Source organism: Anomaloglossus baeobatrachus, chromosome 5, assembly GCF_048569485.1.
Source record: "Anomaloglossus baeobatrachus isolate aAnoBae1 chromosome 5, aAnoBae1.hap1, whole genome shotgun sequence".
In the NCBI taxonomy this organism is placed as follows: domain Eukaryota; kingdom Metazoa; phylum Chordata; class Amphibia; order Anura; family Aromobatidae; genus Anomaloglossus; species Anomaloglossus baeobatrachus.
In genome coordinates this window covers 258,512,135-258,584,223 of record NC_134357.1, presented here as the reverse complement: position 1 = coordinate 258,584,223, position 72,089 = coordinate 258,512,135, and the positions used below count along the sequence as shown (strand labels likewise).

Genomic DNA, 72,089 nt, shown 5'->3' with positions numbered 1-72,089 from the left:
ATTGCTATTGCACCAGAGCAATGGGAAGAGCCCAGTCCAGCACCACAATTGGCGCATCTAATGGATGTGCCACTTCTTGGGCGTCTGAGAGCTGCTATTGTTAGGCTGGAAAGGGCCAAATAACCATGGCCCTTTCCACCCTAATAATATCATCCCCCAGTTGTCTGCTGTACCATGGCTGTTTTTTAGTAAAATGGAAGGGACCCCACGTCATTTTTTTAAATCCAAAAAGTTTTTAAAAAATAAGCGTGAGATCCCCTCTATTTTTCATAACCAGCCAAGGTACAGCAGAGAGCTGAGGGTTGCAGCCTGTTCCTGTGTTGGACATGAAAGTTGGGGGTACCCCATGTCATTTTTATTTTTATTTTTTTTCTATTAAAAAATAAAAATGTTGTAAAACAGCTGGTTAAGCTATCTCTATATCACTATCCTATCTGTTCTATTTATCTTTCTATATCTATAATTTTTCAGACTTTACACATTAAAAAAAACAAAACAAAAACAACCCAAAACATTCATCTCAGTATCTTACTTTTTTACCGGTACCACAAGGATGACCATACCGGTACGTGTGGCTTGCACCTGTTTAAACACAGACATCTGAAAGGGGCCTTATGGATACCCATCTACTGTATGTACAATCATTTTGAGGTGCTGCAAATTATGATATTCGCCTCAGTGGCTAAAAATACTTCTCAATGTTTAAGGAGTATTGTTACCCCTCTGTAAAATATGTACTGTGACCACTGCCAGAACCTGTCCTATGGAACAGCGGTGGCAACAGCTTCAGACCCTCAGCAAAAAGTAACTTACGTCCCTTTAAATTAAGAAAAAAAAATGCTTCGCCCCATATGACCTGAATCAGGCGGTGTGAGCCTCATGGAGTTATGTTGCCACAAAAGGAGGGAAATACACCGACAAACACGACTTGGGCCTAATAAATGTGGGGCTTATGAGTGCATCAGGGGGGCTAAAGACAGAAAATAAACTGTCAGCGAGATCTGAACAGTTTACTGTGGGTCTACATGTGAGGACTGTGACATGTTGTGGAAACTACCAACAGCTATGTGTGAACACAGCCCAATACAGAGCCAACCGGCAATGACTGTTCACTAATGTCACACTGAGCTTTATCATTATAGAAATGAACAGTCAGCCCATACTTCTAAAACTTAAGAAAGTATATCAAGTCTAAAAAAAGAAAGATCTTTTTATACAGTTTTATTATTATTTCTAGACAACCATTGATTCCATGCTGACATGGGAACGGGTTACACACAAAATACAGATATAAATTACTGTGCTGTTTCTATTTGTCTTAGTTAAAACTGTTATTTGATGTTTTTCATGCTTGTCTCTGCTGCCATCTACTGGTCAGACCTTTCGGCTCCTCTGTTTCTTTTGCCCAGCCCATGGGAGTGTCTGATGACCCTCTTGCATCACTTCCTGGGATATTCTTTTCCAAAGCAGAGTCTGTGAGAACAACATCCCTTATTGGAGCTACTAGGAGCAAAGTCTTCTGACCACGTAGTAGCTACAGAGGCAAGCATCACTGGAAGATTTCAATGCCAGGTACTTGGATTACTGCACTCTGCATGTCCTAACCTTTGGAGAAAATAAACCACCATTGTTTCATCTCAGCTTGTGCATGTTTTCACTCTGGAGTGCTCAAGGTCCTGTCTGCCTCACCTATAGGAAAAACGAAGGTAAGACTCTCACAACCTCTCACAACTACGCACCTTCCATCGCCTTTAAGTGGGGACAGAACAGTCAGAAGACTGCTTAAGAGCTCAATACCCCGGCTACAGATCCCTAAGAACCCTGTAACTTCCCATGTAATCTGCCTAGCAACAAGCCTTGTGCACTAGTCTGCCTGCACAGTGCATGCCTGGACAAGCCTAAGGGGAAGCTCTCCCATCTGCCACGTCCTGTGTCACCTCTGCTTGCATTGTAAAGGGACAGTTTATGCACCTGCTGTTTCTCTCTTGCTATACTCCTTCTATAGACTTGCAGTACATTATACCCCATTACTGCACATCGCTGCACTGCGAACCCCAAGTTTTACTAAAGACACCTTGGGAATCTCATCAGGGAGTCCTTGCAGAGCTGCACAACGATTTTTGGACCCCTATTCAAAAGTCAAGTTTCTTAAAGAGACAGTACACCTTATATAAAAATGGCCGAAAAAGACCTCGGACAGTTCCCCACTGCTGAAACAGAGCAAATACAACCTGATACTGTCCATTATGAAGCCCAGGAGGCAGAGCCCATGCTTTCAGCAGACCAAGTTGTCCGACCAAAGCGCTCTTCCAAACCCACGATAAAGGCCACTGAAAACTATCACACTATGAAAGATGAGCTATGTGAACACCTGGAAGAACAGTGGGAACGAGTCACCCATTACATGTCAAGACTTGAATCCTCATCAGGTGATGCCACATGCTTACAAGCCGCTCTAGAACGGCTGAACACAGCTCATGAAAGATACAAGAGACTGTCAACAAGGTACATTACCTTTCTAAAAGACTCTAAAATTGATGAAGCGCTTTCAGACCTGAGCAAGGCAGAAGAGGTAAACAAGGAAAGAGATGCCAAGGTGCAAGATGCCATAGACAAGGCCGAACACCGTATCTCTCACCAGCAAGAAACCAGATCACACCGATCAACCTCATCTAGACGTTCCTCTCGGTCATCCGGGTCATCATCCTCAAGAAGCTCAGCCCTGAGCGACAGGATACTAGAGGCCCGCATAAGAGCAGAGGAATCCAAGGTGAGACGTTCCTTCACAGAAAGAGAAGTAGAGGAAGAAGCCAAAAGGACAGAAGCAGAAGCCCTTGCAAAAGCAGAAGCTGCTAAAGTGGAAGCCAAAAGGGCAGAAGCGGAGGCTCGGATAAAGATTCTTCAGTCACAGATGGAAGAGGAAGTTGCGCTAGCTAAAGTGAGACTACTTGAGCAAGCATTGATCCAAGGTCCTGATCCAGCTGACTCGCCACCACTGGAAGCAGACAATCCAGTTGATCGCACAAGAGACTATGTACTGAATCAGTTACCTGTAGCAACCCTGGTTTGCAGTACCGTCCAAGCCGACAACACCGAAACCTCCAACTTACCTCTACCAGTGCCAGTGCCACCTAAAGCACCCAAGCAAATTAATAACAGTCACCAAAAGGTGCCCTCTCAAACACAGCCACCACAGCAAGATGGCAACCAAGTGTTTCCTGACCCACTTCCACAGCTCAAGCAGCGGTCATCAGAATCTACAGAGGCTAAACCACAGCTCAACCCTGCAGCAACGTCATTTTACCCGGGAACATCTCATCCATTCATGCCAGGCAGCCCATACGCCCCAGGGGCATCACGAGTCGTCGTGGCAACAAGTGGTGAGAAATCAGATATGTCTGAGTTTGCCAGGTTCATGGTGAGCAGAGAGCTAATCAACACTAGTCTCACGAAATTCGATGATCGTGCAGAGAGCTACAGGGCCTGGAAAGCAACTTTCAAGGCAGCCATCGCAAATCTCAACTTCACTGCGGAACAGGAGCTCGACCTCCTGATCAAGTGGTTGGGCCCAGGCTCTACAAACCGTATCAAGAGCCTCAGAACCGTCTATGTGGGACAAGCAGAAGCAGGTCTCGCTGCTGCATGGCAGAGACTGGAACGCACCTTTGGCAGCGCAGAAGCAATAGAGAAAGCCCTATTCAAGAGACTGCAGGACATCCCAAAGATCAACCTTAAAGAAGTCCACAAGCTTCAAGACCTAAGTGATCTGCTCATGGTGCTGGAGCTCGCCAAAAGAGACCCTCGTCTGTCTGGGCTGTGCTACCTGGATACAGCCCATGGAGTGAACCCAATCGTGGTGAAGCTGCCATACAGTCTGCAGGAGAAATGGGCAACGTCAGTCTCAAGGTACAAAAGAATGAATGACGTCACCTTTCCCCCATTTATTCAGTTCTGCAAGTTCATTGACGAGCAGGCCCAGATGAGGAACGACCCCAGCCTCGACTTCCTAGAGTTCAACACTTCGGCAGCTGCAACATCATCATCATCAAGGTATGAAGGTGCCATACACAAACGCAGAGACATTAAGAACACTGTGAGTGTCAGGAAGACTGAGCTACCATCACCTGCAGCACGCACAGATAAACAGAATACCATTTCATCACGAGATAAGTCTTTCAATCAAGAATGTCCCATCCATAAAAAACCGCATTCACTGAACAAGTGCAGAGGGTTTAGATCTAAAACCCTACAGGAGCGCAAGAAAGTCCTCACAGAGCTTGGGATCTGTTTCAAATGCTGCGCATCACTTGAACACATGGCCAAGGACTGTAAATCCATTGTCAAGTGTGAGGAGTGTCATAGTGAAAAACACGTTTCAGCCATGCACCCAACCCAGCTAGCTAGAGACACACCGGCTGCAGTCACCACCACTCCCACTCCAAGTCATGGCGGGGAGCCCAAGAATCAGACTGGCACCACCACAGCCGTCTCCTGCTCATGCTCAGAGGTATGTGGAGAGGGCCAAACACAGAAATGTTGTGCCCGAATATGCCTCATCAAGGTTTATCCTGAGGGACATCCAGAAAAGGCAATGAAGGTGTATGCCATCATAGACGACCAAAGCAACCGGTCCCTAGCAGGAACCAAATTCTTTGAAGCCTTCGGAATTAATGGATCATCAGAACCCTACACCTTGAACACCTGCTCAGGTCGCATTGAGACTAGCGGCAGAAGAGCCCAGGGATTCATTGCTTCTCCTATCAATGGGAAGACTGAAATACCTCTACCAACGCTCGTTGAATGTGACCAAATACCCAGCCACAGGAATGAAATTCCTACCCCAGAAGCTGCATTTCATCAACCACACCTAAGACACCTCGCTAGTGTTATTCCACCTCTGGACAATAACGCAGAGATTCTACTCCTGCTCGGCAGAGACAATCTAAGGGTACACAAGGTGCGACAGCAGTGTAATGGGCCTGACTATGCACCATACGCCCAGAGACTGGACTTGGGATGGGTAGTCATAGGAAACGTGTGCGTTGATCGATCAGAAATTGATTCCTTCAAGACTTATGTGCATGGAGATGGGCGCACAACCTGCTTAAAGCCATGTCCTCATCACTATGAAGTGAAAGAGAAGTCTCCAGACACAATACAGCTACCTGACATCGCTTCTTCTCTGCATATCGACAACTTGGGAAGATCAGTCTTTCTCACAACCAAGGACGACGATAAAGTAGCCTTGTCAGTAGAGGACAGAGAATTCATCGGAATAATGGACTGTGAGTTTTCTAAAGACAAAACCAACCACTCTCCATTACCCTCCCGATCTACCAGGGTAAAACTCCCAAACAACCGAGGTCAAGCTCAGACTAGGTGTAACTCTCTTCAGCGTTCCATGAACAGCAAGCCTGAAATGAGAGAACACAGCGTCGCCTTTATGGACAAGGAAGTCTGCAACAACCTAGCAGAACCTGTACCAGCCGAACTGAATCCAGCAGATCACGCAACTAGACCTACGTCTATAAGTTCTTTTGCTAACTCTTCTTGGCTTACAGGTCCAGAGTTCCTGCTGAGACAGTCAGACGAAGGTGTCCAGGAAGCCTTCAGTATCCTAGATCCAGACGACGATCCAGATGTCCGAGCTGAAGTCAATACCCTGGCCACCAGTGCAGAAAAAACTTCCAACATCGGTTGCCAACGTTTTGAACGTTTCTCCAACTGGATGAGGCTCGTCAGGACTGTCGCTAGGTTAGTGCATATCGCCAGATGCTGTCGTACTGATCTTAAAACCAAAGACTGTCATCGCTGGCATGTCTGCCAGAAACCCCTTTCTGCTGAGGACATCTCCCATAGCGAGTCCCTCATAATACGCCACCTCCAACAGAGTGAATTCGCCATAGAATGGAAGTGTTTATACAACAAACAGCAGATTCCATTAAGAAGTCCTCTCGCCAATTTAAACCCAGTCATCGACAGTTTCGGCTTACTGAGAGTTGGTGGTCGTTTAAATCAGGCTCATCTTGGAGTTGCAGAACAAAATCCTCTCATCATTCCCAACAAACACCATGTTACAGTCTTGCTGATCCGACACCACCATGAAAAGACTGAACACCAAGGCAGGCAAATTACAGAAGGTGCTTTACGGTCTGCAGGCCTCTGGATTATTGGAATGAAGAGACGTGTAGCACAAATACTACACGATTGTGTGCACTGTCGTAAAGCGAGAGGAAAACAACTGTACCAACAAATGGCTGACTTGGCTACAGACAGACTTTCCACAGAGCCACCTTTCACCTACGTGGGCCTAGACGTTTTCGGACCATGGATGGTGTCCACACGCAGAACTCGTGGAGGCCAAGCAAACAGCAAGCGGTGGGCTGTGTTATTCACCTGCATGAGTGTTCGAGCCGTTCACATTGAGGTGTTAGAGTCCATGGATACCTCCAGCCTAATCAACGCCTTGAGAAGGTTCCTTGCCATCAGAGGACCAGTGAAACAGCTGAGGTCTGACCGTGGAAGCAACTTCGTCGGTGCATGTAGAGAACTGAACATCGACACCAAACCTATCCAAGATCAGCTGGCAGAGAAAGGTTGCACCTGGATCTTCAATCCCCCTCACAGTTCTCACATGGGAGGCTCCTGGGAGAGGATGATCGGGATTTCACGCAACATCTTGAACTCCATGCTAATGGACGTCAATTCCTCAAGACTCACACATGAGACTCTAGTCACTCTTTTAGCTGAAGTCTCAGCCATTATCAATTCAAGACCCCTTGTGCCGGTGACCATGGATCCAGAAACACCAACCATATTAACTCCTACTATTCTCATTACCCAAAAAACTGACAACGTGGTAATGCCCAGCGGAGAGTTCACCCACGCGAACACTTATCAAAAACACTGGAAACAGGTTCAATACTTGGCTGAATACTTCTGGAACCGATTGAGGAAGGAATACCTCACCATTCTTCAGGGAAGAAAGAAGTGGCGACATCCCAAGCCGAACCTCAAGGAAGGAGACCTAGTCCTCATGAAAGATCAGACCACAGAAAGGACTGACTGGCCTATGGGACTAATTACTAGGATACTGCCTAGTCAGGACGGCAATGTTCGGAAGGTGGAGCTAAAGGTCATCAGGAAAGGTGAGACGAAGACCTTTGCAAGGCCAATCCACGAACTTGTTCTGCTTTTGCCCATAGAGAGCGACCCTACAGGATGAACGCTACCGGACCTGAACTTTGAGCCATCCTTCTTGTTTTGGACTCAATTGAGCTTGTTTTGCATTTAACATGCCTTTCCTTTCAGGTTGTATTATGGACTCAATAGTGAAATCCCCAAAGTGAATTTCAGACGGGGAGTGTGCTGTTTCTATTTGTCTTAGTTAAAACTGTTATTTGATGTTTTTCATGCTTGTCTCTGCTGCCATCTACTGGTCAGACCTTTCGGCTCCTCTGTTTCTTTTGCCCAGCCCATGGGAGTGTCTGATGACCCTCTTGCATCACATCCTGGGATATTCTTTTCCAAAGCAGAGTCTGTGAGAACAACATCCCTTATTGGAGCTACTAGGAGCAAAGTCTTCTGACCACGTAGTAGCTACAGAGGCAAGCATCACTGGAAGATTTCAATGCCTGGTACTTGTATTACTGCACTCTGCATGTCCTAACCTTTGGAGAAAATAAACCACCATTGTTTCATCTCAGCTTGTGCATGTTTTCACTCTGGAGTGCTCAAGGTCCTGTCTGCCTCACCTATAGGAAAAACGAAGGTAAGACTCTCACAACCTCTCACAACTACGCACCTTCCATCGCCTTTAAGTGGGGACAGAACAATTACAGTGAATAAACCAATCCTAACAGACAGGTATAGAGAGGAGCGGACCCTGGCCTTGGGAGCTTACAGTCTACAGGGTAATGGGGAGGAGACAGGAGGTCGGGGATACAAATATATAACTGTAATATCTTGGCCTATCAGGTCGTCACAGGGTATTGTGCAACCTGCCCTTCTGCACAGTATCCACCCTCCTTGGTTATGGGTCCTGGTCCTTTGGTGTTGCTAACAGCTTGGCCAATCAAAAATCCTAAAAACACATCCCACTCTAATCTACCAGACTCAGCATTAGGGGGCCTGAACGGAATAGGGCCGCCCACATGGGGGGTTGGTGAGGGAGAAGTGAGGAAAGTGACAATCAAGTGTTGAGTCCTGAAGAGTGAAAGGAGAGGACGTGGAGTGGTGACTCTCGGGAGGAGAGGCCACGGAGGAGAGCTCCTGTGTACTAGGTGGCAGACGTCGGTCTGGGCCTGGTAGTAGCTGGAATCCCGGTCGCAGGGCATAGTGTCTGGGAGCACGGACAGCCGGGGAGGGCAGCCGGCGGCCTTGAGCTATCACCGGGCAGGGGCCAGGGCACGACGGGGTACGTGGACTCTAGGCCGGAAAGTAGCTTCATGCGTTCCGGTAATTTACCCGACGGGGGTGAAGACTTCAAGTGTCATCCCCAACCCGCTCCAAAATTGGGGTACTAGCGCACCGATGGGATAGGACTTTCCCAATACAGTCCAAAGAAATCCTACGCGTGAACCCTGAGAGCAGGCTCACTCCGTTAGCCATACGGGTGAGCGGGACCCGAAGAGTTTTATACCCACGGGTCCAACAGAGACAGATGTGGCAAGGACAGGGCCACAGACCAACAGCAACACCAAGGGCATGGACCCAAGCGTGCTCCCTACAAGCTGCAGTGGTGCTCAGAACTCTGGTTTACAAGCTGTCATTGTTGTTAATACCTGGACTGAGTGAGTACACTGAAAACCACTGTTCCTACTCCCTATAGCACCCAAGCACCACACCGTCACCGGGCCCCGGGACACGAATCCCCTACCCACGGAGGGGCTAAACATAAGGCTGCTGCACCATCGTCACCGGGCTCCCCAACTGCAGCGGTGGTTCCTCACATTACCACACATCATGGGTGGTGTCACGAACATTCTATCCCCCTGTACATATCCCCCTGTCAGAGTTCCGGGATTTCCAGTTTTCTTTTGAAAGAGCTTGCCCTTTGTTAACATGGAGTTTGCTGTTCTGTTGCCCTACTTCCTGTCCATCTGTATAAAAGGCCGCCCCTAAGCTTAGTCCAGTGCCTGAGTATACTGCTTCCTGTGTGCTCCTGCCCTGCTGCTCTTGGTTCCTGATTGTGATTTGGATCCTCTGGAAACAACCGAATCTGACTCTGGACTTCACCTGGTCTCATCTAGCTGTGCCCGGACTCCGTCTGCCGTCCTTGGTCGGCACTTCTGCCCGGTTCCTTCCGTTTCACAACCACTCTGGACTCTCATCACGTACGGACATTTTTGGACTATACCTATTGCCCTTTTGTGTCCCAGCTGCTGCGCATTTAGGCCTTCTGGGGTGATTGCCAGACAGTCCCTGTATAGGGGTTCGCTCTTGGTGGTCTCCCTGGGGGAGTCCGGTGCGTGGTCCCGGGAATTCCCTTTCGCTCCGACCCTGGAAGGTATTTCTTGTGTTTATGTTCTACCGTGTTTTTGTTCCGTTTATGTACATATCGTTGGTTACATATTATAAACATCTTTGCACCAAGAACTCGTCTCTGGTTGTCATTGCCCTAACGCAATCGAAATCCTCAGTACATACAATAGTATTACATTATACTCAGGGCTATAAAAGGATTTCGCTGGGGCAATGACTGAGACACGAGTAGATCAGCTCTTCTCCATGATTAACTCATTACAGCAGGAGATGGAGGCGGTGGAAACTAAGCTTAGAGATGTGGAGGTACAGCTGGGCCATGATCACCAGGTACTGGGTCCGGCTATTCAGGATTTGCAAACCAGAGTGGAGGCTCAGGAAGCCGCCCCCACTACGTCCGTATCAGCTGCCGGTATGCCTAGGTTACCCCCATTTCGTTTCAGTGGTGATCGTAGTCAGTTTCGTGGATTTGTTAACCAGTGTATACTGTTTTTTGATGTACATGCTGATTATTACCGTTCTGACCGGTCAAAAGTGTTATGTATAATCATGATGTTAACCTCCCGAGCACTGGCTTGGGCTAATCCTATGATAGAAAATCGTGATATCCGTTTACATCACCTGGATGACTTTTTAACAGCAATGGCGCAAATGTTTGATGATCCGAATCGCCGTGCTACCGCTGAATCGGCTCTCCTTTCCTTACGTCAGGGAAAGCGGTCTGTCGTCGAATACGCCACTGAGTTCAAAAGGTTAGTGGTAGACACCGACTGGGGAAACAATGCGTTATTGTCAGTTTTCAGAAAAGGTTTGTCCGGTACCATCAAGGACGAGTTAGCTCGTTCCAAATCTCCAGGGGATTTTGAACTGTTTCTCCAACACTGTGTGCGTATCGATACCCGCTTGACGGAACGTAGACAGGAAAAATGGGCAGCTGTAAACCGGGTAACCAACTTTGCGTTTCCTTCCAGAGAACCCGCTCTCAAGACGCCACGGGAGGCCGAGGATGTTCCTATGCAAGTGGACTCTCTACAAAAGCGAGAGACCAACGAACGTCGTGAACACCGGCTCCGTGAGCGTTTGTGTTTCTATTGCGGTCAATCAGACCATTTTCTGATTGACTGCCCAAAACGTCCAAACCGCCCAAATAAGGTATTGGCAGCCATGGCAGAGTGTGACAACACGGACGCAGAGTCCGATATCTCTGAGGCAAGTGGACACCTGGATGCAGTATTTCCCTTGACTGTAATGTCAACTTCACCTAAGGACTCAGAAGGGAAATACACCCATTGCTCGCTTCCCATTCAGATACGGTGGGAGGGACAGTTAATTCCTACATCTGCTATGATAAACTCTGGGGCAGGAGGAAATTTCATGGACTCTTCTTTTGCCAGGAAACACGGTATCCAGACTCAACAAAGATCCTCACCGGTTACCATGGAGACGGTAGACGGTTCTCCATTAGTTTCTGGACCAGTTGATCGGGAAACAGTACCCCTAGAATGTGTGATGAAGCCAGGTCAGCAGGAGACCCTTGTTTTCATGTTAATTTCTTCTCCCCATTTTCCGATAATTTTAGGAATTCCTTGGCTGCGGTCTACAAATCCAGTCATCGATTGGGAGACTAAAGAAATATCCTTCCCACCGCAGAGTGGTCCGACCATTAGTCCAACTGTACCGGTTCCAGTAACACCGAATGCGGAGGGCACTGTACAGGTACCTGTTCTACCCCCGGTTTATCATGACTTCGCTGATATATGTGACAAAAGAAAAGCAGATCGGCTTCCCCCGCATAGACCGTATGATTGTCCCATAGACTTACTCCCAGGGGCAGAGATCCCGTTTGGTCATGTCTACCCGTTGGCGGCACCTGAGTTAGAAGCACTAAAGGAATACATCGATGAAAGTCTAGCCAAGGGATTTATTCGCCCTTCTACCTCACCAGCAGGGGCACCCATCTTTTTTGTGAAAAAGAAAGAGGGGACTCTGAGACCTTGTATCGACTACCGGGAACTAAATAAGATAACCATCCGGAACCGGTATCCGTTACCGATGATTCCTGAGCTATTGGAGAGAGTTCAACAGGCAAAGATATTCACTAAATTGGATCTCCGTGGGGCATATAATCTACTCCGCATACGCCCCGGGGACGAGTGGAAAACAGCGTTCAGATGTCGGTATGGACATTATGAGTATCTAGTGATGCCTTTTGGACTTTGTAACGCTCCTGCGGCTTTCCAACACCTAGTCAACGATATTTTTAGGGATATAATGGACCAATTCATGGTGATTTACCTGGATGATATCTTGATCTTTTCTGATTCCCTACAGGAACACCAGGAGCACGTCAAGACCGTACTTACCCGTCTGAGGGATAACCACCTGTATATTAAACTGGAGAAGTGCGAATTCCATTGCTCAAAAATACAATTTTTAGGATATGTCATCTCTCCTCAGGGACTGAACATGGAGTCTGGCAAGATACAAGCAATTCTAGACTGGCCGGAACCGGGAAACATCAAGGAGGTACAACGCTTTGTCGGTTTTGCCAACTTTTACAGACGCTTTATCCGTAACTTTTCAGAGATCGTCCGTCCTATCACCCTGTTAACCAAGAAAGGACAGAAGTTTGTGTTGTCTTCCCAGGCCCAGGAAGCTTTCAATCGTCTCAAGGTTTGTTTTACCTCAGCACCAATACTAATACACCCGAATCCTGCACTCCCCTTTATTGTGGAAGTCGACGCTTCCGATTATGCATTGGGGGCTATCCTTTCCCAAAGAACTGGGGACAAGAGTCTCTTGCATCCGTGTGCTTTCTTTTCTCGCCGGTTGTCCCCTGCAGAAAGGAACTATGACATTGCGGACAAGGAATTGTTGGCGATTATTGCAGCTTTTAAGGAATGGAGACACCACTTACAGGGAGCAGCGCAGCAAGTGATAGTTCTCACAGACCATCGTAACCTGGAATTCCTTAAATCTGCCAGGTGCCTGTCTCCACGGCAAGCCCGTTGGAGCTTGTTCCTTAACCAGTTCAATTTTATCGTTACATACCATCCAGGTTCACGTAATGGGAAAGCCGATGGCTTGTCCCGAATCGACGCCATGGACTCCGTGCCTGGAACCCCGTCTCAGACCGTGTTATCTGATGCCAATTTCGTTGGAGTAATCCAGGACCAGGACTTGTGGAAGGACATCAAGCTGGCCTATGATGGTGACGTATTTCTTGCTGCCCCCCCGAATGATGTGACTCTGGTCCTTCGGAATGGTGTGTGGTTGAGAGAGCGACGTATTTATGTCCCGGAGGCTGTAAGACTTCGGGTCCTCAAATTGGTCCATGACTCCGTGTTGGCAGGTCATAGGGGGGGTACAGAAGACGAAGGAATTTCTGAGTCGTTTTTTCTGGTGGCCAACCTGTTTAAAGGATGTGAAAGACTATGTCCACTCATGTGTGGTTTGTGCCCGGTGCAAGGTCCCTCGTGTGGCTCCTACGGGACTCCTTCAACCGTTACCCGTTCCATCTCGCCCTTGGGGATCCATCTCAATGGATTTTATTGTGGAGTTGCCAGTCTCAGGCGGTAACAATACCATTTTAGTGGTGGTGGATCGGTTGACCAAAGCTGCTCACTTTATTCCATGTACCGGTCTTCCCTCAGCCGCAGAGACAGTGGATTTGGTTATCCAGAATGTATTTCGATTGCATGGGGTACCGGATGAGATCATCTCTGACCGGGGCGTGCAGTTCACGTCTAAATTCTGGAAGGGGTTTTGTTCGGCACTCCGTATTGATGTATGTTTGTCTTCTGCATACCATCCTCAGACAAATGGGCAAACCGAACGGACTAATCAAACCCTGGAGCAGTACCTACGATGTTATGTCAGCCATCTGCAGGATGATTGGTTGAAGCTGCTTCCTTTGGCGGAGTTCTCGTATAACAACACTCAGAGCAGCTCCACTAAGGTAACGCCCTTTTTCGCTAACTTGGGTTACCATCCGAATGTTTTGCCTAGGTCACCGGTGGCGGTTTCGGTGCCAGCGGTGGAGGACAGAGTGACGGAGCTACGACAGAATCTGGAGGTTTTAAAGGACTCTTTGGCTTCGGCTCAGGAGCGTTACAAGAAGTCGGCAGACACTCACCGGAAACAGGCACCCATGTATAAGGTAGGGGACTCGGTGTGGTTATCCACCAAAAATCTGAAATTGGGTGTTCCTTCGCAGAAGCTTGGGCAGAAATTCATCGGTCCGTTTAAGATCACCGGGATCGTGAGCCCTGTGGCCTGTCGGCTGAGGTTGCCGCACCATTTGAAGGTACACCCGGTCTTTCATGTTTCTCTACTCAAACCTGTCTCCCCTAATACGTTTCATGGTCGTATCGTGCCTCCTCCTCCGCCTGTGATGGTTGACGGCCAGGAGCAGTTCGTGGTTGAGGACATTATTGACTCCCGACTCCATCGGCATCGGCTTCAGTATCTGGTACGTCGGCAGGGGTACTCCCCCGAGGACGATTCCTGGGAACCTGTGGGTAACATTCGAGCGCCCCGGAAGGTTGCTCAGTTTCATCGACGGTACCCGAACAAGCCAGGCCCTGATCCGTCCTGAGGCCGATTCTGGGGGGGGAGTACTGTCAGAGTTCCGGGATTTCCAGTTTTCTTTTGAAAGAGCTTGCCCTTTGTTAACATGGAGTTTGCTGTTCTGTTGCCCTACTTCCTGTCCATCTGTATAAAAGGCCGCCCCTAAGCTTAGTCCAGTGCCTGAGTATACTGCTTCCTGTGTGCTCCTGCCCTGCTGCTCTTGGTTCCTGATTGTGATTTGGATCCTCTGGAATCAACCGAATCTGACTCTGGACTTCACCTGGTCTCATCTAGCTGTGACTGTCTTGGTCGGCACTTCTGCCCGGTTCCTTCCGTTTCACAACCACTCTGGACTCTCATCACGTACGGACATTTTTGGACTATACCTATTGCCCTTTTGTGTCCCGGCTGCTGCGCATTTAGGCCTTCTGGGGTGATTGCCAGACAGTCCCTGTATAGGGGTTCGCTCTTGGTGGTCTCCCTGGGGGAGTCCGGTGCGTGGTCCCGGGAATTCCCTTTCGCTCCGACCCTGGAAGGTATTTCTTGTGTTTATGTTCTACCGTGTTTTTGTTCCGTTTATGTACATATCGTTGGTTACATATTATAAACATTTTGCACCAAGAACTCGTCTCTGGTTGTCATTGCCCTAACGCAATCGAAATCCTCAGTACATACAATAGTATTACACCCCCCTTGAATCAAGTGGCCGCGTGACCCCCGGGTCCGGAGACCCCTCGAGCTGCAGCGGATCCGGATCCGAGCAGCAGCCTGGCTGCTGGCGGGGGGGCTGCACACTTCGATCTTTCCTGGCGTCACGAGCAGGATCCGAGCAGGACCCACTTACCTAGGTGACGTGCGCCTTGAAAGCCTAAAGACCGCGAGTCAGGATTCTGTTTCCTGCCAATTCCGCCATTTTCCGCCATTTTTTTTCGTGCCAAAACCCCGTCTTCTCCGAGAAAGCGCGCAAAGATTAAGAAGTTCCCAGAGGGCCACAGTCAGCTTGAGAGTGCTGCAAAAAGACCAAGGGGGCGCGCGGAAATGTCGGCTCCGGATGATGGAAACGTGGCGGCGCTTCCCTTGCCTGACCAAGGTAACAATGTAGCGGTGGGTGCCGCTCCGGCCGCATGAGCGGCGGCGCCGGGAGCGGAGGCGGTTGTCCCCATCGTGCCCATAACCTTGCCATATGTGCCGGGTGCAGTCTGGCTCTCACAGTATGACGGCAAAGCCAAAGCCCTACAGGGATTTAAAAGAAAAATCTGTTCTGGACATGTATGCTTTAAATGGACGGCAGCGGGCATCGGTGGTACTGGGGCAGTTGACCAGGCGCTGCCGAGTTGGAAGTGGAGACGTGGACTGAGGCTGACCAGACATCAGTAACCGCCATTTTCAGGAGACTGGGAGCTGCGTTTGAAACCCGCACGAAAGCGGAGCTCAAAATGAGATTCTACAGCTGTAAGCAACGACCCCAGGATAGCATCCGAGATTACGCCTTGTGATTACAAGCAGCTCTGCGGACCCTGAGATTGACCAACGACATTGGAGAACCAGAGGGGAACAAGATGCTGGTGGAGCAGTTCCTACAGGGCCTCAGGTCAATGGAAGACCGCAAGCAGCTCCGGCTATGGGCTCTGGAGCATCCTGCTTTGGACTTTGCTGTCCTGAAAGAACGGGCAAATAAGGCCCTGCAGCCCCCACAGGCTCCTGACTCCCCACTCCCGGCTTGTCATGCTGATGCACAAGTAAACCCCTCTGCCTTGACCCTACCTGCAACGACTCCTTTAACCGCAACTGGGAGCGTATTACCTGACTTGTCTGTCCAAGTACAACAACTAAGGACGTCGCCCGAATCCTAGAAGCCATGCAGCTGAAACCAAAGACCCCTCCGTTGAGAGAGATCCAATTAGTGGATTGCCCAGAGGATGTCCCTTGGATGAGGAAGAGGACCTCCGCTTATAGAGGACGAGGTGGCGACCGGTATGATCCAACTGTTTGTTATAAATGGAACAAGACCGTCCACTATGCACGAAGCTGTCCTTTAAACGGGCAACCCCTGGGGCCAAGGGCCAATCCCCAGGAATAAATTGTCAAGGCTCAGCAGACTGGAGGGAGCGGTATGTTGGGAGACGACCCATTGTCTCCATTACATTAGATGGGATCCCTACCTCTGCACTGCTTGATACCGGCTCCCAGGTAACAACTATCCCTTATGTACTCTATAAGAAATTCTGGCTTGATGATGACTTGATGCCCCCAGACGACGGTTTGACCATCTATGCTGTCAATGGATTACCTGTGACTCAAATTGGGTTCAAGGAGGTGACCATAAAGGTGGGCCGAGTAGAATTGGTCACACAAGGTCTAATAGTAGTACAAAATGACCCTAGTGATCGGAACCCGAAGATCATTTTGGGAACTAATGTCATAGAGAATTGCCTGGGTGAAGTGTTGTTTTTGCTTCAGCAGCTATCTGAGACTGCAGGAGCAGGGCAACAGAGGGTCCTGCAATGTGAAATCCGAGCTCTCTTGCAGCGGCAACAAGTAAACCTCTCTGGAGGTGAGATAGGTGGTGTACGGGTAATGGATGCAGCTCCTCTTGTAGTAGCCCCACGGAGTGAAATGTTGATATGGTGCAGGGCAGCTATAGGTTCCCGGGAACAGGGTTACCAGGCAGTGGAAGAGCCACTACACTCAGAACATTGGCCCACTGTGTTCACAGCTAGAGGGGTCGTTGATGTCCAGAAAGGGAGGGTGCGCGTGCTAAACTGTGGGGAGGAGGAGGTTACATTGCCCGATATGCCACCATAGCCAAGTTGTTTACAGTAAGTGTAGACGACATCCATGCAACAGGGTCTTCCGATGAGCAGGGTCGCCATCCTAGTGCTGATCCCCAGGGTCCAGTAGAGAAGTGGTGTCAGGAACTACATTTGGGCACCGACTCTACACCCGCACATCATAAACAAGGGATCTACAGGGTGGTCAGAGAGTACGAACAGGTCTTTAGCAAGCACCCCTTGGATTTTGGCTGCATTAAGGGAGTACAACATCACATACCCACTGGCACACACCCACCTATCAAGGAAAGGTATAGGCCCATTCCACCTGCCCATTACCAATGTGCCAAAGATATGATCAGAAGCATGAAGGAAGCAGGAGTGATCCGTGATAGCTGCAGTCCCTGGGCCGCCCCGCTAGTGCTGGTAAAGAAGGATGGGACCATGAGGATGTGCGTGGATTACTGCCAGATTAACAAGATTACCCACAAGGACGCTTATCCCCTGCCCCATATTGAGGAGTCACTAGCCGCTCTAAAGTCTGCCACCTACTTCTCTACTCTTGACCTTACCAGCGGGTACTGGCAGGTTGCAGTTGCCGAAGAAGATCGGGAGAAATCCGCCTTTGCCACCCCAATGGGTCTATGTGAGTTTAATAGTATGCCATTCGGGCTATGCAATGCACCCGGGACGTTCCAGAGATTAATGGAGTGCTGTTTGGGCCATTGCAAATTCAAGACTGTCTTGTTGTATTTGGACGATGTTATTGTTTACTCCAAGACCTATGAAGCCCACCTGAAACACCTCGCTGAAGTGTTCGATGCTCTGTCAAAGTATGGAATGAAGCTCAAGCCGTCTAAGTGCCATCTGTTGAAGCCGAAGGTGAGCATGTGGTGAGCGCCGAAGGCGTGGCACTGAATCCTGAGAAGATTACAGCCATTCAGAACTGGCCACGGCCCACTACTGTCAGAGAAGTGCAGCAGTTCCTGGGCTTAATGGGGTACTACCGGAGGTTCGTTAAGGGCTATACCCAAATGGCAGCCCCCTTACAGGACCTCCTGGTGGGCCAGACTACGCATTGGAAAGTCCCCGGGGCCCCCGTTCAAATGGAGCGCGGAACAAGAAGATTCTTTCAAGAAGATGAAGTCTGTCTTAACCGGGGAGGAGGTCCTGGCTTATCCCGACTATGGCCTTCCCTTCGTGTTATACACTGATGCCAGTAATGTGGGTCTGGGGGCCGTTTTGTCCCAGGTGCAGAAGGGCAAAGAGAAGGTGATTGCCTATGCCAGCCGGAAGTTACGACCGACAGAAAAAAATCCAGAAAATTATAGCTCCTTTAAGTTGGAATTTCTGGCACTTGTTTGGGCAGTAACTAGAACGGTTTAAGCATTACCTTGCTGCCGCCAAGTTCACGGTGTACACCAATAATAATCCACTGACACACCTGGACACGGCAAAGTTGGGAACTGGAACAGCGATGGGTCACACGATTGGCTAACTATGACATTGTTATCAAGTACAGGACTGGCCGTAAGAATACTAATGCAGATGCCCTATCTCGGATGCCTCACTTGTCTGATGATGGTGGAAACGAAGAGGACCTGGAAGAAGTTGAATTACCTGCATTCCACCAACCCCCATTTGAAGAACAATTCAGATCCAGTGGCCGACAACAGGAGATGACCTGTAATCCGCTGCCTCACCATGGCTGGTAGGAGGCCCAAGATAGAGACCCAGCAGTCAAGTTAATCAAGGTGTTGCTGGCTAGGCCTGATGCCCACCTTGAACCAGGCGCTCCGGAGGAAGCCAAGAAATTGTGGCAGGATCGGAGTCGACTCTATCTGAACCAAGGTAAACTGTGCAGGAGTCTGATTAACCCCAAGACCCATGAGAGAATCTGCCAGATCGTGGTCCCTAAAGTCTGCTTTACACGCTACAATTTCGCATACGATATCGTATGCGATGTGTCCAGCCCCCATTGTATGTGCGGCATGTTCAATTTGTTGCACGAGCCGCACAAACGATTATTTTCCGTCACACGTACTTACCCTTTCATACGACCTCGATGTGTCCGGCGAACATCCACTTCCTGGAGTGGGAGGGACGTTCGGCGTCACAGCGACGTCACACAGCGGCCGGCCAATAGAAGCGGAGGGGTGGAGATGAGCGGGACGTAAACATCCCACCCACCTCCTTCCTTCCGCATAGCCAGCCGGGAACCGCAGGACGCAGGTAAGCTGCAGTTCATTGTTCCCGGGGTGTCACACACTGCGATGTGTGCTACCTCGGGAACATTGAACAACCTGACGTTCAATTTTTAATATTTGAACGGCGTGCATGCGATGAACGTTTTGACGTTCAATCGCAATCGCACGGAGGTTTCACACACAACAATTTAACTAACGATGCCGGATGTGCGTCACTTACGACGTGACCCCGCTGACACATTGTTAGATAAATTGTAGCGTGTAAAGCCTGCTTTACACCTTTCAATTAAGCATACGATATCGTATGCGATGTGACATGCCGCCATTGTATGTTCGGCACGTTCAATTTGTTGACCGTGTCGCACAATCGATTAAAAGCTGTCACATGTACTTACCTGTTACACGTCGTGGCTCTCTTATTGCAAGGAATGAGGTGGTCCCCCATTCCTTGTCTGCCACGAGCCCTCCTGCTCAGCAGCGCCAAAGGTCTGGGAGACTGCGCAGTCTGCAGGAGTTGCCTTCTCAGAGACACAGCAGAAGGGTGACACCTAGTGGTTCTGCCCTTGCAAGGAATGGAGCGGTCTCCCATCCCTTGCCTGTCACAAGCTCTCCTGCTCAGCATCACGGAGGCTCTGGGAGGTTGCGCAGTGTGCAAAGAATAGATGCTCAGGGAAGCAGCAAGACTTCCCATGTCTCTGCACATTGTGAAACCGGGGATCCCGCCTTTATGACCCAGAGGCAGGAAGATGAGCATGTGCTCCACGTGACGTCTTCTGATTCGCTCACTGATATCACACGGCCCCATGACGAGGCTGGTGATGTGCTGAATCCTGACTGGCTGGGCCAGGACGTCACGAACCCTGATTGGGTCACGCCCGTCTCGCGCCCGCCCTTGGGTGGAGCTACACCTCCTTAAAAGCTCCCCCTGCCATCATGGCGGTGCGTGACCGTCCTTCTATGTTTGGATGTCTGGCAGTGTGCTGCCACGCCACTGCTTAGGCATTATTGTCTTTTGTGGGCTTTGCCCTTGCTGCTCAGGCAGCACCTAGTTTGCAGGTCTTGCCCCTGCCTTGCTGCTCCGGCAGTATCCCGTTTAGCAGGCTGTGTTCCTGTCCCAGGTGAGCTCCTCGAGTCTCTGTCGGACTCACTTGGTTTCTGAAGCACACGTGCGTGGGCACCTCTGTGCTACCCCCGTGCCATATTCCTGTGACTCCCGCTGGCACACGTGTGTAGGCACCTCTGTGCGTCCCCGTGCAACAGGTACACCGTACGAGAAGCCCCGAGCCATACAACCCTCACGGGTTAGGGCGGACCGGTGTACATTGATCGTCTGTGACGTTCCAGATGATCACTAGCAGCAACCCGCTCACTCTTTCCTGACCATAGCAGCGGTCCCTTACACCGCACAGTGGACCTTGACCGGCGGAAGCTGTCCATTTCCCATCTTGGCACGCTTCCCCAGGTCCCCCTCGTAACACTTACCCCTCCATACGACCTCGATGTGGGCGGTGAACATCCACTTCCTGGAGTGGGAGGGACGTTCGGCGTCCCACCGACGTCACATGGCAGGCGGCCAATAGAAGCGGAGGGGTGGAGATGAGCGGGACGTAAACATCCCGCCCACCTCCTTCCTTCCGCATTGCAGGCAGGACGCAGGTAAGATCTGTTCATCGTTCCCGAGGTGTCACACACTGCGATGTGTGCTGCCTCGGGAACATTGAACAACCCGACGTGCAATATTTAGCAAATGAACGACGTGGATGCGATGAACGGTTTTACGTTCAATCACAGTCGCACGTAGCTGTCACAGGCTACAACACCACTAACGATGCCGGTTGTGCGTCACTTACGACGTGACCCCGCCGACACATCGTTGGATATGTTGTAGCGTGTAAAGTCCGCTTAAAGCCCGCTTAAGTCTTATGTCCCAGTGGTACTGGAAGCGTACCATGACAGAGCTGGACATTTTGGTTGGCAGAAATTGGAGATGCTGTTGAGAAGCCGCTTCTATTGGATAGGGATGAGGGACTCCATAGAAGCGTGGTGCAGAAACTGTGGCCCCTGTGCTTTGCGGAGACAAAATAGCACCAGTCAGCGTCCACCCCTCCAACCGATCGTTACCAAACAACCTCTGGAGATTGTGGCCCTGGATCATGTTAAATTGACCCCCAGCAGGAGAGGATACACATATGCACTCACTCATGATGGTTGATCACTACTCCTGGTTCCTGGTAGTGGTACCCGTGAAGCATTTGACTGCCAGTACCGCAGCGAAGGCGTTCCAGGCCCATTTCTGTAGGCCACATGGGTATCCAGACCGAGTTTTGACCGATCAGGGTCCTGCATTTGAAGCCGAGATTTTTCGAGAGTTTTGCAGCCTATACGGGTGCAAGAAGATCCACACCACTGCCTATCATGCACAGACAAACGGGATATGTGAGAAGATGAACCATCTGGTGATCAATTTGTTGAAAACCCTCCCTCTTGAAGAACGGAATCGATGACCCGAAAAGCTACCAGACTTGGTTGACATTTACAATAACATTCCGGTAGGGTCAACCAAGTGCACCCCAGCCTACTTGATCAGAGCTCGTCCGGGTAGACTCCCGGTTGACTTAGAAATGGAAGTAGAGTTACCTGAAACTGACGCATCTGGAGAAGATTGGGACTCACGTCGCCAAGCCCAGTGCAAACAGATTGAGAGAAATGCGTTGAAGAAAGCTTAGATCGGGAGCGGCAGGAGAGGAATTTTAATAAGCAGGCTAAGGCAGCCCCCTTCACCCCTGGTGAGATCGTGTTAAAGAGAAAAAGGAAGCAACACAAGTTGGACGACCAGTGGGAAAGGGAGCCATATGTGATACAGCCATCCAATTTTGACAATCAGAAGACTTGTTTGATTAGCAAAGATAATGGGAGAACTGTAGCTGCGGTGTCCAGAGATCACCTGAAGAAGTGCCCAGAACCTTTGAAAAGAACGTAAGAACCTCAGTCCCAGCCTCCCGTGGTAGAAGAAAGGAAGAAAGTGATCCACACTATTCTAGGTGATTTTCCAGAGAATTGGCCAATGCAGAATGGAGCAGTAATAGTCCCTGTGTGAACATTCCCACAACCCGTGGAAGAGACAGAGCAGGAAAGGCTTACTGACACTGCACCCACTCCAGCACCTAGAGTACCGCCAGTCCCCTTACCATGCACACGTAGGGTTCTGTCAATTACACCTAACATAGGGGGCGAGGGACCCGTAGAGAGTATAGATGCTTCCCTGGGAAGAAGCGATAGCCCAGAACTGAGGAGGTCAACCCGTACAAACATTGGTCAACCTCCACAGAGGTACAGAGAAGAGTGTTAGAAAAGGTTACAGTACCAGCAGTTGCGATGCCATAGAATGTTAGGTATTGGTGTTTTCATTTGTTATTTTCCACAGTTTATTATTTTTCATATAGAAAATGTTAGAGAATAAGTGCCTAATCAACCAGTTTCTAATAAAAAGGGTGAAAAGTTACCAGATTTGCTAGAAGATTGTCAAGATGTGTACTCAGGTACATGGACTCCGTTGCAAAGTCTTAGATACCGTATTTTTCGTTTATAAGACGCACCGGATTATAAGACGCACCCCAAATTTGGAGGGGAAAAAAAGGGAAAAAAATATGGGGTCCGTTTTATAATCTGGTGGTGTCTTACCAGGGAGAGGGGGCAGCAGCAGTGCGGGGTTCACAGGAGGCATGGGCGGTACTGGAGTACTGCAAGTAGTATAGAGGGGTGCCCAGATACTGACTGCGGGTGCTGCTGTGTGCGTGGCCGGCACTCTGCTCTGTGCGGGGCCGGTGAAGCCGCTCTGCTCTGTGCGGGGCCGTCGACGCCGCTCTGCTCTGTGCGGGGCCGGTGTCGCTCTGCTCTGTGCGGGGCCGGTGTCGCTCTGCTCTGTGCGGGGCCGGTGTCGCTCTGCTCTGTGCGGGGCCGCTGTCGCTCTGCTCTGTGCGGGGCCGCTGTCGCTCTGCTCTGTGCGGGGCCGGTGTCGCTCTGCTCTGTGCGGGACCGGTGTCGCTGTGCTCTGTGCTGGGCCAGCGACGCCGCTCTGCTCTGTGCAGGGCTGGTGATGGAGCAGTCGAGTGCCGAGCAGCCGAGCAGAACAGAGCAGCCGAGCAGAACGGAGGAGCCGAGCACCAAGCAGAACGAAGCAGCCAAGCAGAACAGGAGCAGTTGTGCACAGAGCAGCCGAGCAGAACGGAGCAGTCATGCACAGAGCAGCCGAGCAGAACAGAGCAGCCGAGCAGAACAGAGCAGCCGTGCACAGAGCAGCCGAGCAGACCAGAGAGGCTACACACAGAACAGAGCGGCGCTGCCCGATGCACAGAACACCGTCGCACAGACCAGCAGCACCGGCAGCAGAGTGCATTGCTCGGAGAGTCTCCCTGCCTCCTTTGACCCCTCTGCACATATCCCGGTAAGCTACATTCGGATTTTAAGATGCACCCCTCATTTTCCTCCCAAAAATACGGTATTTTAAGTAAAGATGGACCACTCTCACAGGACTGTGAGTGAGAGACACTGAATGTCTGGTCTGTTAGGTATGAAGAGATTCAGGATAGGGCTAGTGATACGAAGAGATGAAAGAATCTATAATAGGAAGGAATGGTCCACAGTGTCGAAGGCAGAGGACAGATCCAGGAGGAGGAGAAAGTAGCATTGTTTGGCTTTGGTGGTTAGTGGGTTATGGGTGACTTTAGTCAGGGAAGTTTCAGTTGAATGATGCTGTCAGAAGTCATATTGCAACTGGTCAAAGAGGGAGCAGGGAGAGAGGTGGGAGGACAGTTCAAGATGGAAATGATGTTCCAGTAGATTTGAGGCATAGGGGAGAAATGATATGGAGTGATAGCTAGACATAAAGGAAGGGTCAAGGAAGGCCTTTTTGAGGATGGGTGAGATCAATGAATGTTTAAAGCATGAGGGGGGAAAAAACAGTTGTTAGTGATAGGTTGAAGATGGATTAGGGTTGGGATGAAGACTGGTGAGGTTGGGGATGATGTGGGACTGGAGCGAATCTAGTGCACAGGTGGTGATGTGTGCTCTGGAGATTAGAGATTAAAGTCTCTCTTCCTTTTGTTAATAGTTTCATTATATGTGACTGAGATATAGTCTGGTATTTGTACCTAATGCCAACTACAGAGCTCTTACAATATACAAGGTGGCCATAAAATAACCTAAGGTGTTTGGAGCCATGTGCAGACTGACCCAGTGGACAGAATTGGCTGAAAATTGGTATGTATGCTATTCAAGGCATGGGGAAATGGAAGGCCCCATACCAAAACTCCCCACCAGGTGAAAAAGTGGCGCTGTGCAGTGAGCGAGTGGCCCATAAACTGTGTGCCAATAAATGGAGATGTCACAATTGTTCCACATATAACTGAATAGGATAACTGAAGTAGCATTTTTCATTGTATATTCCAATATTTTTCCATATGCTTGAGGCATTATACCATTATCTATGTTTGATGTGCAGCCTTATTCTTGTATAGTATGTATTTTTTGGCTTGCACTCATAATATATATATATTAGTGCTCACTTCAGTTATCCTATTCAGTTATATGTAGTTTTTTTTCTGAATGTGAACACAGCTCCGCCCCTTTCGGCCATGTTTTTTCCATCTCCTATATAAGAAAGTCCTTAGTTACCCCTCTCCACCCACAGCAGTTTTTAATTGCAATGAGATGACACACAGTTAGGGTCACAGAGCTAGGGACCCCAATATAGAGATGTACCTTGACGAGGTTTTGGGGCTCAGTTACATTGATCAATGCGATTGCTAAATATCTCCTTTTTCCTAATATTCATGGCAGGTATGCAATTCATTATTCACATGTTCAAATTAGCAAGTAGCATTTTTCATTGTATATTCCAATATTTTTCCATATGCTTGAGGCATTATACCATTATCTATGTTTGATGTGCAGCCTTATTCTTGTATAGTATGTATTTTTTGGCTTGCACTCATAATATATATATATTAGTGCTCACTTCAGTTATCCTATTCAGTTATATGTAGTTTTTTTTCTGAATGTGAACACAGCTCCGCCCCTTTCGGCCATGTTTTTTCCATCTCCTATATTAGAAAGTCCTTAGTTACCCCTCTCCACCCACAGCAGTTTTTAATTGCAATGAGATGACACACAGTTAGGGTCACAGAGCTAGGGACCCCAATATAGAGATGTACCTTGACGAGGTTTTGGGGCTCAGTTACATTGATCAATGCGATTGCTAAATATCTCCTTTTTCCTAATATTCATGGCAGGTATGCAATTCATTATTCACATGTTCAAATTAGCAAGTAGCATTTTTCATTGTATATTCCAATATTTTTCCATATGCTTGAGGCATTATACCATTATCTATGTTTGATGTGCAGCCTTATTCTTGTATAATACAATTGTTCCACAGACTAGCATAACTGTTCAATATGGCCGCCAACATGCATGGTGATCATGTTCATCCTATGCAGAACATGTCTGGTGGAATGCTGTGCACTTCCAAAATGATGAGGTCTTTAAAGTCAGCCAGGGTGTCGACATTTCCCCGGTAAACACCCTCTTTCAAGTGTCCCCAGACCCAGAAATCACAAGAATTGAGATCGGGCAAACGCAGTGGTCATGCGTTAGAAAAGGAGCGGCTCAAAATCCTATCATTAGGAAAATGTGCATGCAGAACGTTCTTCACACGATTTGCGATGTGAGGAGGTGCTCCATCATGCATGAAGGTGGTCGCCTGAAGACACTGCCGCTGGTTGGAGTTTTTTCCAGCATTGTCTGGTATTTCACGGCTGTCACAGAACAGGTAGCAACTAGAGATGATCGAATACCAAAATATCCGACTTGGCGAATATCCGACGAATAGGTCGCCCCTATTTGACTATTCGCGAATATTCAATGCACAATGTAAGTCTATGGGAAACCCGAATAATTTCACGTTGGACCTAACGGTGAGCTGTGCTGACTGGGGAAAAGGCAGAAACAGTACGGGCACAATACAGACCAAGTGGATGTTGTGTCCTTTTCCAGTAGGGCTATGATGCCCTTAGGATTATATAGTGACCCACACTGCGTGTTCTGGGGTACTACGGCCTTCTTTAGTCTTTATATAGAGCCATTAATCTGTTTGGTACTTGGTTATTGACCTCCAGGTATTCATTATTGCCGTTTTTTATGTACTCATTGTATGTGATTTCCCTGGACTATTTGCCTCCACAGGTGTTTCACCAGGCTGCAATTCATTCTCCCCTTGTGGCGGGGTTGTATTATTATAATTGTTGAATTATTATAATTATCATAAACTTGTGGGTACAGGATCTTGTCTACATTACATGTTTTAACTGTTTTTAAACTGTATCAGTGCACTGCTAATAAAGGTTCGTTTTCATATTGTACTATGGGTTGTGCGTGCAATGTCTTTTCTCCTTTTTTAATCCTTTACGTGCTCCATTGCATTATCAGCACCCCTTTGTTTTGATTATCTGGCTATTGTGGTGCATTCTCCTCCCCTTGCTGCCAATTGTTGTTTATTGCTCCTTTGGGCAATATTTCTGAGTTTGCACACCGCCGATTGTGGTGGCTGTATTTATTAATCGTGATCATAAATAGCTGTGTTGCTGTTGGTATCCCCATGGATTGGGATTCGCGTGAAGCCACATGGCAGGCGCGTTCGGGCAGTGTATTTTTGTCGGGTGGTCCACCCACCCAGTTAACGGATGAATTTTCTCTACTCACCTCCGATTTGACCTCTGCTCATAAGACTGGTGTGAGACTATGGTGGAACATACGCAGCCTCGAGGATACCTCAGGGCTGGTATTGTTCCCCGCGGGTTGCGTGTCTCCATTTTTCCTGCCTGGGAACCTTCCCTGGCTTTCCAGGACACCTGGGAACAAGGATTGCTCAAGTGTTCTAATATTTTAATAAACATGCTCCTTCAGCATGACAGGACTCTATTGGCTACCACCAAAACAAATATCAAAGACCTTGAATCTAAGCTTGGTAAATTGGATAACCTCGCAGATGTTGCTGCATTCCAGAGCAGACTCAAGGATTCTATGGATCGGTACGAGCAAGAAATCATTGACAAAAAACGTAAAAAATTCCAGAGGGACCGCATGGACTTTGACAACAAAACCATTTTTAAATGGAAACATAGAGGCAATGGTCGCAATGCCAAGCCTAATAGGTCATTTCCCACTAATCCAGAGTGCTACACCAACTCCAGGGAGGCTAGTTCTAGCGATTTTTTTTTTATCTACCACCGGAAGCGACACAGACATCGGACGAGACGAGGGGGCCGCAACAGGGGCCTTCACAAGAAGAACTACCAGAGCCCGCAAACAGACGAATTATTACAGGCACGGTGCGAGGCCGAAACAGCGGAACTAGGCACCCTTCCGGTTTTGTCGACCCAGGAGGGCGATGATGCACTTCAGGTAATCAACCTTTCTGACTATACCTTGTCCTCCCATGAGATCTCTGTTTTAAAGAGGGGACTCACTTTTTCACCCTCACACGGGTTGGACAAGTTTACTCTGATTAAGGATCTTTACCTTTTTTGCAGACGCCTTACTCTTCAAGTTCTATACAGAAGACCTGAGGTCATTGATTCATTGGAACCAGTCGAACAGCAGGTTTTCCGTGATTTATTGGATCTGTTACAGGAAAACGAAACGGATACTATCAGAGGTAAGTTTCCCCACAAGAGCAAATCCTCTGTGGCTCCCTCTTTTTCTATTGTACCAGCCATCAGACTGTTCTTCGAACAGGTCAAGGCTGACTTTTTGAAACTGACGATGGGTAATCCCAGGGCTCCTAACCTTACTATTCAGGAGAAAAAAGCTATAAGTGACCTCAGATCTAACGGGAACCTGATTATTAAAGAGGCCGACAAAGGTGGCAACGTGGTCGTCTGGCCCACCAACATGTATTTGGAGGAGGCCTATAGGCAACTTAATAACTCTGTTTATTATAGCAGGTTGCCATCGGACCCGACTACTGCCTTCATGACCAGGTTTCGCCACCTTCTGGATTCCGCACATCAGGTTGGTGTTATTTCTACCGATGAGAAGAAATTTATGTGGGTTGAACATCCGATTATTCCCACCTTTTATATGTTACCCAAAGTTCACAAGTCCACCATTCAACCGCCCGGAAGACCCATTGTGGCGAGTATTGGGAGCCTGTGTGAGAAGGCTAACATTTATGTAGATTTCTTCCTCCAGCCTATGGTCACCAGACTACCCTCCTTCGTGCAGGATACTTCAAATTTTATCCATATTTGCAGAAGTGTCAAGCTCCCATTGCGGGCACTTTTGGTTACCTGCGATGTGGAGTCTTTGTACTCCAATATCAGGCACGAGGACGGTATGCACGCAGTTGAGTACTTTCTGGACAAGCAGGGAAGGTCTGATCGGATGCATGACTCCTTCCTCATAGACCTTTTGGATTTCTTGCTCCGGCATAATTATTTCCTGTTTGACAGGAAATTTTATAGGCAGATTTCAGGCGTCGCCATGGGTGCACGTTGTGCGCCGGCCTTCGCCAATGTATTTTTAGGTTGGTGGGAGGCCACCCAGGTTTTCCCCTTAACCATCTTCAAAGATAGGGTTCGTCATTGGTATCGCTATATTGATGATGTTTTTTTCATATGGGCAGGAACCAAAGATGAATGCGATGAGTTTATTGCATCTCTCAACAAGAATTCTTTTAATATCTTCTTGACCCATAACATCTCATCCACTGCTTTGCCCTTCTTGGATCTTTCCGTCTCTATTCAGGGGGACCATCTGACGACGACATTATTCCGGAAACATACGGCTACCAACAGCCTTTTGGAATATCAGAGCTTTCATCCACAACATATAAAGAACGGAGTGCCTACAGGTCAGTTTCTCCGGATTAGGCGAAATTGTTCTGATGACCATGATTTCCAGCAACAGGCTAAATCACTTACCAATAGGTTCCGAGCCCGTGGTTATCCTGGGAGGGTTCTGTTCAGGGCTTACCAGAGAGCGCGATCTGAATCACAAGCTTCTCTGATTGAACCAACTCCCAAACGGACTGACAGTAAGGTGAGATTTATTACCACTTTCAATGATCAGTGGGACAGGATCAGGGACATATTACAGAACCGCTGGTCGACGTTAACCTTGGATTTGCAAACTATGGATATAGTTAATCCAACTCCGCAAATCACAGCACGACGGGCCCCAAATTTGAGGGACCTTATCACTAGGAGCCACTTTGTAAGACCCACAACCAGGCTTAACAGGGGTACACTCTTGAGGGGTTCATTCCCCTGCGGCGAGTGCAACGTTTCCAGTTATATGCACCCTGTAGCCAACCACTTTACCAATCCGCAGGATGCTAAGAACTACGCTCTTTCTAACTACATAAACTGCAAAACTAGAAATGTTGTTTATTGTTTGATATGTCCCTGTGATCTTGTGTATGTGGGACAAACAACACAGGAACTTCGTAAAAGGGTCCAAAAGCACTTCTCAACTGTCAACCTTGCTTCCGCAGACCTCAAAAAGGGAAAATCCATCACCCCTGTTGCCACCCACTACTTGAGGCACCATCGTGGACAGACAACGAATACACGTGTTTTGGGCTTACAGAAATTTGTTGGTCATGGCAGAGGTGGTACTTGTTCCAAATGGCTTTTGCAACAGGAGTCCAAATGGATTTTCAACTTGAATAGTGTCTCACCCTTCGACCTCAATGAGGAGCTCCTGTTTACCGGATTCCTTGGATGACGGTGGTTCCTGCTGGACCATTTCTTCGGATTATCATGGACGAGTGGACTCTATTATTGCTGGACACTTTTGGCGCCGTATCTCTGTCGACCGTCGCCTGTTTCTGCATACTTACTTTCTGGACTCCTGACTCGCTTTACTCCCAGTCATGTTTTTTCTGTACTCTGAGATAGCCTCTGTTAGGTCCAACTTGAGTTGTGCTCCCCCGGTGAAGGCCATTGGACTGCATGGATGGATTATTATATACTTTCCTTGCTGGTCTCTACCATGGTATATGTTCTCTGATTAATTGGTTCATTTTGGGTCCTCTAAGCCTTGTACTTTAACATATTTTGATGCTTGGGACGTCTCCTGAGCTTCTATCATGGTCACATTGTAATATGATATGTAACACCTTTTCAACAGGCTAGGACTTTTGACTCTGGGCCTCTTTCTATGTATGTATGCTTTCGATTTACAGCAACTCCTTGGTTCCAATTGACTTTGGGATAATGTTTTGACCAAATATATGGTTTGACTTTCTTGTTTCTAACCTGCTGGATCCACTCATGTTAGAATTTCTTGCCCCCAGGATGCTTCTAGGATTATTTACCCATTTGTGATTGTAGGGATCGTTCTTTGAGCATCCCTCAGTCTCTGGGATATCCTCCATGAGTCTATTACTGTCATCAGTACACGATATATAATACGGTTTTAAATGGCTGAGTCTCTGGCCTTGGGCTATCCTTCTATGCATGTTCTTCAGTTACAGTGACCCCTTGGCTCTGATAGAGCTTTGGGACAGCTCCATGTGGTCTTTCATGGCCATATATAGGACAGTCATTGTTTCTACATGTACTTTGGTATTATGACTCTTTCTAGGTCCTTCATGTACCATGACACTATTTTTTTTTTTTTTTTTTTTCTTGTTACCCCTCCTTCCCATTTGGGATTGGCTTACCATATTAGGCCGTTTTTTCATATAAACCAGGGGTCACTTGACATGACAACCCCCCCCCCTTCCCTCACACGTACATATATGCTAGCCTACATTCATCATGCTCTATGGGCCTTCATTTAGGTGGGATTCCGAAACTGTAGGCATGTATGTGTATATACATACTTATTTATATACATGACATGCGGTTATTACACACATGTGTCTCTTTATGGCTCATCCCCCTTTCCCCCGTCCCCCCCTCCCCCCGTGCCAGTGCATAGCCTGTGTGCACTTAATTGTATATATGGGGTTATGCATTCCAGATATGTGCACAGGTGGCCTTGGATAATCCACATTCGTACCATGTGTTTTTCTACTCTCTGGGGCCCTGTTGAATTTAGAATGTAATATGTAATATTAAAACATCATGCATTATATTTCTGTGCTTTGTATTTCATTATTTCCTTATGCTGGGCTGTTTGATTCTATTATTTTGCCCCTCTTTCCTTACCCTTCATTCCTTACACAAACATTGCAGTTGTTTCTAATTACAGCTGGAGTTTTGTTATCTTCTGGCTCTAATCACTGCCACTACTTATATGACTATATCGCCGTTTGTGCAGGCTGTTCTGTACTCTGACATCGTCTCTGCAATGCTTTACCATTTTGAGCCCTTCGCCCTCCCGTATTTGCTCCGGCGCATGCGCCTGCGTCTATGATGTTTGGATGTTGCCATGACTCCCATTTCCGGTTTAGACACACTGCGCCTGCGTGCACGCCTGCGCCTTCTCACACACATGGTCCGGACCGCGCGCCAGCAACAACACAGCTGATCGTGAGTAACCCTCACCTTTCTCCCTATATATGCACCTGTGCCGCAGTGCACTTTACTTTCCCTGACGAAGCCGCAGCGGCGGCGATACGCGTGGGGTGATCCTTGTACCCCTGGTGTGTTTCCCTGCCACATTGTGGATACGCTTTCTATTGGACCCTGCAGTATATAATCCCCTTTTTTTCTTCCACATTCTTTGCTGCCCCATTGGGCATGCACAGGCTCCTCTACTGCCAATTCCCCTTGCTTTATTCAGGTGAGCCCTCCTCCCTCACTTGGGAATTGGTAATATTCCTGGATTGCCAGGGACCAAGTGGATGTTGTGTCCTTTTCCAGTAGGGCTATGATGCCCTTAGGATTATATAGTGACCCACACTGCGTGTTCTGGGGTACTACGGCCTTCTTTAGTCTTATATAGAGCCATTAATCTGTTTGGTGCTTGGTTATTGACCTCCAGGTATTCATTATTGCCGTTTTTTATGTACTCATTGTATGTGATTTCCCTGGACTATTTGCCTCCACAGGTGTTTCACCAGGCTGCAATTCATTCTCCCCTTGTGGCGGGGTTGTATTATTATAATTGTTGAATTATTATGATTATCATAAACTTGTGGGTACAGGATCTTGTCTACATTACATGTTTTAACTGTTTTTAAACTGTATCAGTGCACTGCTAATAAAGGTTCGTTTTCATATTGTACTATGGGTTGTGCGTTATATGCAATGTCTTTTCTCCTTTTTTAATCCTTTACGTGCTCCATTGCATTATCAGCACCCCTTTGTTTTGATTATCTGGCTATTGTGGTGCATTCTCCTCCCCTTGCTGCCAATAAATGGAGATGTCACAATTGTTCCACAGACTAGCATAACTGTTCAATATGGCCGCCAACATGCATGGTGATCATGTTCATCCTATGCAGAACATGTCTGGTGGAATGCTGTGCACTTCCAAAATGATGAGGTCTTTAAAGTCAGCCAGGGTGTCGACATTTCCCCGGTAAACACCCTCTTTCAAGTGTCCCCAGACCCAGAAATCACAAGAATTGAGATCGGGCAAACGCAGTGGTCATGCGTTAGAAAAGGAGCGGCTCAAAATCCTATCATTGGGAAAATGTGCATGCAGAACGTTCTTCACACGATTTGCGATGTGAGGAGGTGCTCCATCATGCATGAAGGTGGTCGCCTGAAGACACTGCCGCTGGTTGGAGTTTTTTCCAGCATTGTCTGGTATTTCACGGCTGTCACAGAACAGGTAGCAACTAGAGATGATCGAATACCAAAATATCCGACTTGGCGAATATCCGACGAATAGGTCGCCCCTATTTGACTATTCGCGAATATTCAATGCACAATGTAAGTCTATGGGAAACCCGAATAATTTCACGTTGGACCTAACGGTGAGCTGTGGTGACTGGGGAAAAGGCAGAAACAGTACAGGCACAGTCTCTCTCTCTCTCTCTCTCTCTCTCATTCTCTCTCTCGTCGCCGGACATGGAGATGTTTTCATTGGCTGGATAACAGGCGCCAGGGGAAGTCAGAAATTAAACTGAAAGTATCGGAGCAGATACTGTTTTATTCATTGGATACCGAATGTTGCGAATAGCCTGTTATCCGTCGGATACTGAATAGTGGCGAATACATTCGCTCATCCCTAGTAGCAATTCCAGTTGGCCTAATTGTTTCGTAAAAGAACGGTCCGAGGATGAATGATGAGGTTAAGCCACACCAAACGGTTACCTTTAGTGAATGCAGCGGAACCTCCTCAACCGCATGCAGATTTTTATGGCCACCTTGTATAAACCTTCAAAGCTACCTCCAAATTTGGTCCAGAACCAAGTGTTTTAAGCAAAAAGAAGATCCCTGAATGTGTGATCTGTGATAATAAACACACTGATCAGAGTCTATGCAAAGGAGGACCATACAGCATGATTATCACAAAATAATAACTTTTATTGATATGGCTAATAACATAAAAAGTAATAGTGCAAAAATTAGACCCGACTAGGATACAGATAGTTTGAATTCCACCTCACTATCTGGAGGCAAAAAAAAAGAGTAACAACGCCCAATAAACTCGGTCACATACAGTACATACGGTACTATAAAAAAATCATAGGCTACATGTCAAAAGGTATGTAAATAAATGATCAAGGTCACGCTGCTTGTATGCAGATACAAGAGCTATGTGTCAAAGGATATAGGTCATAGGAGGCTAATCCTGATAGTCAATTGACCGAAAATAATCCCCATCCCAAATACAATTTCATCTATAATACAAACGCTGATAGCACCTTAAGACATGGTGCAGACGATACAAGTGACCTGGGAAAGCAGGAGAGCAGGGCGTACCTTGGTGCTCATTTCACCACCTAAGGCTTCGTCAGGAGGTGTGGTTAAGAACATTTTGGGAATACTGTACATACATGTGCTAATGAGTTCATGTGTCAAAGTGGCCCCAATGATGTCGTGGCTGCCAGAAATGATGGGAGGGCAATGCTGTAACAGCCGTGACGGCAGGGGGACAGAGGAAGTGCATGCAAAAGGCATGCTTTATACACGGAGATAATGGAATAGTGGAAATCCTGGAACCTGTTATTAGGAGGTGAATGGTAAGTACTCACATGGATCCAAGACCAGTAAGATGCCATAGGCATAGAAGTGAATACAAGGTGGGTTGACATGCTTTGAGTCAATTAATTTAACCAACTAAATTGTAGGGAACAGGAATAATAAGTATAAATATAATAAAGTACCACCTAAGTGATCTTATTAAACTAACCAGGATCAAAAGGACAGTCTAAATAGTAACAAGGTAATAGAATAGCCAGACTAATTACTGTAAATAAAACTCTACAATAAAACATCAACAAAAGCTACAGAGTAGTTAGTCCAAGGAGCATAATCAGCTGAATAATGTTTGCAACTTCATACTGGTAATAACAAGAGCATCCAATCAAGTTATAATGTCGGGCCAATAGGTAAGATGAATCGGTAGACTGTGAGCCCTCGCGGGCAGAGTCCTCTCTCCTCCTGTACCAGTCTGTGCCTTGTCCATGATTATTGTACTTGATTTTATGTATACCCTTTTCACTTGCAAAGCACCATGGAATAAATAATAATATTATTAATACAGTAATAGGTATTCCCAAAATCCGAGGGAATACCTATTACTGTATTAATTAAAAATAAGGATTTTAAATTTGCACTTACAAAAAAATCCATCTAAAACATGACGCACATCCCACAATTTGAAGGACTTACTAAAAGTCATCCCCCCGACAAGTCGCTTCTGTTATGAACTCCGTGGACCTCATTGGGGCTTGTACTCTTGTGGAGATTGCGCAATATGCACATACATCCCTAGAGACCTAGGATTCACAAACTCAAAAAGTGACAGCACCTTCAGGATTGTGCACCATACAACCTGTAACACAGAGGCGGTAGTCTACCATGCAAGGTAGTCTACCTTGTGGCCTGATATACATAGGCATGACATCCAGAACCTTGAGAGTTCATACTCCAGACATATCAGGATCATTAAAAAATGCATTTAACTGTCTGGAGCCTGATACACTAAAAACAATCCCCAAGCACTTCTTCCTTCAGCACCATAGTAATCCCAAGGAATTTTGCAGCAGATTAATTGACCATATCTATTTTGGTATCAGAGGAGGAGACATTAAATGTAGACTCCTCCATAAGGAAGCTCGTTGGATGGTGACCCTTGATAAGATTGCGCCCCTTGGGTTGAATGAAGTTGTCAGTTTCAAATCTTTCCTCTGAGATTGTGGTATTCTAATGCATATTTTTGTAGGGTATGATTTTATTTGGTTTTAATTTATGTCTTCCTATGTGTCATTAGGAGTTGTACACAGGCATCTATGGTCAGTATTCTTTGACATGAACCTGTTGTGGAGATAGCCTCTTGGATCCTGGGGATACCTTTTACTGCATCAACAGAGACATCTTGCCTATTTGCTGGACATTATGCCTCGATTAGATGCTCCTGTTATTGCCAGCATGAAGTTGCGTACAGGACTGGACCCAGGAGATATATGCAGTTGGATCCAGGCTGATCCATAATTTGGCTGATTATGCTCCTTGGACTATACTGTACTTTTGGTTGATGTTTTGCTCTAGTATTTTATTTACAGTAATTTAAATAAGTCTGGCTATTCTTTTACCTTGTTACTATTTAGACTGACCTTATACTTATTATTCCTGTTCCCTATAATTTATTTGGTTCAATTAATTGCCCCGAAACAAGTCAACCCATCTGGGATTCACTTTTATGCCTTTGGCATCTTACTAGTCCTGGATTGATGTAAGTACTTACTGTTCAGCTCCTATTAACAGGTTCCGAGATTTCCACTATCTCACTGTATAAAGTGTGCAACACGCATGCGCTGCCTCTGAACCCCTGCCGTAGTGGCTGTGTAGCTTTGCCTGGATGATGGGCGGGATGACGCACGTCCTCTGTCCCATCATTCACAGCTTGCGGCGGCCGTGGTGTTATGTGCGCACAACTTTGAAACAGGAAGTCATTAGCGCGCACACACATACATTATATATATGTATTATCTATATGGTACACCCAAAATGTTTTTAAGCATGCCTCCTGATGAAGCCCTAGGTGGTGAAACGTGTGTCTGGTGTGCCCAGCTCTCCTGCTTTCCCAGGTTACTTCTGTTTGCATCATGTCTCAAGGTACTTATTATCAGCATCAGTATTATAGATGCAATTGTATTTGGGGTGGGGCTCATTTTCTGTCAATTGACCATAAGGATTATGACATTTTTCCTTTGACACAAAGCCCTTGTATCTGCATACAACCAGTGTGACCGTCCTAATTTATTTACATACCTTTTGACATGCAGTCTATGCTTTTTTAAACTATATATGTGACCGGGTTGAGTGGGAGTTGTTACTCTTTTTGTTTTGGCACCAGGTAGTTTGCATTCCACCTCACCATCTGTATCCTAGTCAGGTCTCCTTTTGGCATGATTATTAATTTTTCATGGTGTTCGCAATATCAATAAAAGTTGTTATTTTATGATAATCATACTGTATGGTCCTCGTTTGCATAGACTCTGACCGGTGTGTTTATTATCACAGATTCAAAGATCTTCCTTCTGGTTAAAAAAACAAAAAAAATAGGTGCATTAAATACAATGTTAGAACAGGGAGCAATCGCTTCCCAGTTGTATCACTGAGCCTGAGTATCTGAGTATCATCTCAGTGGGTGCAATAACGTCACACTGTACAGACCAGAGAAATGGAGCTACGGGGAAAGGAGAGTAGTTTTATTCTTAAAATATTAGTACATGTGAAGGGTGACACAGATACTGTATGTGGGGGACTGTGTTGTTCACGTTCTGTGTGTGTGGGTAGCAGTGGGGGATCATCATGCTGGGTAGGGGACATTAGAAATGAAGAACCTGCTTAATTACATTCAAAGCAACAACAAGGAAAACATATTTTAGTATATATGGTTAAAGTGACAGTGCAATCTGAATCCACTTTTATCTTTCTACAGCAATCTATATGTGTGACGCAGCCAAAAGAATGACAGCCATGTGCCCTCATCATCAAGCCGGTCACAAAGTGGAGATCTCAGCATAAGCCATCTGGAGAAGATTCATTGCATCAGTATAGATGGGATTTGACTGGACCCGAGAGAGTTTCTTCAGAATTAGTTTAGGGTTTTTCAGCTTTTTTGCCATATCCTGGAGAGAAAAGAGCAGATTATCTGTAGAGAAGCTAAAAAGCTTTATGCAAATGAAAATAAAATGTGCTTCTGCCTCTTCTCTTATATCAACATTTATCATACTGTATGGTTCATGCACATGTAACAAACTGATACAGGACATTTCAGCTTTTACTCTGAATAATGTATCATACCAGAAATATACTAAAGAGCTTGACTGTGACTTAAACCAAAAGGTCCGTTTATTTCCACCAAGAAACTGTGTCACCTCATGGACAATGTTCAATATTGCTGTGCAATGGTCAAAGGAACAGGCCCACATGAAAGCAGAGGCAATATTTATGGGGAAAAAAACCCCCCCAAACAAACCAAAGTCCTTTGGGCAACTAAATTGTGGACAAAGGCAAACACTCGAAAATTAAAGACTGTTATGCTTTATTTCATAAATGAATAGTACACATGAAAATAAGCAACTTTGTAATATATCTTATCAGATACATTTTCTTCTTTCTCTCCAGAATTGATCAGTCATTATCAAAATTGTACATAGGAGATGGCAGCTGTTACTGATGAGATTCTATGTGGATAGAAGAGGGAGGGGGCGGAGCTCATCACCTAGCTCCTCCCTCATCATAGGATCTCATCAGTAACAGCTAACATCTCCTATGTGGATAGTAGAGGGAGGAGAGGCATAGCTCCGCCTCTAGCTCCTCCCTCCTCATAGAATCTCATCAGTAACAGCTAACATCTCCTATGTGGATAGTAGAGGGAGGAGAGGCATAGCTCTGCCTCTAGCTCCTCCCTCATCATAGGATCTCATCAGTAACAGCTGCCATCTCCTATGTGGATAGTAGAGGGAGGAGAGGCATAGCTCCGCCTCTAGCTCCTCCCTCATCATAGGATCTCATCAGTAACAGCTGCCATCTCCTATATGGATAGTAGAGGGAGGAAAGGCATAGCTCTGCCTCTAGCTCCTCCCTCATAATAGAATCTCATCAGTAACAGCTGCCATCTCCTATGTGGATAGTAGAGGGAGGAGAGGCATGGCTCTGCCTCTAGCTCCTCCCTCATCATAGAATCTCATCAGTAACAGCTGCCATCTCCTATGTGGATAGTAGAGGGAGGAGAGGCATAGCTCCGCCTTTAGCTCCTTCCTCATTATAGAATCTCATCAGTAACAGCTGCCATCTCCTATGTGGATAGTAGAGGGAGGAGAGGCATAGCTCCGCCTCTAGCTCCTTCCTCATCATAGAATCTCATCAGTAACAGCTGCCATCTCCTATGTGGATAGTAGAGGGAGGAGAGGCATAGCTCCGCCTCTAGCTCCTCCCTCATCATAGGATCTCATCAGTAACAGCTGCCATCTCCTATATGGATAGTAGAGGGAGGAGACGCATGGCTCTGCCTCTAGCTCCTCCCTCATCATAGAATCTCATCAGTAACAGCTGCCATCTCCTATGTGGATAGTAGAGGGAGGAGAGGCATAGCTCCGCCTCTAGCTCCTCCCTCATCATAGGATCTCATCAGTAACAGCTGCCATCTCCTATGTGGATAGTAGAGGGAGGAGAGGCATAGCTCCGCCTCTAGCTCCTTCCTCATCATAGAATCTCATCAGTAACAGCTGCCATCTCCTATGTGGATAGTAGAGGGAGGAGAGGCATAGCTCCACCTCCAGCTTCTCTCTCATCATACAATCTCATCAGTAACAGCTAACATCTCCTATGTGGATAGTAGATGGAGGAGAGACATAGCTCCGCCTCTAGCTCCTCCCTAATCATAGAATCTCATCAGTAACAGCTAACATCTTCTTTCTCAGTAATAGGAAAGTCCTCAGTGAATACAAATTTCACCTCAGAATTGAGAATTTTGATAATGACTGATCAATTCTGGCAGAGAAAGAAGCAGATTTGTCTGATAAGATACATTACAAAGTGGCTTATTTTCATGTGTAACAATGATTTATTAAATAAAAATTAAAATAACGGTTACATTTTAAAGAACCAAGAAGGGTAAAACGAAAGTATACTCAAGTAATCCACTTATGCACATAAAGATTAGGATGAAAAATATTCCTTTAATTGTCCTAATTAATTGTTCTAATCTAGGCTTCAAGAACAGAGGCAGGTAATGAGATATTGGCAAATATCTTGAATTTCTTGAATGACAAAAGGCTGTTGTGTCTTTAAAAATAACAAGGTGATTAAAAGAGTCCTGTCCTGAGATTCCCGCAGCCTCAGCACTGAGAAAAGCAGTGTGTAGGAGTTTAATCACATTAAAGACATTCTCTACTACTTGGATGACTTCTTTTTAAATGCTGTAAGTCCCCAGTGTAGAATGAAAAGATCTTATAGTCTCTTACATCTCTACCCGACGTGTAACGAACGAAGAGTGAGCAAAGCAGCTTCTTAGAAGCTGCTGATTGGCTGTGACTTATGTGGCGCCCCTGACCTGATCATGCACCACTGAGTACTGCACCCATGCTGGGACAGTGCTTCCAGTAATTCCAAAGGCCAGAATGTGGTGTGTACGCACAGACACATAGCAACCAGGTCTTCCACACCATTAGATGGGACCCTTGGGTAGCCTCTGGGAGAAGCTAGCCTTCAATTCTTGTCAAGGGGTGTAGAGGAGGGGCTGGAAGCTAAGCTGCAGAGGCTGTCAGGAAAGAGGTGGAGCGAGCCAGTCTGGAGCAGTGAGCGTGGTTACTAACCCTGACCGCAAACCGTGAGTGGCGTCACGACTCCTATACATACAAAACCGACATACCTGTTGCCGGAAATACCCAAGTGAAGACCCTGCGGAGTCCCCGAAGGTGAAGGTGGAGTGGTGTCTCTGAGGCGACTGCTGCAGGTGGGCGACACACTTAACACGGGCATACAAATGCCAGAATGTGGAATGGCGCTGCTGCAGGTTTAGTATAAGGCGATTTATATTTTTACTGAGGTGACTACAGAAGGAGTATTTCAAACACAGTACTGTGAAAAAGAATTGTCTGATTTCCCATAAAACCAATTATTTCATTACACCATTGTTTAAAAGAACAGAAAGTCCTCAGTGGTTGATACCTTTTGGCTAACACGGTACAAAGATATATTTTACTTGTATCAAAATGGAGGATACCAGAATGTTGGCTAACACGGTACAAAGATATATTTTATTCATTACACCAAGCAGGTATAGGATGAAAGTTATTACACGTCCATCATGTATAAACAATATCATGTGTATTGCTGCAAGTTGGGTTTGTGTTCCAACAAGTAACACCATCAACTAGTACAAATAGGGTGTGGCCCCCTTCTCAGTGAGCTGGGCATTTCATTCTGTGCATCCCCTGACTGTGTGTCCTGTTGGGACCCGGTCACTCTCAGCCCTTAGCCATATTGAGGCCTATTTTAGACCCATGGTAAGGTTTTAATATTAGAGAGTGTAGGTACTATCCCAACTGGGTACACCTTGGCGTTGGTGGGATAGCTTTATGCTTTTTTTGATCAAAAAACAGTGTTTACTAAGTACCCTATGTTTATATGCACTATGCTTTTATTTATTTACAGCAGGGTATGTTTTCACCATTTTTTTTCCTTGGTTTCTCTTTGTCTTATGGCCAGTGTGAACATGAGCTCACAAGCTCCAAGTGTATCATCTCATACTCCAGCTCACTTTTTTGTTTTTTTGTTTTTTTGTTTTTAAGTAACACCATCAAAACTGTTTTCCTATAACTAATAAATGATAAACTCTTGTGTTTTCTGACATAATACACACTGTAACGGAGTGGGGGTCCCCCAGGACGACAAAGAGGCAGTGACCCAAATAGTCCGATCCAAACAGCTTTATTGTCCTCGCTGTACAGGCAAAGTCATCCGGAACACAGCCGGGTTATGCACCGTCCATACGGGTCCCCGTCACACAGGCACCCCTTGCCGTAGGAGACGGTCTTACGATGCCCCGTTCGGCTGTTCCAGGAGGACCCACTGACTTACAATCGCTCCACGCAGGCCTGGAGCTTTTCCAGACTTCCTGCTCTGCAGCTTACAGAGCAGACTCTATTACAAGTTCATAGTGGAAGTTTAACCACTTTCCCCACTCTCTGGCACTTGCTAGCAGACACCTCTAGCTGAGGTTCCTTCTCGGCCCCAGGGCCCTCTGCAGACCACTGGGTCTGTGTCTCCTCCAGGAGAGGTTCGGCCCTACAGCCCTGGTCTGGCTGCACTCACCTCAGTCTCGACTCAGACTTAATATCGGAGCCCTGTGCTCAGCCTCCACACAGGTTGCTCCATCCAGAGCTCTCGGCTCTGCTCTCACTCTGTCGAACACACACTGCCAGTCTCCTAAATCAAACTGGCCACACCCACAGGTGGAGGTCTGTGATTATCAGCCCTGCACAGCACCCTGGGATTATTAAAGGGAACCTGACCCTTATATGCAGCAAGAAGCCTTTGTGGACTCCACTGTGACATATAGCGACCATTTACCACATTGGTGGTCGCTACCTCACATATCCCCCCCCTCTGTTCAAACTTGTAGGGTTGAACACTCGATACCCTACAGGGGCCCCGAGACAGGGCATCAGGGCCACCGTGCGCTATCAGGCAAGAGGGCCCTTCAGGACAACCTCGAGCTTCTGTTCTCGCCAGACCGTCCGTCACGAAACCCTGCACAGGAAACCCACTTCTCAGACACGGTCCCCGGCCAGACCCATTCCTCCAAGCCTGTCGCCCAAGGTCTGTGCAAGAGGGAGATTCTCCCTTAGTTGGCACCATCGTCCTGTCAGTCCCTGAGCTAACCTGACCACTAGGGGCTTCACTATCGAGGAGCCTCCGCGGGGAGATGATAGAAGGGATGCCATAACTAGGACGTCCGCATGAGCCGTTCACAGATCTCTCGTGGGCTCTTCTTCCCGGGCATCTTCGTCTGGGTCTCGGATAGCGTACTTTCTTGTCAGCGTCTTTGGCTAACGCTGCAGCACTCCTTTCATTCAGTCCTTCGGATTGTGTCTCGGAGGACGGAGACCCTTCAGAGTCCGTACTATAGCCTGATAAATATCCGGGTCCTCTGTGACCCCAGCTCATTTTATCAACAGACTTTCTTTCACCCTCTGAGGTAACCCATTCATCGAGCCTGCTACCTTCCTCTTCGGGGCCATAGCCCTTATATGGTCGCCATCCCACATCAACTTGGCGGAGTTGGTTCGCAATTCTCTGTCTTTCTAAATTCAACTGTTTTTTTAACACTATCATTTGTTACTTTAACGGTCATGTCATTAAGTTGGGCATGTCCCCCATAATCTTTGGTCACCCCCAACTTAGGACTGTCCTTACGTGGAGGTACCTCCTCCTCAGTGTACCTCAATGTCCCACCGGGAACCTGTATCAACTCTTGTGGAAAAGAGGCTTCCGTAGGCGGGAGCCGACTTATTCCTGTGCAATCGGTCCCGGCCTCTGTGTTCCATAAGGCCCGAAAGAACTCAAAGTCCTGTCCTATGATAACCGGATATAGCAGATCTGGAGCTACACCCACATCAGGGCGCCCTATACGTTTGGCCGTCTGAATCATCACCCTGGCCAGAGGATATTCCTTAGTGGTCCCATGCACACAACGTCCTTCTATTGTCCTACCCACCATAAAATGGAGATCGGACATGGGTCTCACTAAGGTCAACTGGCTACCCGGGTCTAACAGACCAGACACACGTAGCCCATTCAAGTCCACGGAGCACTTCTGTGGCCTCACATCGGATGGATATCCTATACTGCAGGTAGGACATAGGTAAGGCGAATCCCATTGCCCCTTGCTATAGTCCCTCTGTTCGGATTTTGAATGCTCCACCCCCTTGTGGGTCACCACCGCTTTCTGGGGTCCCGCCCCCTGTTGGGTAACTACCCCGTTCCGGGCCTCCGCCCCCTTTTGGGCAACCACCCCTTTTTGGGACTCCGCTCCCTTTTGGGCAACCACCCCTTTTTGGGACTCCGCCCACTTTTGGGGTTTCCATGCAATGTCCTTAGCCCCCAGTTCACACCGTTCGCCCTTATCTCCCTGGACACCCAGTGTCCATACTGGCCCCCGAAGGGAACGGTCAAACTGGTTCATGGCTGCGACATCGCTACACTCTGACAGCTCCTGCTGTTCCACAATGTCCGCAGGGACCATTCCCTCTTTTTGGCTTTCAGCCCCCACTGCTGTCGCTGGACCTCCTGGAACATGCTGTTGGTGCTGCTGACTCTGTAGCAGCTGGTTCAGGAGCTCCTCCATGCTGCAACGAGAAGAGGAACAGGAGGGGCGCTCCAATGGGTAATACCCGGTGGTCAAAGACAGGGGGGGGAGGTTAGAGAACCACTAACCTTTCCGGGTTGTACCGCCCGTACAACCAGGGTCTCCAGCCTGTGGTGTATCACTGCTCACCAAGCAGGGCCTCGCAATTCCGGCTGGCCTGGAACCTCCAGTCACTGGTCTCTCGCCACTGCAGCACGGAACTCCGCAGACCCGCTGATTCACTACCAGGAGCTTGAGAGCGCTGTCACTGTTCGTGGACCCGCCGATCCACCGCCAGCTGCTTGAGTGCGCAGACAAAATTTTCGTGGACCCGCCGATCCACAGCAATACGTCCTATGCCGTTGCCCCTAGCAACCAGACCGCATGCCCGCATTCTCCACCATAATGTAACGGGGTGGGGGTCCCCCAGGACGACAAAGAGGCAGTGACCCAAATAGTCCGATCCAAACAGCTTTATTGTCCTCGCTGTACAGGCAAAGTCATCCGGAACACAGCCGGGTTATGCACCGTCCATACGGGTCCCCGTCACACAGGCACCCCTTGCCGTAGGAGACGGTCTTACGATGCCCCGTTCGGCTGTTCCAGGAGGACCCACTGACTTACAATCGCTCCACGCAGGCCTGGAGCTTTTCCAGGCTTCCTGCTCTGCAGCTTACAGAGCAGACTCTATTACAAGTTCATAGTGGAAGTTTAACCACTTTCCCCACTCTCTGGCACTTGCTAGCAGACACCTCTAGCTGAGGTTCCTTCTCGGCCCCAGGGCCCTCTGCAGACCACTGGGTCTGTGTCTCCTCCAGGAGAGGTTCGGCCCTACAGCCCTGGTCTGGCTGCACTCACCTCAGTCTCGACTCAGACTTAATATCGGAGCCCTGTGCTCAGCCTCCACACAGGTTGCTCCATCCAGAGCTCTCGGCTCTGCTCTCACTCTGTCGAACACACACTGCCAGTCTCCTAAATCAAACTGGCCACACCCACAGGTGGAGGTCTGTGATTCTCAGCCCTGCACAGCACCCTGGGATTATTAAAGGGAACCTGACCCTTATATGCAGCAAGAAGCCTTTGTGGACTACAAGTCCCATAGCAACCTCTTCCGTTTAGATATCGCAGGTACCTTCTCCACTGTGACATATAGCGACTATTTACCACATTGGTGGTCGCTACCTCACAACACATACATACTTGCATCGTTGGAGCCTCAAATGTCCCTTGTGGAAGTTCCAGGGGGTCTATATTTGAGATTTCATCCTAAAAATCAGAAATACTGTGAGTAAACATGCAGTAAACTCAGAGACACAGAATTAACCAAGAATAATGCCATCATTCATGCGCAAAAGACCAGTCACAAGCCACACCTCTTTACTACTGCAGAACTAAAACTGAAAGATGATATATATAATGATGAATGGTTCTTTCTGTCCAAAGCCAGAATCAAAGCCTTTCATTGTCCAAAGGGCCCATTTTTTTTTATTTAAATTTATCAGTCCCCTCAGTATAAAGCTCATGCACTATATAACACTGAATGAGTCCTGTCCGAAACAGAGCTGGCATGTGCTATCTTTACATCAATACAGCACTGCGCAGGCACCGGACGTCGCTTCTGCCCACCCCACACTAAAGTCATGGTGAGAGGCGAGGAACCGCCCGCCCACACCACACATGTCAGCAGCGTGTGGACATTACATGACTTGAAGATGGCTGCACCTGTAAGGAGGCTGCTGAACGGCACGCTGTGTTGTAGGGCACAGCCTGTTGCAGGGATTCAGGGGTTTGGCTTCTTCACCGAGGAGTGCGGGGTCTCTTTGGAGGCTGGACGGTGCTATGTGTTTAAAGAGACTGACAGTGTTATCAGAGGAGGACACCCGTGCAACAGGAGGTTAAGGATCTGCTGAAGCAGGCAAGGAGTGCGGGGACTAGCTGATATCACCCCCACAAGGGTGTGTGCTGTTCTATCACAATACATTATTTCTGGACAGGCTCATATATAAATGTTCTAATGTTTGCATGGGAAATAATCTGTTGATGATGCACCGATACGTCATATTGTGGAATGGGATGAATATAGTCATTTTCTATATTTCTTTATGCTTTGGAAAATGTTAAAATGAAAACCTACAACTCTGCTACATCCATAAGCTGCCATGACACCCTGCTTTTTACTTCTTAATTGTGAACAGTACAGACCTGAAACTGGGATGTTTCTGATTCTTGTTCATTCAAGGTCTCAACCATTTTTTCTAAAGCCTCTATAGAGTTTTCTACCATGTTTTCCGTGTCCACAGCTTCTTTAATATTATGGTAAGGAGAAATCACAAGATAAACAACATGCATCGTCAACCACTTCTGCAGTCGTTAGGTTTGTCCATGTGCCCTGAAAAAGATAAATGGGGCCAACAGTAGTCACTATAATTTTTGGTGAGGATCAGAGACGTTGCCCTCCACCACACCCAGCCAACCGCACATTGGTGGCACATGAGAGCAATACGCCACCAGTGAATTTGATAAGGCAAATCCTTTAAAGCTTGCAATTTTCAAGTAATATGTTCATGGCATTCACATACAATTATGTTGATCCAGATAAGTTACTGATGATCAATAGCCACCAGAGGGATAAAGCTTAAAAAAAGAAAAAAAGAACACCTACCTTCAGATACTCCAGAGTGTCTTCAGACGCCTTCATTTTATGCTGCTCCTCAAGAATGTCTTTGGCCAGGTTTTTCAGCTTGTGTACTTTAGTTACGGGAAATCTCATGTCCTTACAGAACTTTAGAAGCCTAAAGCAACCATCAAATACTAAGCCGTAAATACCTGAAAGATGGTATAAGAGGAACCTACACCATTCTCATAAAATAAATACAGAGCTCCAAAAAGAAGTATATTGGTGCAAAGTTCTTCCCAAAATGGGAATCATTTTCCTGAACACTGCTACAAGTACATGTCAGTGGTTGTTCCCTTGAAGGGTCATCCGTATGTTTTTTGCTTCAGTTCAGTAACTAAAACAAACTCACAGATATGGGCTAACAACAGGGCCATATGCCTCTTCTGGAACAGATGATGTAAAGAAAGATGAGTCAGGATGGTCGCATACCTGGACCTTTTCAGCTTCGTAAAATAAGGCAGAAATCTGACAATGGCTTTTGTTCTCTGTCCCCACAGAAAACTCAAAAGTGTTGACCCATTTAAGTGTATTGGGAGAGCTGTGTTGGCTGAACAGAACCATCTAAGGGGAATGGCCATCTTATAGGAACGGTTATGTCAAATCACTATTAATCTGTAGATATGGGGTTAATCAACAAGTTAATAGCCTACTGAAGCTGGAAACCACCACACACAATAAAAGCCCATCTATTGGGGGGAAATTAACTTTATTCCACCCGGCAGCCTCTAGCTTTCAGTCACTGTTCGATGCAGAGTGAAAGGCAGTTGTATCTATGCCCCCAGCAGTGACTACAGCTGCACCTCTATGACTGAAAGCCTGATACTGCTGGGAGAAATAAAGTTAATTTTCTTTCAGTAGATGGGCTTTCAGGGTCACGGAAGCACAGCTTTAGATTGCTATTAACATGTCTGCAGCATAATAGCGTTTTTATCATAGGATAGGCTCCTTTAAGATTTGCTAGAAGCAAGAAATGAAATATTTCCTCTAGACACTTCAGACTGTCCAGAAAGAGTAACAGATATCTACATATTCCAAGAGCTCCAGCCATGCTTTCTACAATTCAACTTTCATACAGACCTGTTTATAATGATATGCACTTATATACAGTGGCATGCAATGGTTTGGTCACCCTTGGTCAAAATTACTGTTATTGTAAAGAGTTCAGCAAGTTGATCTCTAAAAATGCATGAAGTTAAAGATTACATATTTCTTTGTATTTTAGGACAAAAAAAACATTTTATTTTCATCTTTTCCATTTTAATTTTAACAAAAAAGATAAAAAAAATGAGCCAGTGCAAAAGTTTGGGCACCCTGCATGGTTAGTACTTACCTTAGTAGCACCCCCTTTGGCAAGTATCTCAGTTTGTAAACGCTTTTTGTAAAAGATGCAAGCTTGTACAAATGGAGAATTATCCTAAACACATCAAAATCCACAATAGACTACCTCAAAAGGCGCAAGCTGAAGGTTTTACAATGGCCCTCACTGTCCCCAGATCTGATCATCATTGATAATCTGTGGCTAGATCTCAAAGAGCAGTGCATGCAAGACAATTCAGGAATCTCACAGAACTGGAAGACGTTTCAAAGGAACAATGGATGAAAATCCATCAAACAAGAACTGAACGACTCTTAGCTGGCTAACCATTGATAAACTGTGTTACTTGCTAAAGGGGGTGTTAGTAGATGCTAACCATGCAGGGTGTCCAAACTTTTGCATTGGACCATTTTCCTTTTTTGTTAATTTAAAAATGTAAAAGATAAAATATTTTTTTTTGGCTAACATACAAAGGAAATGTGTCATCTTTATGCTCTGTAGAGGTAATTTAATCTTCCACTTGCTTAACTGTCCACAATAAGAGTAATTTTGGCCAGGGGTGCCCAAACGTTTGTATGTCAATAGATAGATAGAGTGTGATGTGGATGGCTAACTTGTTATCATAGTGAGCACAGCAGAAGCAGCTACTAACAAGCATGTTTTACCACCGATCAGACAAATGGCAGCCATGACCGACTTACCCTTAGGTGGACTATGGGAATTACCTTTGCTTAAGACGAGAGAGATAATCTGTAGATGCAATGCCTGCAACTTTTTTCCTGCTCAACGCTGACCTAGGACACAATAAGTAATGCAGCAATTAAAAAGGTACATTTCAGATAGTATGAACTCTAAGAGTTGCAAGAACTACAGTAAGGGCTTAATCATCGAAAATTGCCTTTGAAGGAGGAACTACTGCAGGGACACATTATGCCATACATGCTTGGTAGGCGACATGCTCATCTGGTTTCTGTGCATTGTGGTTTCTGCTTGTAGTATATACCATGACGCAGTGCTGATTTATTCATACAACACATCAACAGACCCCATCAATGTACAATGAGGTCTGGTTCTGTCATAGTGGTAATATTTTTATTGGAAAAAAATGAAGTGAGTGGTTCATCAGAACAAGCTACCCTCTTCCAATTGCTCTAAGGACTAGTTCTAATTCTCATGTGGCCACTACCTGTATTAACTATTTCAGCAATATGCAGCAGAGGAGATTAGGCAGGCTAGATTCTCTGCTCATAAAGCATTTTGCCATGATTGTCTCTGGTTCATCGATTGTTGTTATTTATGTCACTTTTGATATGTACTAATATTTACATACCAGGATCACCCACAAGACCTGCCATTTTAGAGATGCCCTAATACAGTTGTCTAGCCATCACAATTTGGCTACTGTCAGAGTCATAGGGGGTTGTCCCTTTTTAGGAAATCTTGGTCTGTAGACCAGTAAATTATAACCCCCCCCGCACTTTATTCACCATTCCCAAGTCCAGAACTGAGTCTCTGGGGATGCCCCCAATGTTTGGTATTGGCTGTGGTGCTGACATCACGTCAATGAAAATGCGGCAGTTCAGTGGCTCTAAGAGGGGAGATCACTGATTAAAGTTGCATCAATAGTGCAGCAGCCCGCCAGTAGTAGACACCAGAGGCTCAGCGCTGGACCCCAAAATGGTGATTAAAGTGCGATTGTTATGTTTTTTCATTTATTGTAAAGTGTTGTGGAATATTTGGCGCTATATAAATTACACTGGGGAACAATTTGAAAAAAAATTTCTGTTGAGTTAGGTTTTTGAGCTGATTTATACTAAAATTGTCATGCTGATTCCAAAAATGTAGTCAGTTTTTTTCTATCACGTCAAGTTTTTCCTCCTCAACTTACCTGCCATAGAAGCACAATTGCACTGATTTCTGTAATTAGACTTGTTATCTGAGTACAATTCGACTCATATAGAGCTACGTGGTAACTTGTAAGAGTAGTCACAACTGAGACAGTGTGGTGAAAGGTGTGTGCAGCTCCCAATACGTCATAATTATCAATATCTTTACACAAAAAATGTATCATAGTAGGAATAAATAGGATTTGTGATAGCTTTTCTCTTTACATTGGGCGCTTAGTTGTAATTTATATATCTTTTATGATTTTTTTCTTTGTTAGTTTATAAAGCTTGTAACTTTCCATCTCAGTGTTTTATTTACTTATGTACATATTTCCTTTGTTTCAGATCATGTCTGCTCCTTCTTCCTCTCGTCGTAAATGCCTAAACAACCCTGACTCCTTCTGCTATATTTGTGGTGTTTTCACCATTCCAGTTCAAAGGGCAAACATCAGTGCATTTGTCAAACAAGCATATTTTGCATATTTTAAAGTAAAACTCGGTGATCAAGATAAGCCATGGGCCCCTCACATAGTGTGCAAGCAGTGTGTCGAGAGTTTACGGATGTGGACCAAAGGAACACGTGAAACGTTGGCATTTGGTATCCCCATGGTGTGGAGAGAGCAAAAAAGTCATTCCACAGACTGTTACTTCTGTTTAGTGAAAACATCAGGATTTAACAGGAAAAATAAAAGTAAAATAGAATATCCAAATCTACCGTCAGCTTTCAGACCAATGCCTCATTCAGCTGAAATTCCAGTGCCAGTTTTCGAACAGCTACCATCTCTAGAAGTTCTGAGTGATGTTGACGAGCACAGTGACAGCAATGATGCAGAATTTGAAATTCACAAGGATTCAGTTCGTAAGGGATTTGATCAGCACGAGTTAAATGATTTAGCACGTGAATTGGGCTTATCAAAAAAAGCTTCAGAATTACTAGCATCAAGGCTGAATTAGAAACAGTTACTTGAACAAGGAGCGAAGGTATCATACTTTCGTACTAGAAAAAGTACATTTTTGCAGTACTTTCGGTGTGACAGCGGTTTTGTGTTTTGCCATAATATTTCTGGTTTACTACAAGAATTAGGGCTTTCAATATACAATCCAAATGAATGGCGACTGTTTATTGATAGCTCAAAGCAGAGTCTTAAGTGTGTCCTTCTACACAATGGCAATTTATTTGGTGCAGTCCCTATTGGGCATTCTGTCTCTCTTTGTGAAGAACATGGAGATGTAAAGAGAGTTATTGAGTTATTGAAATATGACACACACAATTGGATCATCTGTGTTGACCTTAAAATGGTTTGCTTCCTTCTTGGTCAGCAACGTGGGTACACAAAGTATCCCTGCTTTCTCTGTATGTGGGATAGCAGAGCTCGAGAAAAGCATTGGGTTGAGTCGAATTGGCCTCCAAGATCTGGTCTTAAACCTGGAGATCCTAACATTCTACATCAGCCACTTATTGACAGGAAGACTATACTATTCCCACCTCTGCACATAAAACTAGGTCTCATGAAGCAATTTGTAAAAGCATTGCCAACTGACGGCGACTGTTTTAAGTACATCATGTTGGCACTTCCTGGACTGTCCATTGAAAAAATCAAGGCTGGTGTGTTTGATGGTCCACAAATTCGACAGCTCATCAAAGATGAACATTTCACCGGCACTATGTCAGATCTTGAGAAGAATGCTTGGTTATCATTCAAAGACGTCGACAAGAACTTTCTTGGAAATACACGTGCAAGTAATTACAAAGAAATTGTTCAGAAACTATTGGAGAGCTACAAAGCACTTGGTTGCAACATGAGTATTAAACTACATTTTCTGCATTGCCATCTTGCCAACTTTCCGGAAAATCTTGGTGCTGTTAGCGATGAGCAAGGTGAACGATTTCACCAAGATTTGAATGTTATGGAAGACCGTTACCAGGGTAGATGGGATGTACATATGATGGCTGACTATGGAGCTGGAGCATCAAACGTGATTGTCCTCAAGTTAAACACTCCAGAAAAAGCTATAAATGTACATTTTGACCTTAAATACTTGCATATATATATATATATATACTAGAAGGTGGCCCGATTCTACGCATCGGGTATTCTAGAATTTACGTATTGTGTAGTTCATGTATGATTTTTGTTATATATATATATATATATATATATATATATAGATGTTGTTGTGTGTAGTTACCAAGTGTTTGTGTAGGCGCTGTACATGTTCTGGGTGTTGTCTGGGTGTGACGGGGGGTGAGAGCGGTGTTGTATGTGTGTTGCGTGTGTTGCGTTGTTTGTGGAGCGCTGTGTGTCTGTAGCGTTGTGTGTGTGTTGCGCGGTTTGTGTGTGTGGTGTGTTTTGGGGGGAGGTATGTTTTGTGCAATGTGTGTGTTGTGCGGTATGTGCGTATATTTGTGTGTGCCGCGGTGTTTGTGTGTTGGGTGTTGTGTGTGTGCAGCGTTGTCTGTGTGTGTGGGTGTCTGTGTAGGGCAGTTGTTTGTGGTTCCCAGTGTGTGTGTGTGTGTGTGGTGTGTGGTGTGTTGTGCAGTGCGCGCGTGTGTGTGTGTGTGTGTGTGTGTGTGTGCATCAGCCTCTCTTCTCTCAGCCTACCTCTCCCAGCCTCCCTCCTCCCAGCCTCCCTCAGCATCAGCCTCCCTCTCCCAGCCTCCCCAAGCATCAGCCTCCACCAGCATCAGCCTCTCTCCTTCCAGCCTCCCCCAGCATCAGCCTCCGCCAGCATCAGCCTCTCTCCTTCCAGCCTCCTCCAGCATCAGCCTCCCTCTCCCAGCCTTCCCCAGGATCAGCCTCTCTCCTCCCAGCCTCCGTCCTCCCAGCCTTCCCCAGCATCAGCTTTCCCCTCCCAGCCTCCCTCAGCATCAGCCTTCCCCAGCATCAGCCTCTCTCCTCCCAGCCTCAGCCTCTCTCCTTCCAGCCTCCCCCAGCATCAGCCTCTCTCCTTCCAGCCTCCCTCAGCATCAGCCTCCCCTTCCCAGCCTTCCCCAGGATCAGCCTCTCTCCTCCCAGCCTCCTTCCTCCCAGCCTCCCCCTCCCAGCCTCCCTCAGCATCAACCTTCCGCTCCCAGTCTCCCCCAGCATCAGCCTCCCCAAGCATCAGCCTCCACCAGCATCAGCCTCTCTCCTTCCAGCCTCCCCCAGCATCAGCCTCTCTCCTTCCAGCCTCCCTCAGCATCAGCCTCCCGTTCCCAGCCTTCCCCAGGATCAACCTCTCTCCTCCCAGCCTCCTTCCTCCCAGCCTCCCCCTCCCAGCCTCCCTCAGCATCAGCCTTCCCCTCCCAGTCTCCCCCAGCATCAGCCTCCCCAAGCATCAGCCTCCACCAGCATTAGCCTCTCTCCTTCCAGCCTCCCCCAGCATCAGCCTCCCCAAGCATCAGCCTCCACCAGCATCAGCCTCCCTCGTCCCAGCCTCCCCCAGCATCAGCTTCCCCCTCCCAGCCTCCCCCAGCATCAGCCTCTCTCCTCCCAGCATCAGCCTCTCTCATCCCAGCATCAGCCTCTCTCCTCCCAGCATCAGCCTCTCCTCTCTGTCCCCAGCATCAGCCTCTCTCCTCCCAGCCTTCCCCAGCATCAGCCTCTCTCTTCCCAGCCTCCCCCAGCATTAGCCTCCCCCAGCATCAGCCTCTCTTCTTCCAGCCTCCCCCAGCATCAGCCTCTCTCCTTCCAGCCTCCCCCAGCATCAGCCTCCCTCTCCCAGCCTTCCCCAGGATCAGCCTCTCTCCTCCCAGCCTCCATCCTCCCAGCCTTCCCCAGCATCAGCTTTCCCCTCCCAGCCTCCCTCAGCATCAGCCTTCCCCAGCATCAGCCTCTCTCCTCACAGCCTCAGCCTCTCTCCTTCCAGCCTCCCCCAGCATCAGCCTCTCTCCTTCCAGCCTCCCTCAGCATCAGCCTCCCCTTCCCAGCCTTCCACAGGATCAGCCTCTCTCCTCCCAGCCTCCTTCCTCCCAGCCTCCCCCTCCCAGCCTCCTTCAGCATCAGCCTTCCCCTCCCAGTCTCCCCCAGCATCAGCCTCCCCCTCCCAGCCTTCCCCATGATCAGCCTCTCTGCTCCCAGTCTCCTCCAGCACGCCGTGCTCCTCTGCCGACACTCACACACCCGATCGCATCCACTCACACAGACCCGATCGCATCCACTCACACACACCCGATCGCATCCACTCACACACACCCGATCGCATCCACTCACACACACCCGATCGCATCCACTCACACACCCCCGATCGCATCCACTCACACACACCCGATCGCATCCACTCACACACCCCTGATCGCATCCACTCACACACACCCGATCGCATCCACTCACACACACCCGATCGCATCCACTCACACACACCCGATCGCATCCACTCACACACACAGACACTGACGATATCGCACATACGCGCTCACACTCACAACATCCGGAGATACCACATGCCTCTGGCCATGTGATCCTCCGTCAGGTCCTGGAAGGTCACAACAGCACAGTATCGAGGCCGAGAAGCAAGCGATATCGCCGGATGCTGTAAGTATGTGAATGCGATGTGAGGTGTGTGTGAGGTGTGTGTGAGGTGTGTGTGAGGTGTGTGTGAGGTGTGTGTGAGAGTGAGTGTGATCTGATGTGTGTGTATGTTTTCTTCCGCCGCAGCAGCAGGACCTTGATGCGCTTGTAACCATGCGAGCATGGTTACCAACATATCCACACCACTCCCGTGCGAGCGGAGGCCGGGGGGGGGGGTGAGGGTGGGGGGGAGTACAGTACTCACCTCGGTGACATCCGTGTCAGTTCGGGGAATGTGCGGGGGGGGGGGAGTACAGTACTCACCTCGGTGACAGCCGTGTCAGTTGGTCGGGGAATGCGCGGGGGAAGGGAGGGGGCGGGGCCAGAGCTAGCGTGCATTGCGTGAGGGGGCGGGGCGTGGCGTGGCCGAATTGCCAATGCCTGCAGGGTGCCGGGGTGAGAGGCCAATCTGTGGGGGGGGGCGGAGCCTGGGCGAGCGGCTGGCCAATCCGTGTGGGGGCGCAGCCTGGGCGAGCGGCCAATCTGTGTGGGGGGGCGGGACCATGGCGAGCCCAGCGGCCAATCAGCTTTGTGTCATCGTAAGGACACAATTTTGGAGCATGACAGACAGACAGATAGACAGACAGATAGACAGACAGACAGACAGACAGAATAAGGCAATTATATATATAGATCCTTTGTAAAAAAACATGATAGTGTTAAAAAGCATATTTGTCATGCCTATTTCTTATATATTTCATTTTTTGTTCATATTTGTACTATTTAAAAAAAAACAAAACACTTTTTAAGTACAGTAGTTTACATATTTTTGAGAAGACAAAAATCCTATAGTTCAAAAACTTGACGTGATAGAGAAAAACTGAGATCATTTCTGGATTCAGCATCCAAAAATTAATTAAGAACAGTTGTCTGACCTAACTTCTAAAAAATTGCGTTCCCCAGTGTTATTAAATAAATTATTATAACAAATTAGACTCAGAGGACCAAGATTTTTTGAAAGGGAAGAACTCCTTAACTTAAAAACAATAGTGGATCATAAATCATCTCACAAGTACCTCTGATGTGACACCTATAGTTGGATCATTCACACGGTTGTCAGCTGTACAATAGTCTTTAGGACTATTTAGGACACACGTGTTGAAGAGAGCCATTGAATTAAATACTTAATTAACCTCTTGACGGGATTGTGGGAAATATGTCGATTTGCCTTACATAATTCAGTTCTCAGATCATACACATGACACAGATTTAAAGATGGCTGCCATTTCCTGTTTTCCACACCTTGCTTGGAAAACAGGGAATGTCCAGATGTAAGAGGACCAACCCACAGATCAGATGACACCATGGATTCATCCACTGACGTCAGACCCACCCATCAACAGCAACACGGATCTCCCCATTGGCTAGCTAATGAACTGTCCCACTAAATGGGTATATCCGAACTTGTGTACGCCCCTAGCCTACATCAGAGGCCGCAGGCTTCTGTTCGGTCTGTTCGGTGCCATCTTTACTGTGATCAAGAAGAGATTTCACATCCGACTGTGTCTGGCGTGATTTATTTACACATGCACTTGATCCACACCAATTAGGCCAGGCAGTAGGCAACTAGTGATCTCTGGTTAAGAGTTCACCGTAACACATGATATAGTGCACAATAAAGAATATTTATAAAGAAATATAAAACTTTTTCTACGACGGTAAGACAAGCCTCAATATGGAGTAAAACCTCTGCTTGAAGGGGCTGTGCATTTCTCTTTTTTGCCATCCGCACAGTCGTGTCCTCAGGTGAATCACAACCTGTATGCAGATCACAGATGTGTTAGTGCGACGCCTGATCCTAACAACAGTGAACACATGAAAGCTAAGTGGCTGTGTCATAAATAAGGAAGGGTTTGTCACTTACGTTGCCTTTTCCGAGATGATTGTTCTTCTGAGCCTTGCTCCTTACATTTCTTGACCTGTACACAGAAAATACTGTAAGTTCTGATTTCACTGAATCTACTGACACCTATTAATCCCTCCAGTGTAGCAGCATTGTGTGCAAGTTTACCAGGTCAAAGCAATAGTACCCTTAAAGGGAACCTGACAGCGGATACATATTGCCCAGTCAGAGGGCAGCATGCATCAGGCACTGGCTGTACCATCACAGTAATGTATCTAAAGGGTGCTTTACACGCTGCGATATCACTAGCGACAGTTAGCGATGTCGTGTGCGATAGCACCCGCCCACGTCGCTGTTTCGTCATGGGGGTGATGTCCAACCTCCTGCCTGCTGCTCCTGTAAAGCTGTCCATCTCGCTACCTTCTATTCCTCCTGCAGTTCCTCTGGTCAGTGATCCTCCTGCTAATCCTCTGGGTCCTGTGAGTATGACTTTTTTTTTTCTGTATCCCCTGTCTATTTTTACACCTCATCTGTCTGTGCGTCCCACCGAGTGCTGATCAGGGATGCTGATAACGTATCTGCATTCGTGGTCAATTTTCGGCGGGACTTTTTTTGCCGTATCCCCGACGCTTTTTGTATCGCATCCATCCGTGCGTCCCGACGAGTGCTGATCAGGGATGCACATAACGGATCGGCATTCCTGCTCAATTTTTGGCGTGACTTTTTTTTTCCGTATCCCTGACGCTTTTTGTATCTCATCCGACCGTGCGTCCTGCAGCAGCCGATAAGTGCACCGTGTCTGTGCGTTTGAAAAGTCAAATGGCGTTCCTTCTCTTCCGAGCCCTGCCGTGCACCCAAACAACTACTTTCCACCACATATGAGGTATCTGCGTACTCGGGAAAAATTGCACAATACATTTTATGGTGCATTTTTTCCTGGTAGCGTTGTAAAAAAAAAAGCTACCTGGTTGAAGCAAAAATTTTGTGGTAAAAAAATAAATAAAAATTTCACGGTTCAACGTTATCAACTTCTGTGGAGCCCCTGGGGATACAAGAGGCTCACCAAACAGCTAGATAAATTCCTTGAGGGGCCTAGTTCCAAAATGGGGTCATTTGTGGGGGAGCTGCACTGTTTAGGCACCATAGGGGGTCTCCAAACGTGACAGGGGGTCTCCAAACGTGACATGGCTTCCGCTAATGATTCCAAACAATTTTGCTGTCAAATGGTGCTCCTTCTCTTCTGAGCCCCGCCATGCACCCAAACAATTACTTTCCACCACATATGAGGTATCTGCATACTCAGGAAAAATTGCGCAATACATTTTATGGTGCATTTTTTCCTGATACCCTTGTGAAAAAAAGCTACCTGGTTCAAGTAAGTTTTGTGGTTAAAAAAAAAAAAATGCATTCATGGCTCAACATTTTAAACTTCTGTGGAGCCCCTAAAGGGTTAATAAACTTATTGGATGTGGTTTTGAGCAGTGTGAGGGGTGCAGTTTTTAGAATGGGGTCAGTTTTGGGTATTTTCTGTCACCTAGGCCTCTCAAAGTCACTTCAAATGTGATGTGGTCCCTAAAAAAATGATTTTGTAAATTTTTCTGGAAAAATGAGAAATTGCTGAGGAACTTTGACCCCTTCTAACATCCTAACAAAAACAAATTTTGTTTCGAAAATTGCGCTGATGTAAAGTAGACAAGTGAGAAATGTTATTTAGTAACTATTTTGTGTGACATATCTCTCAGATTTATAAGCATACATTTTCAAAGTTTGAAAATTGCTAAATTTTCGCAAAATTTTCACAAATAAACGCAAAAAATATCGGCCTAAATTTACCATTGACATGAAGTACAATATGTCACGAAAAAACAATGTCAGAATCGCCAAGATCTGTTGAAGCGTTCCAGAGTTATATCCTGTCAAAGTGACACTGGTCAGAATTGCAAAAAATGGCCCGGTCATTAGGGTGTTTTAGTGGTCGCGGGTGAAGGGGTTAAAAGAAAAATGCATGGCACAAAACGCATGCGTTTCTTCTGCCAGAATTTCCAGATTTGATGTAGAAAATTTCTGCACCAAATAAATACTCAACGTGCACACATACCCTTTTACAGCAAACGGCACCAAAACACTGCTGCCCATCATTCACCTATAAGAAACATAGGCAGCAGTCCTCTGAGGGGCGCAGATGCTAGGATGCCCAGGAAAGCAGCGTAAGGGGGTCATGTAGATGCCCTCTCCTTATTACACGGATTGTCACCAGATTTTTGCTCCCCCATCTGAGACGCATAATGTAGAGACAGAGACCCTGATTTTAGTGATGTATCACTTATTGGGCTATAACGAGCTCATGCATCTGCTGGACTACCTGCAGCATGCCAAGTAGTCCTCTAATGGTAATCTCCTGCTAATTAAACCGTGATTTCATAAACGCTACACCACGCAGCCCAGTAAGTGACACATTGCTGGAATGAGGGTGTCTTTTCCTTCATCCTGCTTTCAGATTAGGTGGCAAAACCTGGTGACAGAAATTCTTTACTTGTGTCAGCCAGCATACCTCATGGCAGGGGTCCTAAGACTGCGCAGAACCTCAAAGCCGGCGCGTGTGTATGATGTAGACGCGTCATGCACCGCGGCTTCAGAATAAGGAAGACCAAGGTGGCCGAAAGGGGAGGCACCGATCCCAGAGAACGGCGCCACCCATCTGACTAGTCTGCATTGGAGTGACCTAGGTATTATAAAGTGTTTATGTTCTTCCCAGCGGCCTGGGGTCTTATATACAGCATGTTAGAATGGGGTGTATTATCGCTGTGTCCGCTGCGTTCTCCCACGCAGAAGGTTCAACAGTATCCACAGGAGAAACTGACATGCTGTGAATAGGAAACCAGCAGGTCAATTTACACGGTGTTAATAAGAAGCACAGTGGGCAGAGGATTTCTATTAGCGCCATCCACTGTGCTTGTACTGCACTGCGCGTTTTGGACGCAGCAAAAAAAAAAAAACCGTCCAACATGCTGCTAACATTAATTGTGGGCATGGGCCCTTATAGAATAATGCCCTATAAATTACACTAGCCTGCATTTCCCTATACACAGTATCAGACCCCCCCCCCCTATAGACGCCTCTAGGCATGGGCCCTCATAGAGTAATGCCCTATAAATTACACTAGACTGCATTTCCCTAAACACAGTATCAGCCCCCCCCCCCTATAGACGCCTCTGGGCATGGGCCCTTATAGAATAATGCCCTATATATTGCACTAGACTGCATTTCCCTATACACAGTATCAGCCCCCCCCCCCCATAGACGCCTCTGGGCATCGGCCCTTATAGAATAATGCCCTATAAATTACACTGGCCTGCATTTCCCTATACACAGTATCAGCCCCCCCCCCTATAGACGCCTCTAGGCATGGGCCCTCATAGAGTAATGCCCTATAAATTACACTAGACTGCATTTCCCTAAACACAGTATCAGCCCCCCCCTATAGACGCCTCTGGGCATGGGCCCTTATAGAATAATGCCCTATATATTGCACTAGACTGCATTTCCCTATACACAGTATCAGCCCCCCCCCCCCATAGACGCCTCTGGGGATTGGCCCTTATAGAATAATGCCCTAAAAATTACACTAGCCTGCATTTCCCTATACACAGTATCAGCCCCCCCCCCTATAGACGCCTCTAGGCATGGGTCCTCATAGAGTAATGCCCTATATATTGCACTAGACTGCATTTCCCTATACACAGTATATGCCCCCCCCCCTATAGACGCCTCTGGGCATGGGCCCTTATAGAGTAATGCCCTATAAATTACACTAGACTGCATTTCCCTATACACAGTATCAGCCCCCCCCCCCTATAGACGTCTCTGGGCATGGGCTCTTATAGAATAATTCCCTATATATTACATTAGCCTGCATTTCCCTATACACAGTATAAGCCCCCCCCCCTATAGACGCCTCTGGGCATGGGCCCTTATAGAGTAATGCCCTACATATTACATTAGCCTGCATTTCCCTATACACAGTATCAGCCCCCCCCATAGACACCTCTGGGCATGGGCCCTTATAGAATAATGCCCTATATATTAGACTGAACAGCATTTCCCTATACACAGTATCATACCCCCTATAGACGCCTCTGGGCATGGGCCCTTATAGAATAATGCCCTATATATTACACTAGACTGCATTTCCCTATACACAGTATCAGCCCCCCCTATAGACGCCTCTGGGCATGGGCCCTTATAGAGTAATGCCCTATAAATTACACTAGACTGCATTTCCCTATACACAGTATCAGCCCCCCCTATAGACGCCTCTGGGCATGGGCCCTTATAGAATAATGCCCTATATATTACACTAGCCTGCATTTCCCTATACACAGTATCAGCCCCCCCTATAGACGCCTCTGGGCATGGGCCCTTATAGAATAATGCCCTACATATTACACTAGCCTGCATTTCCCTATACACAGTATCAGCCCCCCCCCCTATAGATGCCTCTGGGCATGGGCCCTTATAGAATAATGCCCTATATATTACACTAGCCTGCATTTCCCTATACATAGTATCAGCCCCCCCCCCTATAGATGCCTCTGGGCATGGGCCCTTATAGAATAATGCCCTATATATTACACTACTCTGCATTTCCCTATACATAGTATCAGCCCCCCCCCCCCCATAGACGCCTCTGGGCATGTGCCCTTATAGAATAATGCCCTATAAATTACACTAGCCTGCATTTCCCTATGCACAGTATCAGCTCCCCCCTCCCTATAGACGCCTCTGGGCATGGGCCCTTATGGAATAATACCCTATATATTACACTAGCCTGCATTTCCCTATACACAGTATAAGCCCCCCCCCCCATAGACGCCTCTGGGCATGGGCCCTTATAGAATAATGCACTATAAATTACACTAGCCTGCATTTCCCTATACACAGTATCAGCCCCCCCATAGACGCCTCTGGGAATTGGCCCTTATAGAATAATGCCCTATATACTAGACTAGCCTGCATTTCCCTATACACAGTATCAGCCCCCCCCCCCCATAGACGCCTCTGGGCATGGGCCCTTATAGAGTAATGTCCTATATATTACACTAGCCTGCATTTCCCTAAACACAGTATCAGCCCCCCCCTATAGACGCCTCTGGGCATGGGCCCTTATAGAATAATGCCCTATATATTACACTAGCCTGCATTTCCCTATACACAGTATCAGCCCCCCCTATAGACTCCTCTGGGCATGGGCCCTTATAGAATAATGCCCTATAAATTACACTAGCCTGCATTTCCCTATACACAGCATCAGCCCCCCCCCCTAAAGACGCCTCTGGGCATTGGCCCTTATAGAATAATGCCCTATATATTACACTAGCCTGCATTTCCCTATACACAGTATCAGCCCCCCCCCCCCCCTATAGACGCCTCTGGGCATGGGCCCTTATAGAATAATGCCCTATATATTACACTAGCCTGCATTTCCCTATACACAGTATCAGCCCCCCCTATAGACGCCTCTGGGCATGGGCCCTTATAGAATAATGCCCTATATATTACACTAGCCTGCATTTCCCTATACATAGTATCAGCCCCCCCCCTATAGATGCCTCTGGGCATGGGCCCTTATAGAATAATGCCCTATATATTACACTACTCTGCATTTCCCTATACATAGTATCAGCCCCCCCCTATAGATGCCTCTGGGCATGGGCCCTTATAGAATAATGCCCTATATATTACACTAGCCTGCATTTCCCTATACACAGGATCAGCCACTCCCTTAATAACTTTGAGGCACCCACTGACCTTAGCCCAAACACACAAATATTCAAATTATTTGCCAAAGACCCCACCCCTGTAATATGTCTCCGCCCAAATGGCTGAGGACCTCTCACAATAGTTTAGATCTCGCCCCCTGTAATATGTCCCAGCCCCAAATGGCTGGCAGGACCGCTCACAATACGTTATGACCCCTGTAATATTCTCCCCGTCCCACATGGCAGACGGGGCTCCCTCACTCTCAATACTTAGGCAGAGTTCGGAACAGCACCGCCAGAGCTTACACTTCGCATTACTTCTGTGTAACCACGCCCCCTTCCTCAGCGGCGTCCGCAGAGCGAACAGTGGTGGTATCAGTACCTGGCAGACAGGGACACGTGACCAACACTGCTCATCCCTCCGCCCACCTCTCCGCCTGCTGCTGGCGGGAGGAGTCCTGTGGCCGCGCTTGGTCACGTGTTTCCTATCTCGCGCTCAGAGTAGTGAGGGGACGCGGGGAGGGAGGTTGTGTGGAGACGGTCTCCGCTCCACACGTGTTTTTTCCGCTCGTGCTCCCGTTCAGACCGGCGGCACCATATCAGTTCATGCTGTTTAGCTCACAGTGAAAGTTTTCTAGGGGATTTAGTCAGAGTAGGACATTTTGCAGTGGTGTCACTGACCGTCACACTTTACCTCAGGAACGAGCGCCATGTCATCCGTGCTGATTAGGGCCCAGTTATAATTTAGCAACCAGAATTTCTGTAAATTACAAGCTGCCATTGCACAGTAATGTGCTCAGGATCAGGCACCTGTGGCCATAGCTATAATATAAAATGCAGCCATTATGTGAGGTGCTGCAGCAGCTCACGGCAAAGTCAAATATTTACACATTTTTGTCACTTTTTATTTTGTATTTACACATACTGACCTTTTTGTGTGTCATTGACGTCCAAATGGAGCACATAATTGAAGAATTTGATGGAAAATACAAAATAATAAAAAAAAATCTATTAACTGTTTTTAGCACAAATTGTAACATAATCCTTAAAATACCACTGTAGGGATTGACCAAAATGGAAGAAAAACTGAGCTGCAACAAAAAATGTCATTTTTGAAATAAAAAAACCAAATTATGAATCTGACTAAAAATATCTGGATAAACAAAGTTTGGAAGGCAAATCAAAAAGATTTAAAACAGCTAAAATACTAAAGCCACAATTAAAAGAGCAGGTTATTCCAGAAATCTGGAGAAACAACAGTGAGGGATCACGAGGATTAAGGATATGTGTACACGTTGCGTATCTTTCAGTATGAAAAAAATTTGTCTTGCTGTTTTTTTCTCCATTCATTACAATGGGAGAAAACTGCCACAAAAACCGATAAATGAATGGAGATAAGAAGCTTCTTCAAATTTGCAATGAGCAGAAATAAAGCAACGTGCATGAGATTTCACAAATCTCATTCATTCTGCTTTGTTAAATGTCTCTTTCATGGCTGAAACAAAACGTAAACATATCTCTTAGTGTTCGACAGAAAAATGATGCTTCCGCTGTAATCCATCCCCCTACAATGGGATGCCGATGAGTTTATAATGCAACCCAAAGCCTTACAATGCAGAAGCACTGCAGTGCATTATAACTTCTATGGTACAATGCCAGAGGCTGCTGAGAGTAATAAAGTTAATTTCCTCCTGATTGCCAGCTTTCAGTGGCTACTGGCATTTTTGGAACATTTTAACCTGCAGATTAACCTCATGATATAACTCCTTCACCCCCGGGTGATTTTTCTGTTTTTCGCTCCTTTTCTTTCGAGAGCCCGTAACGTTTTTATTTTTCCGTCAATCTTGCCATATTAGGGCTTGTTTTTCGCGGGACGAGTTGTACTTTTGAAAGAAATCATTAGTTTTACTACATAGCATACTGGAAAATTGAAAAAAAATTCCAAGTGCGATGAAATTGCAAAAAAAGTGCAATTCGATTGTTTTTGGGATATGTTATTTACGGTGTTCAGTATATAGTAAAACTAACGCATCAGTATGATGCCTCGGGTCAGTATGAGTTCATAGATTTCAAACATGTATACTTTTATCTAAGGGGTTAAAAAAATTCAGAAGTTTGTCCAAAAAAAAAAAGAATTGCGCTTATGGCGCCATTTTCCGCAACCCATAGCATTCACATTTTTCAGGATCTGGGGCTCATTGATGGCATATTTTTTGCGTCTCGTGCTGGCGTTTTTAATTCTACTATTTTTGTGCAGATGCGACATTTTGTTCACCTGTTATTGCACTTTAATACAATTTTGCTGCAACCAAAAAAATGTAATTTTGGGATTTAGAATTTTTTTCTCGCCACACCGTGTAACAATCAGATTAATTGATTTTATATCAGCTGTTATCAGGCTAGTGTAATGTAATGTCCCATATAGGGACTGAGGAAAAAAAAGTTAAAGAAATGTAAGAATATAAAAAAAAATCAAAAAATAAGAACAAACAAATTAAATTATTCCAACAAATAGTTATATTTACGTAAAAAAATTAAAATGTACACATATTTGGTATTTCCGTGTCCATAACAACCCGATTTATAAAACTGTCACACAAGTTATCCCCTTCAGTGAGCACAGTAAAAAAATTTAAAAAACGTAGCAATGAAAATGTCATCTTGTCCCGCAAAAAATAAGCTGTTCAGTCACAGAAAAATTAAAAAAGCTATAGCTCTCAGAATACAGCAATGCAAAACTTTTTCTCCCTAGTTTTTATGGTGTAGAAGCAGCAAAACAAAAAAAAATCTATATAAGTGTGGTTTTGCTGTTATCGTATCGATATGAAGAATAAAGCTGTCATCACTTTTACGGCACGATGAACGATGTAAACCTCCCTGCCCCCCAAAAAAATCCTACTCCTGAGTTGCTGTTTCTTCTTGATTTGGCCTCACAAAAAGTGAAATATCAAGTGATCAAAAAATAATCTGTGGCCCTAAATGGTACCAATACAAACTACAACTCATTCCGCAAAAAAACGAGCTCTCACATGACTCTCTCAGCAGGAAAACAAAGAAAAACTACAGCCTTCACAATTCAGTGATGCAAAAAACCTTTATTTTGTAAAACAACAATTTTAGTGTGATGGTAGCCATACCTAAAAAAAAAATTATATACCTGGTAGTACTGTAATAGTACTAACTGGAAGATTAAATGACGTAATCACTTAAACCGCAAAGTGAATGGTGTAAAAAATAAAGTCTGTTTTCGTTGCATCCAAAACACTGCTGTACAGTACAAGCGCAGTGGATGGACTTCATAGAAATCCCATGCCCACTATGCTTCTTTTCTCCACAGCTTAAACTGACATGCAGCGCGGCTTCCCATCCTGTCAATTTGTGCTTGTGGAGACGCGAGTATTGTCCGCAGGGAAAACAGATCAAAAGTCCACAGTGCCCCGGACCCTTATACATGCAGCTGTGGTCTTCTGCGGAGAACACTTGCGTCTCCACAGGAGAAGACATGCCGTGTCCAGGACACAGTGTGTGGATCATGGGCACATACCCGAAATCTCTTAAATAAAACGTGATTCAGACAAAATTCCCAAAGGAAAATTCACTGTAATGAAGCAGAGGGAGTGACTTTGACCTCATGTCTGGCTTGTGGTTTGGCGGTGTCCATCTTTCTACGCCTCTTTTTACAGTAGGCATGCACCAAAAAGGTGGTCATCAACAGTTTTGTTCAGCTTTGAAAAGATAGACACTGCTGAACAGACAAAAGAAGAAAAGTAATGCACAAAAGGGAGCACATCCCAATAAAGTTCATAAAAACATATCCTTTATTGTATCAAAAAGATTAAAAACATATAAAACCAGAAAAAACACACCCAGAGATAAATAATAAAGTCAAAGACCCCCGTTATTAAATAGCAAAAAAAGCACATAATATTCATGGAATCATACAACAATCAATGATGATGATAAAGCGTGCATATGTATAACCCGGGTCTCTTATTGAGGCTAATAAGAACAACATACCCCTACAGGCAATTGCATAGAACCGGCACCTACGGTCAAAGATAGTGCACAATTGTATGGAAAACTGCCAGCAATCCCATATAGGGATAAATAACAATAACAATAAGGTGTGCAAACCTGAGGGTGCCCTGTATCAAATGGATGGGGAAAGTAATGTAGCCTGAGGTAAGGCCATGCCACTAGGTCAAAGCAATCCTGTGGGGAACCAAGAGACCAACGGGGAGGGGGTTGTAATGGGGGAAGTCCCGTGGCTTCACCCATTTCATTTTTCTGTTCTGGCACTGGCTCTGCATATGGAGTCCGCTGACTATTCTAGGAAAAACCGTGCTCCAAAAAACAAATGGTGCTCCTTCCTTCCCAAACCCTGTGATGAGGCCAAACAGTACTGTACTGTCACATATTGGGTATTGCCACTTTCAGGAGAAATTGTGTAACATATTATGGGACCTTTTTTTTACCTATTTATTCCCTTTGTGAAAATTGGAAATCTGAGGTTAGAAGAACATTATAGTAGAAATGTAATTATTTTTTGTTCACTGCACAAAAGTATCAAATTTTGTGACATCTGTAGTGTCAATATGCTCACTGTACCACTGAATGAATTCATTGAGGGGTGCAGTTTGTAAAATGTTGTCACTTGTGGAGAATTTCTGCTATCAGAAGCTCAATGTGACCTGGCACCCACAAACCATTCCAACTAATTCTGCACTGCAATATGGTGCTCTTTCCCTTCAGTTTTTAATGTGTCTCAAATGTAGTTTTCGTTCACATATGGGATACTTAGGAGAAATTGCACAACAAATTGTATGATCCATTATCTTCTGTAGCCCTATTGAATTTGAAAAAAATTGGGGTTAAAGCAACATTTTGGAGGTTAAAAATGTATTTTGTAATTTTGTAGGGTTAAGTTTCCAAAATGGTATCACTTTTGGAGGAGCTCCACTGTTTAAGGAACTCAGGGGCTTTGCCAATGTAACATGACACTTTCAAAAAACCATCCTAATTAAATCTCATACTGAACACTGGACTCAAAAGTAGTTTTTGACCACTTAAGGGCTATTGGTGTACTCAGGAGAAATTACACAACAAATTGTATCGTCCATGCTGTCCTGTGGTGAAGATTTTTGTGAAGAATTAAGATTTGGGGTTAAAATATTTTTGTGTTAAAAAATGTATTTTTTCATTTTCACGGCTCAACGTTATAAAATTCCATAAGAGCACCTAGGGATTCAAGGTGCTCAACAGATACATTATTGGAGGGGTGTAGTTTCAAAAATGGTGTTCCTTGTGGGGGAGCTTAACTGTTTAGGCACATCAGGAGATCTCCAAACACAACAACGCTCACAATTCTAGCCAATTTTGCAGTCAAATGGCGTTCCTTCCCTTCCGAACACTGCCATGCACCCAAACAGTTGATTTCCACCACATATCAGGTGTTAGCATACTCAGGAGAAATTACACAACAAATTGTATGGTACCCTAACTTGTACCTGTTATACTTTGGCTGTTAAATACATTTTTAAAACAAAATTGTATGGTGCATTTTCTCCTGTTACCCTTGAGAAAAAAAGTTATCTGGTTGAAGCAACAATTTTGTGGTAAATTTATTTTTTCATTTTCATGACTCAATGTTATAAAATTTTGTGAAGCATCCAGGGGTTCAAGGTGCACATCAAACATCTAGATAAATTCCTTGAGGGGTCTAGTATCCAAAATGGGGTCACTTGTACAGAAGCTCCACTGTTTAGGCACCTCAGGAGCTCTCGAAACGCAACAAGGCGCCTGCTTACAAATGCAGCTATTTTAGCATTTAAAAAGAGAAAAGGCACTTCTTCACTTCCGAGCCCTGCCATGCTCCAAACAGTTGATTTCTACCACATATGAGGTATCAGTGTACTCAGGAGAAAATGCACAATAAATTGTATTGTCCATTTTCTCCTATTACCTTTGTGAAAAAAAGTTATCTTGTTGAAGTAACAATTTTGTGGTAAAAATGTATTTTTTTATTTTCACGGCTCAACGTTATAAACTTCTGTGAAGCCCTCAGGGGTTCAAGGTGCTCACCAAACATCTAGATAATTTCCTTCTGAGGTTTAGTTTCCAAAATGGGGTCATTTGTGGAGATATCCACTGTTTAGGTACCACGGGGGCTCTGCAAACGTGACATGGGGTCCACTATTTAGTCCAGACAGTTTTGCAGTATAAAATTCCAATGGCGCTCTTTCCCTTAAGTGCTCTGCCGTGTGCTCAAAACAGTAGATTTCTATCACTTATAAGGTATTGGTGTACTCAGGAGAAATTGCACAGCAAATAGTGTGCTGCATTTTCTCCTTTTACCCTTGTGAAAATGCAAAATGTTATGGCTAAAGTACCATTTTTGTGAGAAAAAGTAAAATTTTCATTTTTTCCTTCCACATTGCTTTATTTCCCTTGAAGCACCTGAAGGGTTAGTAATTTTTTTGGATGTGGTTTTGAGCAGTGTTGAGGGGTGCAGTTTTTAGAATGTTGTCACTGTTCTGTATCTTCTGTCACCTAGTCCTCTCAAAGTCACTTCAAATGTTATGTGGTCCCTTAAAAGAATGGTTTTGTAAATTTTGTTGGAAAAATTAAAAATTGCTGAAACTTTTTGAAACTGAAAAAAAATTGCCTTCTAACTTTCTAACAAAAAAAAGTTTTGAAAATTTCTCTGATGTAAAGTAGACGTGGTAAATGTTATTTATTAACTATATTCTGTGACAAATCTGTGGTTTTAGGACATAGAAGTTCAAAATGTAAAAATTGCAAAAATGTTTAACTTTTCGCCAAATTTCTGACTTTTTCACAAATAAACGCAAAAAAGTGTCCTAAAGTTAGCACTAACATGAATTACAATATGTCACAAAATAAAACAGTCTCCGAATCACTGGGATCCGTTAAAGGGTTTCAGAATGTGACACTAGTCAGAATTGAAAAAAAATGGCTTGGTCATGAAGGTGAAAACAGACGGGGGATGAAGGGATTAAGCAAATTTGTTGCTGAAGGGATCAATGACTGGCCGAATTTTTAAAATACAGTCAATATTGTTATAATCTCGGTGAGGACAACATTGCCGAAGTTCTGGCATCTTCATGTGAAGCACAGGGCTCCAAAACATCATAATTTCTAATGTGTCAATGAGAGTCCAGTGAGAAAATGATGTAGTGGTGTTTTGAGCCAAAACTTATTGTACAAATGGTTTTTTGTCATCATGAGTTTTATGAAATTTTCAGAAAAAGACTGAAAAAGTCAATTTCTGTGAGGCTGGCAATGTCAAATTGCATTTATGATTGGGGCACAAAATCAGTAATCTGTGACTTATAATCTTTGGGTGGTGAAGGCTATAAGAGGGGGGGTCACTAATGGCAGACAGTGGCTCATTTGCTGTCCTGGAGCGTCTGCGTGGGGGTTCGGTATCACTGGAGGAAGAAGAGGAAAAATAAAAGAATGTGGGATCCTCTATCTCACTATCAGTGTCAGAGGCACTCCTCTACTGAATACCGTCTTTTGAATGAGCAGGATTTTTTATTTTTCGTGTGTAGTGTGTGTGTAAAATAACAAAATTTTATTCAGGTGTGTAAGTGGTGGAAACTATTTATTAGAATAGAAGGCAAAAATAGACTAGAAAAAAATAAAATAAAAAAGAAAATACAAAAATTTGGTAAAAGAAAAAAACTTTCTAAATGGATGTTCGTTAAAAAAAATGTGCAATAAAGGTGGCGTTACACGCTACGATTTATCTGACGCACATCCGGTATCGTTTGCGACGTCGTTGCGTGTGACACCTACGTGCGACTAAGAATAATCGCAAATAGGTTGAAAATCGTTGATCGTTGACACGTCGTTCAGTTTCAAAATATTGTTCGTCGTTTGGATCGCAGCAGACATATTGGTACGTTTGACACCCTGCCAACGACGAACAACATCCAAACGACTGCCTTGGTCAAACAATATATCGCTGTTGCGTCGTTTGTGAGATTGTTACGTGTGACCGCAAATAAACGACCTATGTGCTATCTCGGCAAATCGTAACAACGATCTGGGCGTGTCACATCGTCAGATAAATCGTAGCGTGTAAAGCAGCCTTTACCCTGAAAATACTGTACGAAACCAATAGAAAATGTAGCCAAAGGACAATACAATAGTCAAATATAAAATTTTTATTAAAGATCAAAATAAAAACAATACATCCAAGGGATAGTAATGAACAAAGTGCCGAGGCCATGTGATTCTCCAGTTGCATTATGGGTATTTTCGTCACTGGCCCCGCCCCCTATAATGTCTTTTTAATCCTCTACTTTTCTTATATTTGGGCATTCTAGACTTTACAAACAATTGCTCTGGGATGTGCGCGCACGGGGGTGGATGCGTTTATCTGATATTTTGGCTCGCTGTCTACTTCCGGGTTCGGGCCCGGTCACGTGACTGGCCGAGATCATTTGGTTTTCCATGTGTTTTCGGCCGCTTGCGTCACTGGCCCCGCCCCCCGGATGACGCGATCCGGAATGTCAGCTGGCCGCTCGTCCTCCCTGCTGTGTGCGCCATATAATTATATCCTGGATGTCCTCTCATTGGTGTATATCACCATAAATACCCTCCCCATCCTGCTACTTGCTACCACACCTCCCTGATGAAGGCTACGGCCGAAACATGTGTTGGTGTGGCTCAGCAGTGGCTAATGGCGACAGGTAATTCACCCCTATGATGGGATTTCCTTGGTATTTTTCCTTGGCTTTTCTTGCCTGTGCTTATGCCCTTTAGCGATGTGCAAACAGTTAATCATATTATATGGTTTGTTTGAAGATCACATCCATTTAAACTACTGCTATACTCATGATGGGGACAGATAATTAGAATGTAATATATATTTATATCCCTATATAATCTATTGGTTTTCTGTTTGCAATCCACTTGCTGAGTCTTGTGGTGCCTCAGCACTTTGTTCATTACTATCCCTTGCATGTATTGTTTTTATTTTGATCTTTATTAAAAATTTTAAATTTTACTATTGTATTGTCCTTTGGCTACATTTTCTATTGGTTTCGTTCTAACGTAGTAGCTTGACTCCATTTTGGAGATTATTCATTAATTATTTATCATTCATTTTTGTTAATTTGTGTATATCTCCTTGTGGCGACACAATTTGGTATTTATCCTGAAAATACTGTAGTAGACGATGTTACTACAGTATATTTTTGCTGTCCCTAATGTAGACCAATCAACTAATCTAAATTATTTTCTGACATTAACCCTGACTTTATTCAGTAAAAAAATATTGTAGTAGATGATGAATATTTTACTGTCCCCAATCTCACTTTTCATCTAATCTAAATTATAATTTTTATTTGATTTATTTTACTGTTTTTGGAAACCAACAACCTGATGCTGATCAGTGATGTGCGTCACTGGAAAAGGTTGTGGCAACAAAAGCCCCCTGTTGCGATGAGTCCCGGTGCCATACTGGGTGAAACAGCTGGAACCTTCATGCAGTCATCGTGGCTTTAGCTAGGATGTACCCCATATGTCACCCGTACGTACTAGGTCTAGATCTAATTCCCAACCAGAATGTACAGGGTACATCCAAGGGCATGAAGGAGTTAATGTAAGCTCATTTAGTTGTACATTTTTCTCGAATGAGCATTACTTGTGTTTTTCATAGACAGCATGTATACTCACAATAGTCTATGACAATGAACTTGAGCTTTGTGCTTGGTGTTTCAAAATGCGTAAAAAAAAACCCGAGCAAACTCGGGTGGTATGTCACTTGAAAAATCCATATTTTTTTGATATTTGTAGCTCTAAAGAGAAAAAACTTTTTTCTATAAAAGTTCTCCATTCTAGTTGGTCCATTGTCATCAATGATCTCATGGTATTTATTATTTCTGGCATATCAGGTGGTTGTCTTTCTAGCCAATGCCTTAAAATGCACGTGTTAACTACCAGTAACATCACGTGCACCGCTTTGGGGATATAAGAATGAGCTTCCCCTCTATCTTCTTGTCGACCCACATCGTGAAAGAGTCACATCATCGGGTCTTTCGCTATCCCTATCCCCCATATTTTTTCTATCTCGTCGATTGCTATTTCCCACACTTTTTCTATAGCCGGGCACTCCCACATGCAATGAAACAATTTTACCTTGTGCTGATCTCATTTGGGGCAGCTATTTAGATAATGTGCTGGGGCATTTCTATAAGATATATCAAAAGCATAGATCGCATTATGCATCAGTTTAACACTAGAAGTCCCAGAAATTTTGAGCTCCCCCCTGAAGTCCCGAAAGAGGGTCAAATGACATACAATAAACTGAATACAACTAACTAGAAACTAAATGGCTAAACTCAATAGAAAACAACAACCTCCTGTGGTGTGACAGGAATGGCCTTAATTACAGAACAAAAGATGGTGATTAAAGGATGTTAGCTAAAATCCTTCAGGTCATTCGACCCATCTCTGGGTTACAAAGGTAGAAATGTTAAATGACCCCTCTCTGGGACTTCTAGTGTTA

The 72,089-nt window shown here is 45.9% G+C and overlaps 1 protein-coding gene across 1 annotated transcript; it reads right to left on the bottom strand.

The window, feature by feature from the left end:
- Positions 1 to 36,855: 36,855 nt before the first annotated feature.
- On the bottom strand, positions 36,856 to 62,000 carry LOC142309941 (centromere protein Q-like). Its single transcript, XM_075347412.1, has 8 exons — positions 61,932 to 62,000; positions 55,812 to 55,866; positions 55,635 to 55,705; positions 48,237 to 48,305; positions 46,182 to 46,311; positions 45,722 to 45,835; positions 44,720 to 44,785; positions 36,856 to 37,292 (listed from the first exon to the last, which is right to left on the bottom strand). The coding sequence occupies exons 1-8, from the start codon at positions 61,964 to 61,966 to the stop codon at positions 37,164 to 37,166; spliced, it is 669 nt and encodes a 222-aa protein (XP_075203527.1). The 5' UTR covers positions 61,967 to 62,000; the 3' UTR covers positions 36,856 to 37,163.
- Between the last annotated feature and the right edge of the window lie 10,089 nt (positions 62,001 to 72,089).

Coding starts and splice junctions, on each gene's coding strand:
- LOC142309941 (XM_075347412.1), bottom strand. CDS start 61,966: ATGAGCAGTGTTGGTCACGTGTCCCTGTCTGCCAG. Junction 55,706..55,811: donor ATCATCTCGGAAAAGGCAAC/GTAAGTGACAAA, acceptor ATCTGCATACAG/GTTGTGATTCACCTGAGGAC. Junction 37,293..44,719: donor TTGAGGCTCCAACGATGCAA/GTATGTATGTGT, acceptor TTTTCTCTCCAG/GATATGGCAAAAAAGCTGAA.